This window comes from Anolis sagrei, chromosome 6 (assembly GCF_037176765.1).
Source record: "Anolis sagrei isolate rAnoSag1 chromosome 6, rAnoSag1.mat, whole genome shotgun sequence".
Lineage (NCBI taxonomy): Eukaryota > Metazoa > Chordata > Lepidosauria > Squamata > Dactyloidae > Anolis > Anolis sagrei.
Window position 1 is genome coordinate 8,232,914 of NC_090026.1, and position 71,507 is coordinate 8,304,420.

At 43.5% G+C, this 71,507-nt stretch overlaps 3 protein-coding genes across 10 annotated transcripts; all 3 read right to left on the reverse strand.

The window, feature by feature from the left end:
• Positions 1 to 1,149: 1,149 nt before the first annotated feature.
• On the reverse strand, positions 1,150 to 6,936 carry FITM1 (fat storage inducing transmembrane protein 1). The gene is made up of 2 exons (XM_060779991.2): positions 6,510 to 6,936; positions 1,150 to 1,865 (listed from the first exon to the last, which is right to left on the reverse strand). Exons 1-2 carry the CDS (start codon positions 6,752 to 6,754, stop codon positions 1,247 to 1,249), a joined length of 864 nt encoding a protein of 287 aa, XP_060635974.2. The 5' UTR covers positions 6,755 to 6,936; the 3' UTR covers positions 1,150 to 1,246.
• An 86-nt stretch (positions 6,937 to 7,022) lies between these two features.
• Positions 7,023 to 29,226, reverse strand: DCAF11 (DDB1 and CUL4 associated factor 11). Of its 8 annotated transcripts, none has more exons than XM_060779986.2 (15): positions 29,119 to 29,226; positions 24,858 to 25,054; positions 22,760 to 22,887; positions 21,538 to 21,659; positions 20,090 to 20,154; positions 19,897 to 19,997; positions 18,413 to 18,559; positions 18,271 to 18,325; positions 18,123 to 18,191; positions 16,229 to 16,286; positions 13,602 to 13,787; positions 12,623 to 12,776; positions 12,331 to 12,483; positions 10,281 to 10,387; positions 7,023 to 8,532 (listed from the first exon to the last, which is right to left on the reverse strand). In XM_060779986.2, exons 2-15 carry the CDS (start codon positions 25,004 to 25,006, stop codon positions 8,404 to 8,406), a joined length of 1,623 nt encoding a protein of 540 aa, XP_060635969.2. In that variant the 5' UTR covers positions 25,007 to 25,054; positions 29,119 to 29,226; the 3' UTR covers positions 7,023 to 8,403. The 8 variants fall into 8 exon arrangements, with proteins under 8 accessions (XP_060635969.2, XP_060635966.2, XP_060635972.2 ...); XM_060779983.2 differs by having other exon boundaries at positions 24,858 to 25,092; XM_060779989.2 differs by lacking the exon at positions 29,119 to 29,226 and adding an exon at positions 28,708 to 28,783 and having other exon boundaries at positions 22,741 to 22,887; positions 24,858 to 25,092.
• A 5,960-nt stretch (positions 29,227 to 35,186) lies between these two features.
• PCK2 (phosphoenolpyruvate carboxykinase 2, mitochondrial) lies at positions 35,187 to 59,735 on the reverse strand. The gene is made up of 10 exons (XM_060779993.2): positions 59,630 to 59,735; positions 47,246 to 47,491; positions 46,812 to 46,996; positions 45,549 to 45,752; positions 44,348 to 44,535; positions 41,826 to 41,988; positions 41,059 to 41,277; positions 40,264 to 40,401; positions 40,013 to 40,108; positions 35,187 to 38,171 (listed from the first exon to the last, which is right to left on the reverse strand). Exons 1-10 carry the CDS (start codon positions 59,656 to 59,658, stop codon positions 37,717 to 37,719), a joined length of 1,923 nt encoding a protein of 640 aa, XP_060635976.2. The 5' UTR covers positions 59,659 to 59,735; the 3' UTR covers positions 35,187 to 37,716.
• Positions 59,736 to 71,507: the final 11,772 nt, after the last annotated feature.

The following is a 71,507-nucleotide window of genomic DNA, read 5'->3' on the forward strand; positions in this document are numbered from 1 at the left end:
CCCCTGACATTAAGTCTAGTCGTGCCCGACTCTGGGTGTAGGTGCTTATCTCAATTTCTCAGTCGAAGAGCCGGCGTTGTCCATAGACACCTCCAAGGTCATGTGGCCAGCATGACTGCATGGAGTACCGTTACCCTCCCGCCGGAGTGGTACCTATTGATCTACTCACATTTACATGTTTTCAAATTGCTAGGTTGGCAGAAGCTGGGGCTAACAGCAGGAGCTCACCCTGCTCCCCGGATTCGAACCTGCTACCTTTTGGTTAGCAAGTTTAGCAGCTCAGTGTAAACTACTGAGCTGCTAAACTTGCTAACCAAAAGGTAGCAGGTTCGAATCCGGGGATCGGGGTGAGCTCCCGCTGTTAGCCCCAGCTTCTGCCACCCACTGCGAAAGGTAGGCAGTTCAAATCTGGGGAACAGGGTGAGCTCCCACTGTTAGCCCCAGCTTCTGCCAACCTAGCAGTTTGAAAACATGCAAATGTGAGTAGATCAATATGTACCGCTTCTGCGGGAAGGTACCAGCGCTTCATGCAGTCATGTTAGCCAAATGACCTTGAAGGTGTCTATGGACAACGCTGGCTCTTCGACTCAGAAATGGAGATAAGGACCAAACCCCAGAGACAGGCATGACTAGACTTAATGTCAAGGGAAGACCTTTCCCTTTACTTTAGATTCATATAGTTGAGACTTGATTGACACTGTCATATAATCCAGATTATCAAAGGAGATAATCCAGATTTAATGTATTGTCGAAGGCTTTCGTGGCTCGAATCACTGGGTTGTTGTAGGTTTTTCAGGCTATATGGCCATGTTCTAGAACATGTTCTAGAACATGGCCATATAGCCCGAAAAACCTACAACAACCCAATAATCCAGATTATCTGTTTTGAACTGGATCATACGAGTCTCCACTGCTATATAATGCAGTTCAAAGCAGATAATGTGGATTTTATATGGCAGTGTAGATCCAGCCTGAGAGTCTACTGTACAACTTTTGGGAATCTTGGAACTGGGTCCCAGTTTGGCCACCTTTGTGTAGGATTAGACCCAAAATAACAACCTTCTAGGCATCAAACCTACTCCGTACTCCCATTTTCTGGACTCTCCTCATCCCCCCAAAAAACACACAAACGCTTAGAGGAGAACAGAGCACTAGAAAGGGTCCTTATTTTTTTATTTCCCCTGGAAGGGATGGCAAACTCTTGCTACGCTTCTCTGCCGGCCATCTGGGCTTCTGGAAAGAGGGTTCAGTTCCGTTTCTTGACCTCCCCCACCGCTCCTTTGACAAAGAGGCCCGCTCCGGGTCTGCCAGGTGACCAGCGCCAGCGGTACCATCCCCGGTAGGTGAGGTACCAGCAGAGAGTGGCCATGGCAGCCCCCACGACCTTGTGGCTGTATTCGTAGAGATACACCACGGTGCAAGCTAGGAGGAAGTTCCACAGGGCCAGGAGCAGGACGTTGAGGAGGAAGATGAGCCGCAAGGGGATGCCGGCGGGGAGTCCCTGGGTGAGGTACCGCCGGAAGACGGAGGTCTCCTCCACCATCAGGAGGCAGCAGAAGGTGAGCAGGAAGGTGTGGCCGGAGACGTCGTAGCCGTGCCACTTGTGGCCTTTGTGGAGGCAGGCCCACTTGTCCGGAAGCGTGTTGACCAGGATGCCCTCGGGCACCGGGTCGAAGCAGTAGCCGGTGAGGTTCTCGATGAGCAGGAAGGTCTCCGTGGCGCCCAGCCAGAGCCCGGCCCCCACCGCCAGGCGGCACAGGTGGCGCACGGTCAGCAGGACCCGCCCGGTGGCCAGGTACACGACCAGCAGAATGAAGCCACCCAGGAAGATGCACGTCCAGCCCCAGGCCGACCGGACAAATTTTCTGCAAAGAGAGGTGTCAAAAATATTCAAAATTTACTAGGAATTTATGATTACATAAGTGCGAGTCAAGAATGAGTAGGCTGAAGCCTGTTAGTCAGCTAGTGTCATCCCGAGGAGTGTGAGGTAAACCTCTGTGTGAGAGAAGCCGAGGCCTGTTCGTTTTGTTTTGATGTCCGGAGCTACTTGAGACTTTATGCAACCGGTCACAAGATCGAAACTAGTATCCCATACATGAAGTAAAAACACCTGAAAGGTTCGAATCCGGGGAGAGGTGGAAGAGCTCCCTCTATCAGCTCCAGCTCCTCATGCAGGGACATGAGAGAAGCCTCCCACAAGGATGATAAAAAACATCAAATCATCCGGGCGTCCCCTGGGCAACGTCCTTGCAGACGGCCAATTCTCTCACACCAGAAGTTAGTAGGCTGAAGCCTGTTAGTCAGTGGGACCAAAGTTAAGTGTTGTCCCAAGGAGTGTGAGGCAAACCTCTGTGTGAGAGAAGCCGAGGCCTGTTTGTTTTGTTTAGATGTCTGGAGCGACTTGAGACTTTATGCAACCTGTCACAAGATCGAAACTAGTATCCCATACATGAAGTGAAAACGCCTAAAAGGTTCGAATCCGGGGAGAGGCGGATAAGCTCCCTCTATCAGCTCCAGCTCCTCATGCAAGGACATGAGAGAAGCCTCCCACAAGGATGATAAAAAACATCAAATCATCCGGGCGTCCCCTGGGCAATGTCCTTGCAGACGGCCAATTCTCTCACACCAGAAGTTAGTAGGCTGAAGCCTGTTAGTCAGTGGGACCAAAGTTAAGTGTTGTCCCGAGGAGTGTGAGGCAAACCTCTGTGTGAGAGAAGCCGAGGCCTGTTTGTTTTGTTTAGATGTCTGGAGCGACTTGAGACTTTATGCAACCGGTCACAAGATCGAAACTAGTATCCCATACATGAAGTAAAAACGCCTGAAAGGTTCGAATCCGGGGAGAGGCGGATAAGCTCCCTCTATCAGCTCCAGCTCCTCATGCGGGGACATGAGAGAAGCCTCCCACAAGGATGATAAAAAACATCAAATCATCCGGGCGTCCCCTGGGCAACGTCCTTGCAGACGGCCAATTCTCTCACACCAGAAGTTTGAACAAAGTTAAGTGTCATCCTGAGGAGTGTGAGGCAAACCTCTGTGTGAGAGAAGCCGAGGCCTGTTCGTTTTGTTTTGATGTCCGGAGCGACTTGAGACTTTATGCAACCTGTCACAAGATCGAAACTAGTATCCCATACATGAAGTAAAAACACCTGAAAGGTTCGAATCTGGGGAGAGGCGGATAAGCTCCCTCTATCAGCTCCAGCTCCTCATGCGGGGACATGAGAGAAGCCTCCCACAAGGATGATAAAAAAACTTAAAATCATCCAGGCGTCCCCTGGGCAACGTCCTTGCAGACAGCCAATTCTCTCACACCAGATGTTAGTAGGCTGAAGCCTGTTAGTCAGTGGGACCAAAGTTAAGTGTCGTCCCGAGGAGTGTGAGGCAAACCTCTGTGTGAGAGAAGCCGAGGCCTGTTCGTTTTGTTTTGATGTCCGGAGCGACTTGAGACTTTATGCAACCGGTCACAAGATCGAAACTAGTATCCCATACATGAAGTAAAAACGCCTAAAAGGTTCGAATCCAGGGAGAGGCGGATAAGCTCCCTCTATAAGCTCCAGCTCCTCATGCGGGGACATGAGAGAAGCCTCCCACAAGGATGATAAAAAACATCAAATCATCTGGGCGTCCCCTGGGCAACGTCTTTGCAGACGGCCAATTCACTCACACCAGAAGTTAGTAGGCTGAAGCCTGTTAGTTAGTGGGACCAAAACCAGTGTCATCCCGAGAAGTGTGAGCTAAACCTCTGTGTGAGAGAAGCCGAGGCCTGTTCGTTTTGTTTTGATGTCCGGAGCGACTTGAGACTTTATGCAACCTGTCACAAGATCGAAACTAGTATCCCATACATGAAGTAAAAACACCTGAAAGGTTTGAATCCGCGGAGAGGCGGATGAGCTCCCTCTATCAGCTCCAGCTCCTCATGCGGGGACATGAGAGAAGCCCCCCACAAGGATGATAAAAAACATCAAATCATCCGGGCGTCCCCTGGGCAACATCCTTGCAGACGGCCAATTCTCTCACACCAGAAGTTTGAACAAAGTTAAGTGTCATCCTGAGGAGTGTGAGGCAAACCTCTGTGTGAGAGAAGCCAAGGCCTGTTCGTTTTGTTTTGATGTCCGGAGCGACTTGAGACTTTATGCAACCGGTCACAAGATCGAAACTAGTATCGCATACATGAAGTGAAAACGCCTGAAAGGTTCGAATCCGGGGAGAGGCGAATAAGCTCCCTCTATCAGCTCCAGCTCCTCATGCGGGGACATGAGAGAAGCCTCCCACAAGGATGATAAAAAACTTCAAATCATCCGGGCGTCCCCTGAGCAATGTCCTTGCAGACGGCCAATTCTCTCACACCAGAAGTTAGTAGGCTGAAGCCTGTTAGTCAGTGGGACCAAAGTTAAGTGTCGTCCCAAGGAGTGTGAGGCAAACCTCTGTGTGAGAGAAGCCGAGGCCTGTTCGTTTTGTTTTGATGTCTGGAGCGACTTGAGACTTTATGCAACCTGTCACAAGATTGAAACTAGTATCCCATACATGAAGTAAAAACACCTGAAAGGCTTGAATCCGGGGAGAGACGGATAAGCTCCCTCTATCAGCTCCAGCTCCTCATGCGGGGACATGAGAGAAGCCTCCCACAAGGATGATAAAAAACTTCAAATCATCCGGGCGTCCCCTGGGCAACGTCTTTGCAATCAGCTAATTCTCTCACACCAGAGGTTAGTAGGCTGAAGCCTGTAAGTCAGTGGGACCAAAGTTAAGTGTCGTCCCAAGGAGTGTGAGGCAAACCTCTGTGTGAGAGAAGCCGAGGCCTGTTCGTTTTGTTTTGTTGTCCGGAGCAATTTGAGACTTTATGCAACCTGTCACAAGATTGAAACTAGTATCCCATACATGAAGTAAAAACACCTGAAAGGTACGAATCCGGGGAGAGGCGGATAAGCTCCCTCTATCAGCTCCAGCTCCTCATGCGGGGACATGAGAGAAGCCTCCCACAAGGATGATAAAAAACTTCAAATCATCTGGGCGTCCCCTGGGCAACGTCCTTGCAGACGGCCAATTCTCTCACACCAGAAGTTAGTAGGCTGAAGCCTGTTAGTCAGTGGGACCAAAGTTAAGTGTTGTCCCGAGGAGTGTGAGGCAAACCTCTGTGTGAGAGAAGCCGAGGCCTGTTCGTTTTGTTTTGATGTCTGGAGCGACTTGAGACTTTATGCAACCTGTTACAAGATCGAAACTTGTATTCCATACATGAAGTAAAAACACCTGAAAGGTTCAAATCTGGGGAGAGGCAGATGAGCTTCCTCTATCAGCTCCAGCTCCTCATGCGGGGACATGGGAGAAGCCTCCCACAAGGATGATAAAAAACATCAAATCATCCGGGCGTCCCCTGGGCAACGTCCTTGCAGACGGCCAATTCTCTCACACCAGAAGTGACTTGCAGTTTCTCAGGTCGCTCCTGACACGAGAAAACACCCCCCAAAAAACCCTGAAAGGTCACAGTGAAGTTGTTCTCAACCTTCCTCATGCTGCGACCCCTTAATACAGTTCCACACGTTGTGGTGGCCTCCAACCATAAAATTATTTTCCTTCCTACTTCACAACTGTCATTTTGCTACTGCTATCAATCATAATGTAAATATCTGATATGTATTTTCATTCACTGGACCAAATTTGCCACAAATACCCTATACGCCCAAATTTGAATACTGGTGGGGTTGGGGAGTGGTGGTTGATTTTGTCATTTAGGAGTTGAATTTGCAGGGATTTAGAGTTCACCTGCAATCAAAGAGCATTTTGAACTCCGCCAACGATGGAATTGAACCAAACTTGGCACACAGAACTCCCATGACCAACAGAATATACTGGAAGGGTTTGGTGGGCATTGACCTTGAATTTTAGAGTTGTAGTTCGCCTACATCCAGAGAGCACTGTGGACTGAAAGAATGATGGATCTGGATGAAACTTGGCACGAATACTCAATATGCCCAAATGTGAACACTGGTGGAGTTTGGGGGAAACAGACCGTGACATTTTGGAAGTTGTAGTTGCTGGGATTTATAGTTCACCTACAATCAAAGAGCATTCTGAACCTCACAAATGACAAAATTGGGCCAAACTTCCCACATAGAACCTCCATGACCAACACAAACTGCTGTGTTTTCTGATGGTCTTTAGTGACCCCTCCAGGGGTACCGACCCCCAGGTTGAGAACCACTGTCATAGTATAGAGTGACCGAAAAGTACCAACCCTTGCAAGCTATCATTATGTAATGGGACACTAGAGCAAAATTGTAACACTAGGCTCTGAAGGTAGCATTTGCTTTTTGGCTGGAAACGAGAGCTCCCTTGAATTGGGATTCATTGCGAAGATTCCCAGAGGCTTGGACTCAGCAAATCTGAAGCGCAGGGGCCAAATGACCTTGCTTAGAATGCCTGGGAATCTAAATGTGGGTTTTGATGCCACTTTTTGCCTCTAAGCTGACCCCTGCCCCCACCCACGTAGTCCTTCCCTCTACAAGATGACTCACATGTTAAAGAAGTTGTGATGATTGGCAAAGATGGCCCGCGGGTTGACATAGAACTGAAGCAGAGGGCCAAATATGACGATGGCTGCCAGCCAGAGGTGGTAAGCACGCCGCAGGCACGGCACCCCGAGCAGCCACGCAAACTGGTTGCTCCAAAAGTTCACCAAGCCTCGGCAAAGGGCTTGAGCCCAGCCGGCCGCTGTGGCCAGCAGTGAGAAAGGCTTCTTGGGTTTGGATCCTTCCGCCATCGTGCCCCAAGATCAGGGCCCCTGCACGGCGCCCCAGAGATGCCAAGGCAATCCTGCTGCCGCCTCCTCCTCCGCCCGGAGAGGAAGGGGAAAAGAGTCACCGGGACTGACATTTGAAGACAGCTGTGAGGGATCAACTCTGAGGATAGAATGAACAGCTGATCCAGGAGCAGAAGGATGAAAGAGCCTTGGGGCGAGGGGGTGGGAAAGGATTGCCCCAAAGCCCATTTGGATCTCCTTTTGTAAAAAAGCACAACAACCCTGCAAAGAAAATTTCAGTAACTTTTATTTGACACAGACAGCAGTTTGCACAGGTGGATGGGAGCGTGCCAAACCCCACGAAAGGAGGAACTCCCTTACGCCTGGTGCGAACAGCCCCCGCTTTTGCTAAAGGGTCGGAAAGACGGCTCTCCCTACAAATGGAGAACTTTAGCTAGGATGTTCCCTCCCTACCTACCCCAAACCTCAAAACAAGAACAGCTTATTTGACGTGTATTGTAAAGGAAACCTCATTGTACTGCACTTTCCCCCGTCCCCTTAATATCGGAGAAACAGGTGTAAAAACCTCACAAGGGAGAAGAAAATTAATCAAAAGGAGCCTTCTCTTGCGTCCCGGGAAATGGGGACACAATTAGGGCGGGAAAGGGGAAGGGGCAGCCGGATGATTCTCACGGCCGCCTCATAAGAAACCTGACACTTGTAAAGGTGGGAAGAGATCCTTGAAGAGGATTACTCGAGGAAAGGGGCCGATCTGAGCTGGAGGCAGCGGTCAGTCAAGGACAACAGAGCAGAAACACGCTGAAGGGAAAGCTGGATATATCTACCCCTTGGCCCAACTGTCCCTTCTGCTGCAATCTATTTCTGCCCCTATTTGCAGAGAAGATAAAATATCTGCAAGCAGTGGGTGGTGGATGAGCTAAAGATGTGTCCCCAAAGGACTTTATTACTCCTGACTCAAGAAGAAAGAGCTCCAGCCCCACAGAAGCACCTTGATGCTGAAAGAAAGGTAGTTGCTAAATTATCTTCCCCGATTGACTTGCTCAGCCCCAGAGAGGAAATGGTGCCGGCTGCAGCCAAATGCCGCTTCTCCCAGTATTCCCAAAACATAAAACCTAGGGAGGAAAAAGACCTTTCCCCCTTTTGTGCCTTTTATACAAAATCATCCAGCCAGCCTGGAACATATTACAGCCCAACCCTAACAGGTATGGGATGGAGAAAGATACATGTCCTGGAATGCACAAAACCAAAATTGGTGGAGCAGTTTGGCTTTATACCTGTCCATGATTTTTTTTTCATTTCCTTCCTTCAAAAAAAAAAATCCCTTGAGGACCAAGGAGGATTCTTGAATTGCAAAACTCAATCCCAATGGCCTCCCAAAGAAATTGCAACACATTCCCAGTTTACTTCCCCGCAGCTGACTGCAGAGCAAGACACAGGATGGCGCCTGCTTCGCCTGGTCCTCAAATTTTTCCATTTTCAGTGAGAAAAGAGCTACGATTTGATGGGGTACGTGATGTCACCCCTCATTACCCCCCCCTATGTTTTCCAAGGCAACAGGCAATACAAGATAGACTTCCCCCCTTTCCCTTCCCCTCCCCGCCCCACGGCAAGTCCACAATCGAAGAATGGCAGCAAGCAGCGAGGCAAGGCTACTGCTCAGCGGCTCCTGAGGACTTGGAGCGCAGCTCTCTGGTGCTGGGGAGTTGCTGGGGGTCCCCAAGGTCATCTTCGTCGTATTCCGTTTGGTGGTACTCCCAGAGTCGTATGTTCCCATCCCACTACCAGGAGAAACAAATGGAGGAAGAGAAAAGAGGGGGGAAAGGAGAGAAAATGATTAACCCACACCTCTTATTTTACTATATCAAGTGTTTTGAAATTATTCATTCCGATTAACAGCAATGCAATCGTTTTTCCACATCTGAGTGTTAAGCACTTGTGGGTTTAGTTATTCATGGATTTCTGTATTTGCTGCTGCCACCTCCATGGCTACCCTATATGTGACTGAAAAAATATGTTCTCTCTGTTAGGGAAACCTACCCTAAAATATTCAGCAGAGGATCCAAAAAAACATACACAGGATACCTATAGTATTTCTGTGTACAAACCCACACAATCTCTTCGATCATCTGGAGAGGCCCTGCTCGTGTTCCCACGTCCTTCACAGGCGCGATTGGTGGGGATAGTCTACCCTTTATCTTTGCAGGGTGATGCCTTTCTGCTGCAAGCTTTTTGAATCTGTCTTCTGCCTTCTTACACTTTAGTATGGAGAGTATATGCTGTGTGCTTTGAGATCTCTCTCTGCTTGTGTGTCAGGAGAGATGTAATGATTGGTGTTTCTTCCCTCTCTTTGAAATCTTAGAAGGGATGGGTGTTAGAGTAGCTCAGACCCAGTTCTTGATTATTCAGAAATGCAGTTCTTCCTCATTATTGTAAATAAACCTTTTGTGATTTTAATTTTAAAGATTGAACTCTGCCTCGTAAACTCTAAATTCTTTACAGCCACATCCAACAGCACTTCACGCTCTGTGGCCGGAATCACTGGGTTGTTGTAGGTTTTTTTTGGGCTATAAGGCCATGTTCTAGAGGCATTCTCTCCTGACGTTTCACCTGCATCTATGGCAAGCATCCTCAAGATTAGTAGGTGTCTTGTGGCCAAATTTGACGGCAATTTGTCCAGTGGTTTTTGAATTATGTTAATCCCACAAATGAACATTACATTTTTATTTATATAGATTTATTATTTACCCTATTTATACCCAGCCTTTCTCAACCCCAAAGGAGACCGAAGGCAGCTTACATATAAGCAACTATTCAATGCCTTAAAAAAACATACAATTGAAATAAACATTTAAATTTAAATTAATACTTATCAAATATCTAAAAACATTACAATCGCTATTAAAATCACACCATCCACAATCGTAATCCGGGGCCATTCCAGAAATCATTGTGCACATTCCATATCTGTTATTGCACTACAACTATTCTCCAAAGGCTTGATCCCAAAGCTACGTTTTCACTGAAGGTGTCTTGCCCCAGGTTTCATCTTATTTTGAGGCCAAGTCAAACTTTCTTTGGTTGCTACTCCTTTTTCCTGCACTGTTCTCCCTTTCACAAGCTGCACATGAAGTATCTTTCCTTTCACTTCTCTGTAGGGAGTTCTACAGAGAGATCAAAGGTAGTTTCTTCCATTATGCTTGCAGGTGATATCTTATCTTAATGTTCTGTTGTTGGTTATTAGGAGCTGCCTTGGAACAACAACCTGAAGGGAGAAATGCACAATGGCATCTCCTTAAGTGTGTTGTTGCACAGACACTGGGCAGGCACTCCCCTTCAGGGGCAAGGAAGCACTGGGGGGGAGGAGAATTGAAGCAGGAGGATTTTAAGGAGGAATAGAGGAGTAGAAAAGGCAGGCAGACACAAGGATTGGGCCCCTTGCTTCTGACCTCTCTTCTGAGAGTTTCTGGGAAAATGGGTTCAGCCAACTTCCTTGCCCTCCACCTAGTAGTTCCTTCCCAATACTTGCCGAGCTGCTGACAATCTTCTCCTCGTAGGGGTGCCAGCTGACGTCTCGGACGCAAGCCTTGTGGTTGGTAAGCTTCTTCACTATGTGGCCACTCAGGAGGTCATATACTGAAAAGGAGGGGAGAAGTGAGATACCAATACTCTCAATGTTGCCTCTTACCTCTATTCCTTCCACTGTGGTTGTTCAATATTAAAGAGATGAACATGAACACTCACTGGGTGGCCTTGAACAAGTCACATGCACTCTTGAGTCCCACAAGACGGTCATGCCAAAACACTATGAACAAATCTTACCAAGAAACCCTATGAAAGGTTCGTCCCATAAGTTGGAAACAACTTGAAGGCAGACAACACATTCATCCCAATCTTAACAGCCACAAGAGTTAGAAAATTGTTCATCTCTCTCAAAGAAAAAGAGACAAGGCTTTCTTTGCATATCAAAAGGCAGTGTAAAGTATGTTGGGTGAGTTGGATTATTAACAAAACACCTTCCTCAGAAATGCACAGCAGAGTAACTTATTAGCAACAAAGTGACCCAGCACCAGTAGCCCAAAAATGATAAAAAGAACAAAAACACACAGAACAATGTTATCTCTTCCATAGGAGGCTTTTCTTTGTAGTAAAATAATATGGTTGCGCTATTTACAATAACAAGGTTTCCATAACAAAAATAAAGTTCATAATAATAATACCCCACCACCATCTCCCCAGTGGGGACTCGGAGCAGCTAACATGGGGCCAAGCCCGGACAACATAATTACAACAGAATAAAACCAAAAAGATAAACAACAAACAACATCATCAAAATTACATAGGAAAGAGAAAAAAACAATCCAAGAAACAGTCACAATAACAGTGGGCGGGCCACATGTACAGAATAAACAATTAAAGATTCTAATGAGATAAAAATAGGAGCAGGTTATTTATACTTTCTTCTTTGCTTCCATGCTGGACTTCTTTCTCATACAGACAAACAGCTTAGCTCTCACAGAGCCTCCTCTCGCACCAAAATTACACAGGAGCGTCCCAGAGGAGCTTTTTACACATAGCAGCCTTCACATACAATAGCCTTCAACCTAGGGCTTCCTCTCACACTGAGGCATTCTCATATTGAGGTCTACTTACACTGAGGCCTACTTCACACTGAGGCACTATTTACAATAACAAGGTTTCCATAACACAAGTAAAGTTCTTTATACTTCCTTCTTTGTTTCCACGCTTGGCTTCTTTCTCATGCAGATAAACACCTTCACTCTCACAGAGCCTTCTCTCACACTGAAGTTATACAGAAACTTCACACAGTAGCTTTACACGCAGCAGCCTTCACACTGAAGCTTCACACACGATGGCCTTCAACATGGGGCTTCCTCTCACTGAAGCTTCTCACACCAGGCCTTCTCATACTGAGGCCTATTTCTCACTGAGACCTTTCTCCCACTGAGGTTTTTTCACATTGAGGGCTCTCTCAGACTGACACCTCTCTCACACTGAGGCAAACTAACGCTGAGGCCTACTAACACACTGAGGCCTTTCTTCCACAAAGACCTCTCACAGACTGAAGGCTACGAAGTTACAGGCACACCTGCTTATATTGAAGTACAGCTTTTGCTGAGTCATTGTATCCATTTAACCCTTTTAGTGCTTGACTCACATTTTTGTAATTAAAAATACTTAGTTAATGGGTTGTTGTAGGTTTTTTCGGGCTATATGGCCATGTTCTAGAGGCATTCTCTCCTACGTTTCACCTGCATCTATGGCAAGCATCCTCACTACCTCTGAGGATGTTTGCCATAGATGCAGGTGAAACGTCAGGAGAGAATGCCTCTAGACCATGGCCATATAGCCTGAAAAAACCTACAACAACCCTGTGATTCCGGCCATGAAAGCCTTCAACAATACTTAGTTAATATTTAATATTTCTCACAAAGTATAGAAGGAAAACATCATACTTCTGCAGAAATGTAAAATAAATCCTTCTGCTCTGCGCAGCCTGGGTGCTGACCCTCTTCCCCCGTCTCTACCCATCCTTCCTCTATTCCCAGGCTACTCACCAATAACTTTCCCAGTGGAGCAACCACTATAGATGTATTGCTGGCCGGTACTTTGAGGTGGCGAGAAACGACAGCGGATGAGCGTATGGAGAACCCCGTGGCCCCGATAGGTCATGAGGGAGGTGTCGCCAGGAAGTTTGGACTTGCGACGTGCTGAGTGGGGCAGAAGAGAGGGAAAAGGGCAGATGAGAATGGACTCTTTCATAGAACTCCCATTCCCACTCAAAGATGAAAATGCTAAGGAGATGAATGTGTAAAGGAAAATGGGAACGTTTCTTGCCCTTCTAACCACCTTTTTTGGGCACCTGCTGCCAACGATAATCCCAGTTCTGTTGTGTAACGGCTTGGCGGGAGGCTTCTAGTCCTTCGTTGCCAGAGAATTTCCGCATGTCCCACAGCTTAATGGTCTGGTCCTTCGAGTTAGATATGAGATACCGCGCGTCGCCCTGGAGGAAGAAGACAACTTCTGTTTTCAGGAGACTTCATATCCACCCCCATCCTCATGGGCAAAGGAAAGCACAGTTATGGCAGTCCAAATATTTTCAGGCAGCAACTCTAATCAGGTCTGACATATCCTGGCAATAGTGGGAAATGCTGGGAGTTACAGTCTGAAAATAACTGCAGGTTTGCTCACTTCTGCTACAAGAACAATAATTTTTTCCCCTATACAGTACAGACATCTATGACGACAGATTCTCTCCAATTAAAGGCGGTATATAAATACAGTTAATAAGTAATAAGTACTGCACTTGCTTTACCACCATCAGATTCTCTGAAAATGCCAGTCACAGCTACTAGAACATGGCAAAACAAGCCAGAAACCACTCAACACCCCAACTGTGATTTAATTTGGAATGGGGCAAAGTGTGACATTCCAGATGCTGGATTGCAATTCCCATGAGCAGGTGAAGAAGACTGGGAACCACAGCCTAACAACATGCTGAACATCAGACTCTGCTCACTCTGACATAGGCCCCTTCCACACAGCTGTATAAAATCCACATTGAACAGGATTATATGGCAGTGTGGATTCAGATAACCCAGTTCAAAGCAGATATTGTGGGATTTTCTGCCTTGATATTCTGAGTATGGCTGTGTGGAAGGGCTCTAAGTGTAATACATGGATTGTTCCACAAACAAGAAGAGTATGAATCTGTTACAAGTGAGGTTCTTCAAGGGCATGAAGTCCAAGCGGTTCCCCAAAATGAACTTTCAGGTAAAAATCAGATACTGTTCAAGATTCATCAGGCTGGAAAAAAAAGTATACGCACTTTACTGTCGATGAAGGTGATGCCATCTTGGTGCCCAGCCAGAATCCCCACCGGCCGGGGATCATCCTCCCTCATGGTGCGGCGGTCCCACACCTTGCAAATGGCATCATCGCCCCCAGAGAACAAGATGTGGGAACTATTGTCTGCAAAGGCCACCGCATTCACATCATCTTCATGGGACTCAATCTGGGGAGGCAAAGCGCAGAAAATATTCTAGGAGGCTGACAGGTACGTCATGCTGTGTCAAACACAAACAAACACGTTTAGAAACAAGAGTGGAAGTGAACTCTGTGCCAAGGACCTTATCAAATTCTGCAAGAAACAATTGCAATTCAAGCTTGCATTAATTTGATTAAAGCAGTCAAAGGAACAGACTACAGCTCAAAGGAACACATGCTTTTACATTTCAATTCCAGTTATTTCCAGTTTTTAAGAAGAGGGGAAGGAGAAGAGACCCACCATTCTTGTCCTGGATCAATGTTGCCAGTACAACAGTGTGTGCGCGTGTATGCTCTGTTTGTTTTGAGTGACAACATAACTCAAAATCCACTAGACGAATGGCCACCAAATTTGGCCACAAGACACCTACTAACCCAAGGAGTGACCACCACTCAAAAAAAAAATGATTTTGTCATTTGGGAGTTGTAGTTGCTGGGATTTATAGTTAACCAACCATCGAAGAGCATTCTGAACCCCACCAACAATCGAATTGGGCCAAACTTCCCACACAGAACTCCCACGAATAATAGAAAATACTGTTTCCTGGAGGTCTTTGGCAATCCTTCTGACACTCCCTCCCGACCCTCAGGTTGAGAAATACTGCCTTAAGGCCATCCAGCCCAACTCCCTTCACCAGGGCAAGAAAACATAATCAAAGCCTCCTAACAAAAAAGACATCCAGCCATAGATATAGATATATATGATTCACACACACACACAAAACAGATACAGTATCATAGATTTGAAAGGACCCCTATAGAAGGATAACTCAACTGTACAGTGAGTACAATTATACAGTTTGGGCTTTTGTAAGATGTATACTTTGGACTATGTACTATTGATTAAGAATGATGCCCTGTGTTCTCAACACAGAGAAACTACATCCTATCTATAAATGTGCCTGTAAAGAAGTATTAATGCCACCATTAATGCCATTAATGCTAATTAAACTGCCACCATAATGTATAGAGACGCTGGTATTAAAGTCTCTGTTAGTCTCTGCTTATGTTGTGAGGTAATTTTGGTAGAGTGGAATGCACCGAACGTAAAATCAATGGAGATGAGGCAGTTTTTAAAATAACAAAGAGAACAAGTTTATTGTTGAACAAAGCTTGTGGTTGCAATATAAAGATGTTCAGCTTGGCATATACTTGATGGTTACAATATGGAGAGGTTATGCTTGGCATATACTTGATGGTTACAATATGACTTGGTAGAGATACAATTCAGCCTTTGATGTTACAACTTTTAAACTCTTGCTCTGGTGAAGGTGTCTATTATTCAGTGTTCCCTGCTGTGAATATTCTCACTGTTTGATCTATACTGGATCAAATAATAGAACTCCAGTCTTCCACCGACTGGCAATCGTACAAAGCCTCTGTTAGTTCTTTTTATCTAAAGAAATCTAACAAAGTTTTATCCTTCAGCTCCCTAGCTGAAGAAATATTCACGAACACTAACTAACACTACACTTCTTCACTCCTCAGAGTCTCTTCCCTGACTCTGCTACTCTCTCAGAGTCCCTATCTGACTCTGCTACTCTCTCTCAGGGTCTCTTCCTCCTGACTGAGTTACACTCTCAGAGTCCCTATTTGACTCTGCTACTCTCTCAGGGTCTCTTCCTCCTGACTGAGTTACACTCTCAGAGTCCCTATTTGACTCTGCTACTCTCTCAGGGTCTCTTCCTCCTGACTGAAACTTAACTGTCACTTTCAAACCTTTTTTTCTCTAAGCTCCCCCCACCTCCTCTTCTGCCTTGTTTCCATGGCAACATATCTCTCACAGCTGGGCCGCTCCAGCCATAGGCAACCAATGTAAAACACAAATACAGTTTTAAACACATTATAATAAACACTTCTGTACAGTGCCTGTATGCAGAATTAATACAAGATGTTTGTGAGTAAACAAGGTATGTTACTTTTTAAAGAAGACTTTGTTTTTGTTTTGTCTCTGAGTGCGTATTTTAAACTAAGAGGTTTCAAGAGAGAATATATGTTTTGGGCAACTACAATTTCAACTTCAACTTCAAATAAGCATTTCAAAACCCTACTAGCTAAGTACATGTTTGTTTTGTGCAGTGGTATGTCTTTGTCCCTGGCAGTTCAAAGACATAGTTTACCGGTTTAACAGCTGAGTTACCTGTGTGCCATTACATGAATGCTTGTGAACATCGCTTTTTCAAAAGGTTGACTTCTAACAAGGCCATGCCTTTCCTTGATTAATGGTTTTCAAAACATGGTCCCCAGATGTTCATTGAGATTTACATTTGCCAAAAAGATATGACATTATTTCTCTTTTCAAAAAAAGTTTTGAATGCAATTTTTCCAAAAAAGGGAGACAGGATCAGGGAGAAATGAGATTAGGAAATGGAACAAGGATGCAACAGTGAAACAGCAGAACCAAAGTACCTTGAGTGTCCGTTTATTCTGCTCCATGTCGAACACATAGACACAGCCATAGTTGGCCCTAGGTTTAAAACCAAAATCAAGTGTGTGAATAGGGAAAAAACCAACATAACACAGGACAGAAGCAGAAGCATAGATCTATAAAGCTAAAACTGGGCCACATTTTTACACGAGAGAAAACCCTGTAAAGCAGGGACAGAAATTCAGGTATCCTCCAGATGCTGAACTACATTTCTCACTGTTAGCTGACCAGCACTAATATCAGTTGTAATTCAGTAATATCTGATTATTTTATAGCAGAGTTCAGCAAAATGTGGAATTTTCACAAAATGCAGGGCAATGCAAGTTCTGGTATTTTTATACAATTTCCTTTAAAGCAGTGGTTCTCAACCTTCCTAATGCCACGGCCCCTTAATACAGTTCCTCATGTTGTGGTGACCCCTAACCATAACATTATTTTTGTTGCTACTTCATAACTGTCATTTTGCTACTATTATGAATAATAATAATAATAATACTTTATTTTTATCCCTATCTTTCCTGTTCCCCGGGGCAGCTGTTAATGGAACTCAGGACAGATTCCAATGAACAAAACATTCAATGCCTCAATAACAACAAGTACAAATGTAAAAACCCAGAATAACCCCATGTGAGAAAAGATGACATCTATAACAAATAAAAACGTAACCTATCAAAAATTATAACATAAAACGTGAAAATAAAACATCCAAATTAATTTACAAAAGCCAACGAAATTTGAAAGATGGGTGTGTTGATTATGTGGCCAATGATGTTAAATGGACTGACATGGTCCTGAGACCATCAGAAATACTGTATATACTCGAATATAAGCCTAGTTTTTCAGCCCCTTTTTTAGGCTGAAAAAAAATCCCTTCGGCTTATACTCGAGTCAAGGTTATTTCTTATTTCACTCTGCTATTAGTATTATTTTTATTACGTTTATTATTTTACTCTATTATTTTTATTACATTTACATTATTTTACTCCATTACTACTTTTATTACATTTATTATTTTACTCTATTATTATTACATTTACATTATTTTACTGTATTATTATATTTATTGCATTTATTATTTTACTCTATTATTGTTATTATTACATTTATGACATTTATTATTATTACAATTATTATTAAATTTCCATTATTTACACGATTATTATTTTTATTACATGTTATTACATTTATTATTTTATTCTATCATAATAGGTAAGCACATTTACATTGAGAGAGGTTAGAATAATGGTTGAATCAGACTTGGGCAGTCTTATCTTAAATGACAGTTTTGTGTAAATACTCAAAAACATTTAATCTACTGACGATTACCAGTAGCAGCTACATTTCTCACTCTCGGCTTATACTCGAGTCAATACGTTTTTCCAGTTTTTTGTGGTAAAATTAGGTCCCTCGGCTTATATTCGGGTCGGCTTATACTCGAGTATATGCGGTATGTGTTTTCTAGCGGTCTTTAGTGACCCCTCTGAAACCCCCTTCGTGATCCCCGCAGGGGTCCTGACCCCCAGGTTGTGAAACACTGCTTTAAAGAAAGGCCTTGCAAAGTAAACACAATCCTTCAACATTTTGAATTTGTATTGCTTTGTCTTGACATCAATATGAGAGGGGGCCATCTTGCACCAACTTTCAAGCATGACAGAACTCTTGGAGAAGGGGAGTCACATCTCAAAAGATTCCCAGAGTCCTCTTGCTCAAAGGGAAGACAGGAAAGAGACTAGAACACCTGCACTGCTACAAAAGAACCAGCTTTTGATAGCTCAGATCAAATCCTGATGCCATCTTGGTCAAAGTAGAAAAGCTCACACATCTTCATGACTGAAGGAGTGGCTTCAAGAATGGCTGAGGCCAAATCTCACTTACCCGCCAAGCACTTCTCTTCCATCTGAGGAGACGGCAAGGGAAAAGACAGCAAAGCGGCGCTCATCTGGTCTGTGAAAAGGAGAAAAACATTGGAACTAGATGTAGTACTTCTCTCATTCAATCGGAATGACTGGGCTACCCTCCATACCTCAGATCCAGTGCTGTGTGGGTATCAGTCTCACCATAAATGTTGCAAATGTGAACTAAGAAAGAGAAAGAAAGGGTCAAGGGACCTCGGGGGGCTAACACAGAACTCTGTTCCCCCCTTCCCGGTAGTTAGCCACACTCACTGTAATCTGACCAGCTGGAATAAAGGAAATGGGCCCCATCAGGAGTGAAGGCTACATCCAAAACGCTCCAACCAACATCTCGGGCTTTGACGCTCCGGAACTTCCGGAATGCTCCATAGGCGCAATCATATAAGCGGATTCTCTGATCTGAAGAAAAAGATTTGGGTAGCAAAGAAAGATTTTTTTTAACCCAAGATGAAGAAACATTGATAGCTACACACACACACACAACCTGATATTTAATCAAGTGTAGCATAAATTAGGATACCAAGTGCATAAACAAAATAATGGGAGAATTACCGTATCTATTCGAGTATAAGCTGACCCAAATATAAGACAAGGCATCTAATTTTATCACCAACTGGGGAAATGCATTGACTCGAGTATAAGCCGACTTTGGGAAATGAAGCAGCTACTGGTACATTTCAAAATAATAATAGATACTAATAAAATTACATTAATTGAGGCATCAGTAGGTTTAATGTTTTTGAATATTTATATAAAACTAATTTCAGGTAAGACTGCCCAACTCTGATTAAACCATTATTCTAACCTTCTTCAATATCAATGTGGTTACGCATCCTTCCAATAATAATAGAGTAAAATAATAAATTTAATAATAATAGAGTAAAATAATAAATTTAATATTAGAGTAAAATAATAAATGTTATAACAATAATATAGAAAAATAATAAATGTAATAATAATAATACTAAATAGAGCAAAATAATAAATGTAATAAAATAATAATAACAACAGAGTAAAATAATAAATAACCTTGACTCGAGTATAAGCCAAGGGGGGGGCTTCTTCAGCCTTAAAAAAGGGCTAAAAAACTTGGCTTATATTCGAGTATATACGGTATGTTAGTGCATTACTATGAATGCTGATGGATTCTGAGAGTTTGCTTATTGCTATACAAGACAGATACTGCTTTTGGGATGGGTGAAACTAAGAAGGCTGTTCTTTTTGCCATATCTAATCCAGAAGTGTTTTCCTAAACCATGATAAACCCATAAACAGAATATGACTTCAAGAGCACCTACTACCATTCCCCTTGGTGCTGTGTCATTTTAAGTGGGGGCAAGGGGGTTATAGGTTTCACACTGATAACTTAACCTGTCAGGCTGTTCACCCAAACGTTTGCAGTCATCTGGACCAGAAATGATATAGAGATAATCAATTAAAGGATTGATCTACTAAAAAGTAGTCCCAGAAATCTTCATGAAGAAAATTGCTGAAATTTTGTGATAGTGTTTACCAGCAATGCTACAATCTATTTCTCAAAGTACAATAAGAGTATTATTGCTTGAAAGGCCCATAACAGGCAGCCTTCTAGGCCACCTGACACTTGTAATGCCAAGCATCTATGCCACACAGTGTGTCTGAACCGTGGAATTCTGGGATGCCCCACAGTGTTTAGGAGAGAAAATGTCCTTAGGAGAGAAACTGTTTAAAAAGAAAACCAAAGCACTGGAAGATACCTTGGCAAGCTGACATAAAGAGTCGTCCATCACGGGAGTAGATTCCACAGAAAGCCTTCTGGGAATACGAGTCTGTGAAGGCCAAGTGATTAGGTAGAAAACTGAAAGGAAAGGGGAAACATAAATGCTGGATTACTACGTGGAAAGTTCTTAGCTGTGACTTTCTCCCAGTCTTCCTCTATCAGATACTCACTGAGACACCACCCGTGAGCATTCGCCAGGAGAGAAACTGCTGTTATGACAAAGGCCACGCTCCCTCTGCAGAGGAGGAAAGAGGGAAAAGAAGGAGGTAAAAAATCAAACAACTTGCAAGAGTTGATGCTGATCCACCTCAAAATCCATTCGATTAAACCAAACAATCCCTAGAATGGGGACAATTACATTTTGCCACAAGAGAGAGGCAGAACCTATTTGAATGTTTCTTTTCAAAGATTCAAATTGACAGCCAACAGAATCACTTAGGGCTTCTGGATTCCACATCACTATAGAAATTGTAACACTTCATTTGTTCATCACTTACTTTACATATTTTCCACCATTAGTGTGGAAAACCTATTGCAAGTGAAGCCTCCGAACGGTCTTGGCTCTTTTTCTAGAAGGTTAACAGATTCTGAAGTTCACTTGTTGGCAACCCAAAATGGCAGTCATATGGCTCACCCAGAAGTTTACAACCAACTCCTGTCTTTAAGCACAACCTACCTTTAGGAATTACTTAATTATTTTATCCCACCACTATCATGGCAAACATTATGGCACTCTCAGGACCTTAGACAATAAGATTAGGAAATAACCATCTGAAAGGACTGACAGCTCTAAAATAGTAAGTGCAAAGCTTTAAAAAAGCAAATATTTGATCAGTCAATGACTTATAAGCCAAACATCTTCTGCAAAAAGCTGAAATTTTTGAATCAGGGAAGAAATGTAACCAAGAATTCAGCTGCCCACATTCTTAAGAGCCAGTGATCCCAGACAGGGAGCCACCACCAAGGAGACTGAACGTGTTGCTGTTCATATGTGGATGTGCATGAATTACAGAATTACCAACATAGGCTCCTCTGAAGGTCTAAGAATATTTATTTATTTCATTTATACACCCCTTTTCTCACCCCTGGGGGGACTCAAAGCGGTTCACAGCAAAGTAAATGGCAAAATTCAATACCTAACAAAATATAAAACACATCACATAACTAAAATAGCATATAACAATATACGACCTGAAGAGAAACCAGAGTATAACAATATATTAAAACCAGTAAACTATAAAAGATTGGTCATAGACAAATGTAAAAACATTCGAATATGTTAATCAAAGGGTTTATTCCAATACCTTGGACACAGATCCAAAGTCTTTAGCCAATCAGGAATTGGTCTTGAGCTAATGAACGGTATACATTCAGAATATATTAAAACTACCTCCCAATATACCTACATGGAGGAAGAAGTACAAAGTTCATATCAGAGGCATCATTCCAAGGCTAGATGGATGCCGGGCAACTTGTTTTCAGCACTGCCTAGAGACGTCATATACCAGATAGGTAGGCTGCTACCACACTCCATTAGCCCCTTGAAGCCTTAAAAAGTGAGTCTCTTCCTAACCTAAGCTTTCCAATCCTAAGAAGTAAAAAGAAGTGAACAGAGCACCTGGTAAAGAAGTTTGGGGATACTACACTCGGCTCGTCCGGAGCCCAGCCTGCCTGTTGCCAGCTGGATGCGTGTTTTGATCTCATTGCACTCCAGGTCTCGGGTGTCCGGCCTCAGATCCACTGTAGATGATGAGAGTAAGAAAAATTGAATAGAGGCAATAATCCAACTGCTCTGTCACCCAAACTGAATGTAGATAATGTTTACCCATTTAAGATTATCTTTTTAGACGTAAAAACTAGTTCCTTTTTTAAACAGCTAAGATCTTCAGGGTGCTCAATATCCTGCCAGGTGTCAAACCGTTGACCTACAGGAAGTTTTGAACCACACATGATCTTGCCTAGAACTTATTAAGTTTATTTATTTATTTCCTATATTTATACCCCGCCCTTCTCCCCCCGAAGGGGACTCAAAGTCAAGCTGCTTTCAAACTAAAGGACGAAAATACACAACCCTCACATATTTATTTATTTAATTTATTTAAAACATTTATATTGCGCCCTTCTCACCCTGAAGGGGACTCAGGGCGGAGCACAGCATATATATGGCAAACATGTATTTTAAACATTAAAAAACATTTATCAAAATATTAAAGTACATCATTTAAAACCATCCTAGTAATCCGTGTAAAATCTAATTGGCCTGGTCATTTTTCCCATTGACGCTTTATTGCCCTGTCCTGAAAGCTTGGTCCCACAGCCAAGTTTTTGCCATCCTTCTAAAGGACAGGAGGGAGGGGGCCGAACTGATCTCACCAGGAAGGGAGTTCCATAGTCGGGGAGCAATCACCGAGAAGGCCCTGTCTCTCGTCCCCACCAATCGTGCCTGTGACAATGGTGGGATGGAAAGCAGGGCCTCCCTGGAGGATCTTAATCTCCATGATGGTTTATAGGGGGAGATGCATTAGGACCGGTAATTTGGGCTGGGGCCAAATTCCTTCCAATCACTGAGTGTGGGAGTCCAGTCATCACAGAGTTCACTGTTAACACCACAATTATTCACATCTTTAGAAAATATAGTGGTTTGAGTATTGGACTAATCTCTAATCTCTGCACAGTCACATTGGGTGAAACATGCCAAGTAGCATTCTCTCAGCCTCAGAGGAAGGCAAAGTCAAATCCATCCGGAACAAATCTTGTCAAGAAACCCTGAAGAGAAGGTTGCCATATGTCAGAAAGGCACGTAACAAGAAAGTATACCCACACAAAGTTTGGAGCAGTACCTGTGGGTTTGTACTGATCTCCAAGCCTCCCTTCCCATGCATTATCATTGTCATCGTCTGAATCAGAGAGGGTTTGGAACACCCGGACACTGGCTGCTCCACCACTTTGCATCAGGTGAAATTGTCCTCTGAGAAGAGCAACAGGGGAGGAAAGAGAACAAACAAGAGGTTTCTCACTTTCAGGAAAGGCAGAGAATCTGCATTCAATTATTTGTTTCTGCTTATCACTAATAGCGCATAGAGCCCAGAGGATTATTTTGGGGATGAATCACATTAAGGGTGAATTTGGGGTTTTGCAGAAATTTGGAAGATGACATTCTTCCAGCTGAAACTTCCAGTAGTCAGGTAATTGTTTTGGAAGGAAGGAAAGAACATAAAGGGGTGGGAGAAAGATAAAAAAGAGTTGCAGTATTCTCTTAGGTATTGCACCCAAAGTCTGGGAATTATTATTAAAAAGACACTACCATCAATTTTACAAAACAACAGAGTTCAAATGGAAATGGTAGACAGATAAAACAATAGAGTGCAAATGGAAATGGTAGACAGATGGCCCAATTCATTTAGGGCTTGACCCATTCCCAGGACATGGGAAAATAATGCAAACAATGCCCCCCCCCCCAACCTAATATACACACAAACTGGAATTATTGCATTCAGCGCTAATAGATGCATTTAAGGTGACCAGGTGTTTCCTGATTAGGCTCTGCAAGCTTCACTATAGTGAAATTAAGCATTCAGAATTTATTGTTAGCACAAATTCCTCAACTTCTAGGATTATGTAGAAGCTCCAGCTTAATTTTGACATATATTATGGAGGCATGAATAATGGACTCTCTTACAACTACAACCGCTAAAAGGGGAAGGCACAAAGTCATTCCACCAGATGGTGGGGAAGGCATGGCTTAAGACAACAAGCAAGGCTTCCGTATCTAGGGAAATAAAAAACAAACACAAAGATGAAGATCATTGCCAACAGGGAATACTGCACACCATGAAAGCATAGAGATCAATTTTCCTCAGCCCTGGTTGGGGAAGAGGATATTGATTTTTAAATTCCTCAAAATCCTTTGTGGCCTTCAACCCCAAAATAGCAGCAAAACCACTCAGAATTCACACAAGATGAATTTCCTCTTGTTATACAAGCCTGAAAAAAAATGCTTGCTCTAACAACTCAGACGGCATTTTCAATACCAAACAGCTAGCCTTTCAGATATCCTTTACTTTTTCTTACTTACATGCCTGGGATTGCAATCCTAAATGTGGAACCTGTTTGCTTTTTAATTACAAACCTCTTCGATTATGCACATTTATAGAGTAGGAGTCCAGGCAAACTCTCCAAATATTTTACTGCCAAAACAGACCACAAACCAAGATAAGGCATGGAGTGCTTTCCGCAGACGAAAACAGAAAGCATCCTTCATTTGTAAGGAAGCGGCCATAATACACTTACAGGATTAAGTGATACACTCCTTTAGATTCTGGTGCAACTCCCTCACTTTATATGAAAATTAACCCCATTTGATTAGCAAAGCAGTGAAACCTAGGGCATTATTCAAATCATACATCTAGTACTCTCCATGATGTCTGCAAAGAGTGAAGCAAACCATTCCATTTAGATATGTTTTTCTTTATTAAATATACCTACAGGCCTTTGTCAATATGCATCAACTGCCTGATGAGCTTATTTATACCAACTTTAATATCCTAGCGCCACAGAATGGTAAAGTTAGGATTTGTATATGTCTTGGAATGAATGCATTGCATCTGGAGCACCTCATGAAGAAAAAAACCAGACAAAGCTGGATTTTTCAGGAGTGTCTTCATGTTGAATGAAGCGTCACTAGATTCCACTTTATGGGAATAAAGTTCTTGTCCAAATGCACAGATCAGACAGGAAAGGCACAACCACAAAAGGTCTTCCTTTTTTGTTTTGTGACAATAGTTCCGGCAGAGAGAACCCTGATTTTAATTCATGGCCCCATCTTTGGTACCCCACCTTTGTCTTGCATGTGAGTCTGGAACGAACTTCGATTATCCAGGAGACACCCCCCATCCCCACCACTAACTAGACTGGGAAGGGGGCAAGGGGATGAGTTACCTGCGCAGTAGATATGCCAGTACCTGGGCCAGATCCACATCCTCGTCGTCCTCTTCCTCGCTGCGCAGGCTCCCCGAATCCCTCTGTGACCAGCTGCCCTGGTTGTCACGGCCCCCTGAGCCAGCGTTGCTACTGCTGCGGGAGCCCATGTCTTACGGCATGCTTCAGGTCTGGACAGATGTACCGCTGCTCTCCTCCTGGTGTTCAGTAACCAAACAGAGGGAATTTGTCCTTCCTGGAAAGGAAAATCTTGGGCCACTAATCAGAGAACTTTGTACACAGCGGGAGGAGTCAGAGGAGGGAAGCATTTCCCCTCTTGCACCATGGCCCAAATACAGCAGGCTCAGTTGACCGGCACGGGATAAATGTTCTTGTTTGCCTGAGAGTTACTACTAAAAATGAGCCTAACTAATATGATCATACTAGACAATACCATGAGCTCTCTATTGACTTGATAATAATATTGAAATACAGCAAATAAAAGCAAATAAAGACAAACTTAATATAACATAGCTGATCCCCAATCCAGCTAAAACGCAGACATGTACAGGGTGAGGTAGCATAACTTCCTTTTTTCAAAACTCAATAAAGCCCATTGTATGAATCACATTTTTTTTATAATGAAGGAGCATATCTAAAGTTTTGTTTTACATAGTTTTGAAGATCAAATTAGGTAGGTGACGTCCCCCATTCTCCATACACTGAGTAAACCGATTTCTGGCGTTTGTCATGACTCTTGCCAGCATAGCAGGCGTTATGTTGGCAATTTCTTCCTGGATGATGGTCTTCAAATTTTGTAGGGTCCTTGGACGGTTCACATAAACACGGGATTTCAAAAAACCCCAAAGAAAAAAATCACAAGGGGCCAAATCTGGAGAGCCACTCCAAATCCGCTCGAAAAGTAGGCCTTAATGGCAAAAGCACGCTCCTCGCTGTTCCAACGCATGATGGCGACTGAACTGTGTTAGGACAAAACTTTATACACCTGCCTCTGGAATGACACCACTAGCGCTCCGCTACATCTTCAACTGACTGAATGGCGTGCATTTAAAAAAAGGAAGTTATGCTGCCTCACTGTGTACCTTTCATCTTAAGAACTGGCAAGCATCTCGAGCTCTGAGGATTACCTGGGAAGGAATCCCACTGGAACATTGCAGCACACCAAAATACCCGGGAGTCACTCTGGACCATGCTCTGACTTACAAGAAGTACGGCTTGACTAACAAGCAAAAAGTGGGTGCTAGAAATAATATCAAACGAAAGCTTACTGGCACAACTTGGGGATCACAACCAAACACAGTGAAGACATCTATACTTCTGCTTTGCTGCTCTGCTCCTGAGTACGCATGCCCAGTATGGAATAGATCCCACCATGTTAAAACAGTGGATGTGGCTCTAAATGAGTCATGCTGAATTATCACAGAATGTCTATTCCCAACACCACTAGAGAAATTATACTTTTTTGCCGGTATTGCACCCCTTGATATCCGCCGGGATCAAGGCACTGACAACTCTGGCTCATCCTCTGTTCTGATATCAGGCAGCATGCCAACATCTTAAATTAAGAAACAGTTTCCTAAGATCTACAGAGATACTTGCAGGAACACCTCAGCAAGCATGACTGCAAAAGAAGCAGGCTAATACCCGGAACATCAGCCAGTGGCTGAGACCGAATGAGAAACTGCCTCCTGGGCACACAAAAGACTGGGCGACTTGGAAGGCACTGTGCTCTGGCACCACAAGATGCAGAGCCAATCTTAAGAAATGGGGCTGAGAAAAGCAAACCACTGACTACAATGCAACCTGAGCTCTGCCAAATGCACAATGGAGGATCTTCTCACAGCGACACCAGAGGCACTCCAAGTGGCTAGATTCTGCTCAAAGGAAATTTAGCAAAATGCCAAGATTTTAACTTTCTTTGTGGTTTTTATACATTATAATGAACCCCCGGTGACGCAATGGGTTAAACCTTTGTGCTGACAGGACTGAAGACCAACAGGTTGGAGGTTCGAATCCAGGGAGAGCATGGATGAGCTCCATCTGACAGCTCCAGCTCACCATTTGGGAACATGAGAGAAGCTTCCCACAAGGCTGGTAAAACATCAAAACATTTGGGTATCCCCTGGGCAACATCCTTGCAGACGGGCACTTCTCTCACACCAGAAGCGACTTGTAGTTTCTCAAGTTGCTCCTGACATGAAAAAAATTTGCTTCTGACACAATAAATAAAATTGTGTTATAAATACAGCTTTGGGGATGCAGTATGGAATTTTAATCAAGCCACTTTGAGTCCCTTTTGGGAAGGATAAAACAAGATGTAAATAAATATAATACTAATAAATTATTTTGCCAGCTTCTTATTTATTTATTTATTTATTTATATGCCGCCCTTCTCACCCCAAAGGGGACTCAGAGCGGCTTACAAGATACATATACACATACAATATATTATGCATAGTACAATATCAGTATGCTGCAAGTCGTTTGTGGAGTGAGAGAATCAGCCATCTACGAAGACGTTGCCCAGTGGATGCCCGGATGTCTTGCAATCCTGCGAGGAGGCTTCTCTCATGACCAAGGCAGTGACATCTCCAGCTCACCCACTGTTTGGGTATCAGCCAGCACTTCAACGACTTAAATCAAGAAATAGTTTTCTAAGATCAACAGCAAGCGAGAGTCCAAAACTGGCAAGTTCAAACCCAGAACCTCAGTCAATGGCTGATACTAAATGAGAAACTCCCTCCTGGGCACACAGAAAACTGGGCGACTTGGAAGGCGCTGAACAGACTGAGCTCTGGCACGAGATGCAGAGCCAACCTTAAGAAATGGGGCCACAAAGTGGAATCCACGACATGCGAGTGTGGAGAAGAGCAAACTACAGACCACCTGCTGCAATGCAACCTGAGCCCTGCCACATGCACAATGGAGGACCTTCTTATAGTAACACCAGAAGAACTTCAAGTGGCCAGCTACTGGTCAAGGGACATTTAATCAATTACCAAGCTTGCAAACTTTGTGTTTTGTTTGTTTGTCTGTTTGTTAAAAAAATGATATACAACTATCTGCACCAACTGCCGCTCTGGGCCAGAGTGAAGAGAGGGGAGGCCAGGGGACAGCACCATCTTGTCTCCTGCATTTGCCATCCGTTGGGGACCCCTCCCCCCAGCACCAACTGCCGCTCTGGGCCAGAGGGAAGAAAGAGGGGCCAGGGGACAGTTCCACCTTGTCTCCTGTGCTATTCTAATAATATGTTATAATATAATATATTGTATATACATATAATATTTATAATATTGTAATGTAATGCAATATAATACTAGTAATTGTTTTTAAATGCATAATGATTTTGTATTCTGTATATCTAAACTGTTGTAAACCGCTCTGAGTCGCCTAAGGGCTGAGAAGAGCGGTATACAAATAAAGTAAGTAAGTAAATAAATAAATCTGCTTTGCTCCTCACATGATAAATAAATATCAGTATTATATATTACTACATTATACTATACCATTATTATTAGTAGTAGTAATATTACATTTAATATAAAATATATAATTATATTATTATTGGTGTTATATTGTATTACACTTCTTGAGAGTTCCAATTAATTGGGAGGGTATTGTACTTACTTACCTATCATCCCCCTCCTGACTGGCTATCCTTTGCAGTGCGCCAACTCTACAACTTCCAGATACTAGAATACAATGCTCTCAGTCTCCCTTGTTTCCATGACATTCTCATTGGATTGTATTCTAACCACATTCAATCACAGTCGTCAGTACTAAAGAGAACGCACTGGCTCCCTTTTAAACTCCATTCTGGTGAGGCCTATCTGTGAAAATCACTCCTTACCCAGAGTTTACACTGTTATTTTCCCTCATCCCTCAACACCCCACCTCCTCCAGCCACCAATCAAGATGGGAGAAGTCCACTGAGCCAATTAGAGGGCTAAGAAAACCCTTTAAGGCCTCTCCTCCAATAAGCACGCGCCGTACTCGGGGCTTCCTCCAATCAGCGCTCAACATATTGGGGGGACACTCTGGCTAACCCAACGCCGCCCTCCCAACCCTCAACGTTCCATCCGTCCTCCCCACCAATCAGAGCGCCTTCCGCTTGCCTTCGTTCGAACCGACCTGCCGTCTCTTTCCCTCTACTCCTCCCCCTCCCCTCTCCTCGCGCCGCGCTCGGCTCAGCCAATCACAGGCCGCGCGCGCGCTCTTTGCCTCCCCCCTCCCTTCCCCGCGGGCGCGAGACCCTCCTCACCCTCTCAACGGTCACAGCGCGAGGCCTTGTTTACATCTTAAGGCGGAATCCGCCTCTGACTAGAGTTGGGAGCGAAAGGTGGGAGGTTCCAAGCCGGCTGCTCACTGATTGGCTGCGAGTCACTACCCCACGTGGGTCGGCTCGAGGCTTTTAAAAGCGTTGCGTCTCTTTGATTGGCTGCTAGGGTTCCAGGAGCGAGAAGGGGGGGGAATAAGGTTAATCGAATCTCCCATTGGACAATTCTCCAGAAAGGCGGGAGATAAGACGGAAAGCCGCTCTCTCATTGGTCGCTTCAGCTTGAGCGGCAGCCCTTCGTTGTGTAACCTCTGCCAGCTCTGCCAGGCGAGGCTACTTGGTTCTGATTGGACAGCGGCGAAGTGATTGGCAGGAGCAAGATGGGCCTTTGAGAGAAGCCTGGTGTCAGCTCAGGGCTCTGACAGGAATGGAACCAAATGAAACTTTGAGCACACATTGTGTGAAATGCCACCTCCTTCTTGACCCGAGTGTGTTTAAAGGACAGCTAAAGCTATAATGGAGAAAGGCAGGGAGTTTCAGAAAAACATCTATTTCTGCTTCATTGACTATTCTAAAGCCTTTGACTGTGTAGATCATAATAAATTGTGGCAAGTTCTTGGTGGTATGGGCATCCCAAGCCCCCTTCCCTCTCTCCTGAGGAATCTGTACAAGGACCAAGTAGCAACAGTCAGAACTGACCACGGAACAACAGACTGGTTCAAGATGGGGAAAGGCGTACGGCAAGGCTGTATGCAGAACACATCATACTATGTGCGGGGATTGATGAATGCAAAGCTGGGGTGAAAATTGCTGGAAGAAACATTAACAACCTCAGATATGCAGATGACACCACTCTGATGGCCGAAAGCGAGGAGGAGCTGAGGAACCTTCTAATCAAGGTGAAAGAAGAAAGCGCAAAAGCTGGGTTGCAGCTAAACATAAAATAAACCCAAGATTATGGCAACAAGAATGACTGACAACTGGAAAATAGAAGGAGAAAACGTGGAGACCAGGAGAAATGCCTCTAGAACATGGCCATATAGCCCGAAAAAACCCACAAGAACTGAACTTATATCCCCATACCAAAAAAGGGAAATGCGAAAGACTGCTCCAACTTCCGTACAGTGGCCCTTATTTCTCATGCCAGTAAGGTAATGCTCAAGATCCTGCAAGAAAGTCTCCAGCAAGACATGGAGAGAGAGTTGCCGGATGTTCAAGCTGGGTTTAGAAAAGGCAGAGGAACGAGAGACCAGATTGCCAATATCCGGATGCTGGAGAATGGAGAAAGGCAGGGAGTTTCAGAAAAACATCTACTTCTGCTTCATTGACTATTCTAAAGCCTTTGACTGTGTGGATCATAATAAATAGTGGCAAGTTCTTGGTGGGATGGGCATACCAAGCCCCCTTCCCTCTCTCCTGAGGAATCTGTACAAGGACCAAGGAGCAACAGTCAGAACTGACAACGGAACAACAGACTGGTTCAAGATTGGGAAAGGCGTATGGCAAGGCTGCATCCTCTCACCCAACCTTTTTAACTTGTATGCAGAACACATCATGCGAGGATGTGCGGGGCTTGAGGAATGCAAAGCTGGGGTGAAAATTGCTGGAAGAAACATTAACAACCTTAAATATGCAGATGACACCACTCTGATGGCCGAAAGCGAGGAGGAGCTGAGGAGCCTTCTAATCAAGGTGAAAGAAGAAAGCGCAAAAGCCGGGTTGCAGCTAAACATAAAAAAAACCAAGATTATGGCAACAAGAATGATTGACAACTGGAAAATAGAGGGAGAAGATATGAAGGCCGTGAGAGACTTTGTATTTCTAGGCGCAAAGATGACTGCAGATGCAGACTGTGGCCAGGAAATCAGGAGACGCTTCCTTCTTGGGAGGAGAGCAATGTCCAGTCTCAATAAAATAGTAAAGAGTAGAGACATCAGACTGGCAACAAAGATCCACCTAGTCAAAGCCATGGATGTGAGAGCTGGACCTTAGGGAAGGCTGAGCGAAGGAAGATCGATGCTTTTGAGCTGTGGTGTTGGAGGAAAGTTCTGAGAGTGCCTTGGACTGCGAGAAGATCCAACCAGTCCATCCTCCAGGAAATAAAGCCTGACTGCTCATTGGAGGAAAGGATACTAGAGACGAAGTTGAAGTACTTTGGCCACATCATGAGGAGACAGCAAAGCCTAGAGAAGACAATTATGCTGGGGAAAGTGGAAGGCAAAAGGAAGAGGGGCCAACCAAGGGCAAGATGGATAGATGGCATCCTTGAAGTGACTGGACTGACCTTGAAAGAGCTGGGGGTGGTGACGGCCGACAGGGAGCTTTGGCGTGGGCTGATCCATGAGGTCACGAAGAGTCGGAAAGGTCATTCCAGTCACTTCAAGGGTGCCATCCATCCATCTTGCCCTTGGTTGGCCCCTCTTCCTTTTTCCTTCCATTTTCCCCAGCATCATTGTCTTCTCTAAGCTTTCCTTTCTTCTCATGATGTGGCCAAAGTACTTCAGCTTTGTCTCTCCTCTTCTTCCCTTCAATGAGCAGTCGGGCTTTATTTCCTGGAGGATGGACTGGTTGGATCTTCTCGCAGTCCAAGGCACTCTTAGCACTTTCCTCCAACACCACAGCTCAAAAGCATCGATCTTCCTTCGCTCAGCCTTCCCTATGGTCCAGCTCTCACATCCGTAGGTGACTATGGGAAATACCATAACTTTAACTATGCGGGTCTTTGTTGCCAGTGTGATGTCTCTACTCTTCACTATTTTATCAAGATTGGACATTGCTCTCCTCCCAAGAAGGAAGCGGCTTCTGATTTCCTGATTTCCTGGCCACAGTCTGCATCTGCAGTCATCACCTAGAAATACAAAGTCTGTCACGGCCTCCACATTTTCTCTATTTCCCAGTTGTCAATCATTCTTGTTGCCATAATCTTGGTTTTTTTTAATGTTTAACTGCAACCCAGCTTGTGCGCATTCTTCTTTCACCTTGATTAGAGGGCTCCTCAGCTCCTCCTCGCTTTCGGCCATCAGAGTGGTGTCATCTGCATATCTGAGGTGGTTAATGAGTTTTTTCGGGCTATATGGCCATGGTCTAGAGGCATTCTCTTCTGACGTTTCGCCTGCATCTATGGCAAGCATCCTCAGAGGTAATGAGGTCTGTTGGAACTAGGCAATTGGGTTTATATATCTGTGGAATGACCAGGGTGAGACAAAGGACTATTGTCTGCTGGAGCTAGGTGTGAATGTTTCAACTGTCCACCTTGATTAGCATACAATGGCCTGACTGTGCCTGGGGCAAACCTTTGTTGAGAGGTAATTAGATGTCCCTGCCTGCTTCCTCTCTGTTATTGTGCTGTTGCAATTTTAGAGTTTTTGTTGATTTTTATGGTTTCCTCCTTTCTGTTGAAATTGTCCACATGCTTATGGATTTCAATGGCTTCTCTGTGTAGTATATCTAAGGTGGTCAGTTGAAACATTCACACCTAGCTCCAGCAGACAAGAATCCTTTGTCTCACCCTGGTCATTCCACAGATATATAAACCCTTTTTCCTAGTTCCAACAGACCTCACTACCTCTAAGGATGCTTGCCATAGATGCAGGCGAAACGTCAGGAGAGAATGCCTCTAGACCATGGCCATATAGCCCGGAAAAACCTACAACAACCCAGGATTCCGGCCATGAGAGTCTTCGACAATAAGGTTGTTAATGTTTCTTCCAGCAATTTTCAGCCTAGCCTTGCATTCCTCAAGCCCCGCACATCACATGATGTGTTCTGCATACAAGTTGAATAGGTTGGGGGAGAGTATATAACTATATATAACTATATATAAGCATTAGATATATAAGCATTATATATTACTATATTCTACTATACCACTATACTGTAATATTACATGGAATATATATCATTATTATTATTATTATATTGTATTATTAGGAATAGTAGTATATTACATTATAATATTATCAATGTTATATGTATATACAACATATTATATTATTAGCATAGCACAATATTAGTATTATATAGTGTTGCTGGGAGGAGGGGCCCGTAACTGGTGGTACAGGAGACAAGGTGGAACTGTCTTCCTGGCTTCCTCTCTTCTCTCTGGCCTCAGAGCGGCAGTTGGCTTTAGAATTAGCTTGTTGTTGTTCATTCGTTCAGTCGTCTCCGACTCTTTGTAACCTCATGGACCAGCCCATGCTAGAGCTCCCTGTCGGCTGTCACCACCCCCAGCTCCTTCAAGGTCAGTCCAGTCACTTCAATGATGCCATCCATCCATCTTGCCCTTGGTCGGCCTTTTTACTTTGTTCTTTCACCTTGGTTAGAAGGCTCCTCAGCTCCTCCTCACTTTCGGCCATCAAAGTGGTGTCATTTGCATATCTAAGGTTGTTAATGTTTCTTCCAGCAATTTTTACCTCAGCCTTGCATTCATCAAACGAATATAGTAATATATAATGCTAATTTTGTGCTATGTTAATATGATATATTGAGTGTAGAAATAACTTGCAAGCTGCTCTGAGTCGCTTCAGAGTGAGAGAGGGTGAGGTATAAATGTAGTATATAAGTAACTAAATAATTCCTTTTTAATGAAACAAATCATTTTTAAGTATAGCTATGTCTCTTAAGGACTTGCATTGGAAAAACAGTGGGATATTAATCAAATAGGTAAATAACGCAAAAAAGAGTTATGAATGGGATGATTTTAAAATTGTGAATTCCTTTTTATTATTAGTAGGGTTTATTTTTTCTACATTTACTTTATTTGAACTTTTTATTGTGTCTAATGGTAGAATATATTTTATGTACATATATATCAGGCTTGGGGAAACTTGGGCCCTCCAAGTGTTTTGGATTTCAACTCCCACAATTCCTAACAATTTCAGAAATTGTGGGAGTTGAAGTCCAAAACACCTGGGGGCCCCAGTTTCCCCATGCCTGATATATATGGATGTGCATATGTGTATAAATTAGTATATAATATAAAGCTGGATTAGTCATTCTACCATTAGAGATAAGTTACAACAAAGTAAATATCGCAAATAAATGCTTATTCTCAAAATAAATAGACCCCTATTTTTCAAATTCTGAGTTTTTTAAAGGAAAAGGCTTTTAATGTGATGCTCTATTGCTTCTATTTTAAATCAATCCTTAGTATTTTAATTGTATTATGTTTCATGCCACAGTTGCTTGTTATTGAATAGGCATTTGATCTTTGTTTTAAATTGCTTTAAACAGTCAGCACTGATTTTTATTTTACTGAGATTCTTGGACCTAGAGCAGGATAGTAAAGGTTTCCCCTGATATCAAGTGTAGTCTGAGGGGTGATGCTCAACTCCATTTCTAAGCTGAAGAGCTGGCATTGTCCGTAGATGCCCCTAAGGTCATGTGGCCAGCATGACTGCATGGAGCATCGTTACTTTCCCACAGAAGCGATATCTATTGATCTACTCACATTTGCATGTTTAGCTAGGATGGCTAAGAAAATCCAGTTCATATCATTTAATGTATATTTTCTGCTTTGATAATCTGGATTACTTGGTAGTGTAGAAGGAACCAGAGAAAAGCAAAGGCAAACTCCCTTCTGAACCAAATATTTGATAGATGTGCCTTAGAGTTGCCATAAGTAGGAAATAACATGAAGGCACACAACAAAAGCCCCATCTACACTGCCATATAAAATCCAGATAATCTGCTTTGAACTGGAGTATATGACAATGTAGACTCAGATAATCCAGTTCAAAGGAGATCATGTGGATTATGTTCTTTGATTATCTGGATTCTATGGCAGTGTAAAAGAGGCCAAAGTGCATATATGTCCTCTCCAAGCCCAACCTAAGTAATTCGATTGTTGTTGAATCCCTTTGGAAGAGGGACCTGTCCTTTTGTTTTCTGTGAAAGCACTTTATTTCCCAAAGACTGCAATGATATTTAACTCAGCTTTTCAAACAGCTTTGTATGTGTATTATGAATGTACCTTCAAAACTCTTGGAAAATCTCCATAAACAATATGCCCCATTGATAAAGGAATAGACACCAGCAAAAGAACATTCACACACTTTACTTTCTTGATACTTTTATTCTCATTCATGTTTCTTATTAATAAAATAGTATGCGTTTAATTTTATTTATTTTTTTACAAAAACCACACAAATTAAATTGCAGTCAAATATCTAATTCATGTTTTGTTTTGTTTTTTTCCAGCAGCTGGTTGAAACCATAAAAGTACATTGAATACATTGGGATATTGTCCGCTATCGTGAATTTCTGGCAAAGATGGCGAGGAAGAAACTCCAAGCCCATTAATTGTTTGTACTTCATAATTACTTGGAATGCAGGCAAACTCAATTCAAGCATGGGCATAAAACAGCAGATAACCCTATTGGTTGAGGTCCACATAAAGATGGGTAAGTACTAAATTTCTAGTAGTGAGCACCATTAAAAAGGACATCATACCTGAAAACTAGTGAATGGCCAATATATGCTGACAAACCGTAACAGACTCATTACCTGGATGCTATGTAATTCACACTTCCTATCGGCTACTTAAGACACGTAAGATGCTAAAATTGGCTAGTATTTGCAATCCTTTCTAACTATTGGCTGTTCTGCTGTGATGTCATGAAACATTCATAGATAGTCTGTATTAGGGATGAGCAACCATGGTAAATCTAGGTGGCAATTATCTATTCTAGGGCCTCTACGAACTGCTAAATGCCCCAAAACAATACAATAAATCAGGAAGTGGTCAGAAGTCTGCTTCTGGTTTTGAGAAATTGATAATTAATTGCCTCATCTGGATGCTTCCAAGGGATATACAGTACAATAGTATCTGCTGGATCGGTGCGCACTGTTCCATTTATTCATTTACAACAAAATATGGCTTCTCTAGGCATTTTCTAGGTCCTCTAGTGCAACTTTATGGTATTATTGGGTTGGAAGTACTTCTTTCAATAAGCGTTGCAATTATCCATGGTTTCACATGTCCACATGAAGTCTGAGAGCGGATCCCTTGTGGATACGGAGACCATGTTATACATCTAGGGGAAGTACCCATTTCTACAACCAAAAAAGGACGGCATGGCAAATTTGTAAGGGATGAAGGCCACAAAACAGTCCGGGGGAACTTATAAAATCTCAAGGCCACACTCTAAAAGCTGTGAGAAAGAAAATAGATTTTTAGTATTGCAATAGAAAGGTTAAGTGAAATAGGGCAGATTAGAGTTGTAGATGCTATTAGGTAAGTAAAGAGCATCATTGCTGAATTGAGATAAATGAATTTAGAGTAAGAGGGAACTATAATTTTGTCAACATAAAATGAAGAGTTTGACAGAGTTATTCATTTATCTCAAACTACCTTAAAATGTGGTCTTCAAAGGGAATATTATGTTCTCGCATCTGCTTAGCAAGATGGACAACAGTATAGATATTAGAAAATAGTGTTCAGTCATCTTAATGATCAACTTGTGCTGAGTCGCCATCATATTAGGCAGTGTGTGAAGACATTCAAAGTAAGAAAATCACTAGGAAGATTTCAAGCTGTCGTTCATGATTCTGGTTGGATAAGATGACATTATTTAATGATCAAATCCAACATAATGTGCTTTTTTATGAGGTTCTTGTGAACTTCTGAAGACCTGTCTTGTTTTCCATCACAATTGTCAACATGTTCCACATTAACAGAATTTATAAACCATAGCATTCATCAGGGTAGTGGAAGTATACCCCATCTTTGATAGGCACTATAAAGCACTCCATAAATCATCACTGGTATGGCACGATGGCCCAATGACATTCAGATTAAGACAGACCAGTGGTCTGATTCAATATAAGGCAACATTATACATTTTTATGGTTCAGAAGAACTAGGAAAAGAGGATATCTAAAAACAGTAGGACCCATCTCATATTACAGTTATTGCCACAATTAGCAACAGGTCTAGAACTTAAAAGATTCGCATTTAACCATTCAGTTAAATTAGAGGTATCAAACAGAAAAGTTTTGCCAATGAAATCACACCTTGTTTGAAGACCAATTGATGGAAAGCTTCCATTGCTGTTGGAACTAACTTTGACTGGTATTGGGATTGGAAGGTCCTCACTGGGCTGTGCTGAGTTATCCCTTCAGACAAAAACTTTGCACCATACCTTCCTCATAAGCAAAAGGAAGAAAAGGCAGTCTAGGAAAAGACGAAAGCTACTAAGATACAAGGGTGATTCACAGATGAGAAAAGCAGACTCCAAGTGGAAACAACACCAAGCTGATGAAAACAAGAAAGGAGATGGTTTTTGCCTTGTTTCCCTAAAATCAAGGAATGGTAGCAATAAGAGAAAAAAGACATAAAACTGATGCACTAAGAAAACAGAGGCACAAAGAAAATAGGGGCAATTCAGGTTGCCTAGGGGCAAGATGATTGCCTCATGACTATGGAGACAAGATGGTTGACTCTTGATGGCCAGAATGGCTTAGTTGGTCGGAATTAGGGAATGATAAGTCTGTAAACAAGCTCCCAGTTCCTCCTGCTTCTCCCTGCAGGAGATACAGGGGAATGTGGTCTTTGGTTCTTTTTCTTTTTATTGTTTGGTCCCTTCACATCTTCTTCACCCGGCTCTCCAGGGCCTCCAGTTCCTTCATGACTTCCTTGGGCAAGTCGTCGGGGACTTGTTCTGTTAGATACTGTCGGATTTCCCGCACTTCTTGTTCCCAGAACTCTTTGGGCAGGGAGAACAACTCCTGAAAGTCCACCTTGCTTAGGCCCGACATGTCTAAGGCACCTTCCTTCGGGATGTACCCAATCGGCGTTTCCTTGGCGCTCTCTTCTCCGTCGACGCGTCGGAAGATCCAGTCGAGGACCCGGGAGTTCTCCCCAAAGCCAGGCCACAAGAAGTTCCCAGAAGCATCTTTGCGGAACCAGTTGACATGGAAGATCTTGGGAAGGCGGGCCCCCTTCCGCTCCTCCATGCTCAACCAGTGCTCGAGGTAGCGGCCAAAGTTGTAGCCAAAGAAAGGGCGCATGGCAAAGGGGTCGTGCATGATGACTTTGCCTGAGATTATTAGACGGAGGAAGGAAGATAAATGTTAATATGCTTATTATACTTTAGAAAACCACATTGCCTTGCTTGCTCACTTAATCTTATGTCAAACTTCATCATGATTTGTCCACTTTCTGATTTCGGCCATGTACTTGTCATTTGTGGAAGGGACCACACGTTCATCTTCCAACTGCTGCCTTTCTACCAATCTCTGAATCCACCTGTTATCCAGACAAGGACCCTGGAACACTGTGAAGCAGGTTGTTATTAATCCTGCTGGGAGTCCCCAGTGGTACAACAGGTCGAACCCTTGTGCCAGCAGGATTGAAGACCGACAGGTCAGAGGCCGGGGAGAGCACAGATGAGCTCCCTGTGTCTACTCCAGCTCCCCATGTGGAGACATGAGACAAGCCTCTCACAAGGATGGTAAAACATCCGGGCATCCCCGAGGCAACGTCCTTACAGACGACCAATTCTCTCACACCAGAAGTGACTTGCAGTTTCTCAAGTCCCTCCTGACATGAAAAAAATCATTGCACCCACACATGGTGCAAAGCATGGTGTTTTGTATCTGAGGAAACTATAATTCCTAAATCCAGATGAGGCTGTGAATTGTTCCAAACCATATTTGAACTCAGAAGACACATATGTACCAACAAAGGTACGTACACACCAAGTGTGTTGGCCAGCAGTGCAGAAAAATCATCCACTACAAAGTTGCTCCTGACATGAAAAAAACCCTGCCTGTTTGCAGGTATTTGCAGTGGGAAAGCAAATTATGTTTCCCATCCACTATCATCAATTAGGTATCCTTAAACAAGAAGACTCACACAAGAACAATTTGTAAGTAGAAGTTCTCTCCCTAGACTCAGTGTAGTTTGTGTCTGTGCATGTGCCTTCAAGCTACCTGTTGACTTACTCCAACCCCTATGAATTTCATAGAGTTTTCTTGGGCAAAGAATACTCAAATGTGATTTTGACAGGTCTGTTTAGGCAGCCACAACCCAGTATTATTCAAGAGAAAGAGATTACACAGAACAACAAAAATATTTTTATTGGTATCTTGGTTTTTAAGCGTGTTCCGGGGATTATTGGGGGTGCTAATTTCAGAAAATTGTGTTGGACAGACCTCATCAGCTCTAGTTTTTTAAATATGGTTATCATGGTTTTCAATGGGCGAGCAGGTGGCAAGTGGTATACGGCATATGTTTTGCACCTCAAAAGCTAGAGCTGACAGAGGGGGTGTATGTGTGTGTGTGTGTGTGTGTGTATATATGGCTGGAGTTACACTTTAAAAAGTATCTGTTCTGACTTATAGACAAATTCAACTTAAGAACAAACCTATCTTGTTTGTAACTTGGGGACTGCCTGAACTCAAAAACAGGTCTAACATCTGAGGCATCAAAATGTGTGTTGGCCAGTGTTATGGGAGTCATGGTCCAAACATCTGGATGGCCAATCTGCTTCTGCTCAAAATAACAAAAGTACTGAAGCCTAAAAAGACATTTGCAGCCTCATCACTGTTGTTTATTAGTCATTCTTCAGAGGGATTCAACTTTAAGAAGCAAGGGAATGATGTTGCTGAATCTATGGATGCATCTACACTTTAGAATTAATCCGGTTTGGCACCACTTTAATTGCCATGGCTAAATGCTATGGAATAATGGGATACATAATTTTGTGAGATGCCAGGACTCTGGCAGAGAAGGCTAAAGCTCTTGCAAAACTACAACTACCAGCATTCCATAGCACTGAGCCATGGAAAGAAGTGTCAAACTGCATTAATCCTACAGTGTAGACACAGCCAATGAAGACAAAGCCAGCAAATTCTGAGAATCCCATCTGTCCCTTACCTTTGTGTTCAGCGGCTGCGGTGGACTCTGATCTCATGGCAGTGCCCACAAAGACTCCATGGCGCCAATTGAAGGCCTCATACACCAAGGGGACACCTGTGCCAGGGGAAAGGATTGAAAGAAGTTAGTTCCATGGAATCTCAGAAGGGAAGGCCATGGCAAGGGTTGTACTAGGGAAATTAGTAGAAAGTGGGCCAAAATTTATTTGCTGAGGAATTCTAGCTCCCAATTTCTCAGCTCAGTGGAATTACCTTGGGGTCTCCTGCCCCCAAAGATGATGGCATCAATAGGGACACCCTTGGGGGATTCCCAGTCTGGATCCATGATTGGGCACTGGCGGGCAGGGGCGCAGAAGCGAGAATTGGGGTGAGCTGCAGCCGTTGGATCACCTGAGGAGGAAGAGTTGAAGTTGAAAATAGGATCTGGAAGCCTAGACAACAATACTGCTGAGTTCAAACTCTGCCTGTTCACAGTAGATACTCAGTGGTAAACAACAGCACTCTGTGCACGATGAGAGGTAGTCCCTCTTTTGTTCCTACTGTTCTTCACAGAGGAATAAAGTTTTGGGGTGAAATTCTGAACTCTGGCTCAAATCTATTCCCTTCTGGTTTGTAATTGCATCCCAGCCCTGGAATGGAGGGAAATCCAATGATACTTGCCTTACTAGTAATCTCCACTTACTGGGACATGGCATTTGATTTGTTCAGACTTTTAGGGTACCATCAAATGCCACTAAGTGTGGCTAAGTTAGGGTTTTATCTTAGGAGTGTCTGTTTAGTCACTGTTAAGGTCGGGCTGCTGTTTTCCTCTGTCTTAAGGCTTTATTTCTTTGCATTTTTATTACCTGGATGCGTACTCTTAATTCTAGATTTATAAAGTAAGCTGTCTTCCTATATAAATAGGAAAACTACATTCAGTTGCCATGGACAAGCTGCAGAGAGTGTGGTGCCAAACCAAGGATCTAACACAAACTGAAATGATAGTACACCCAAATGACTGCTCAGAATGTGACCCAGAATCCTTTGCAACCAGTTTCCACTTCTTACCTGGCTTCCATGGCTTGCCTTGCCATGTGCTGATGGTCACTCCTGCTGGGATCATCTGGTCGATGCCTTCCCAGTAGACGCCCCCTTCGCTGGTCTCGGCAACATTGGTGAACATTGTGTTGCGCTGGATGGTGTGCATGGCGTTGGGGTTTGTTTTGGTGGAGGTTCCTGGTGCCACCCCGAAGAAACCATTCTCAGGGTTGATAGCTCGGAGAACACCTAAGAAGGGATGAAAAACACAAAACTTGGAGAAGTTACCCCTTTGGACAATCACTTCCAAAGTCCCCTGGCCAACCTGAGTTCTGTGAGGTACAGGTTAAAAAAAAACACATTTTCCAAGCTCTAGTCTTATCTTAATCTTTCTTGTAATTAGAGTTGGAGCTTCACATTTGAAGCTTTAACTTTTGCAGATCTGATTATTCACTGATTTGATATGTTCTCTTTTGGAATTGACTCTATGGTCAACCGCACCAGAGGCTTTCCAAACAGTTGTGCTGGAGGACCTAGGGATTCCTAAAGGAAACACTTCCAACATAATTCTGTGGTCAACATCCAGAAAATATTAACCTTAGAGTCAACGTCTGTGGTTAACATCTCACAGAAGTTAACCTTAGAGTTACACTGGAGGACCTAGTCAAGTATTCTCTCAGTGTTTTTTTTTAATTCCATTTTCACAGGGGTGGGTCCTGTGCTCCTTATCTCAATGGAGTACCAACTGTGTCTTCATTCCACCCCTAAACATCTTTCCTTTCCAGCATATAACCCACCTTCGCTGTCAAACTTCATCCAAGCAATGTCATCTCCCACACACTCAACCCTCCAGCCAGGCAGGGTGGGGTTCATCATGGCCAGGTTGGTTTTTCCGCAGGCGCTAGGGAAGGCTGCAGCCACATATTTCTTCTTCCCCTCTGGATTCGTGAGCCCCAGGATCTGGAAAAGTGCACGAGCAGTGTATGAGTGGTGCGGGAAACCCATAAGCACATATTTGGGATGCTAAGAAAATATACTTGGTGCACCTTTATCTGAAATTCCAAATTACAACATGGGTGGCCAAGACAGTGATACGTTTGTTTCATGCATACATTTATTTAAAATATTGTATACAATTGTCTTCACGCTATGTGTATATGAAATAAATGAAATTAATATACATATAAGAAAATATACTGATATTCCAAAATTGAGAGACACAAAGAGAGAGAGAGAGAGTAGGGGCTGAAATATTTCTTATCCCAAACTTTTTTAAAGCATTGACAACTTCCAATATGTCAGGAGCCATTTTTGGGACCTTCGGGTCCATCATAGGCTTCACTAAGTCCAGAAGCAGTATAAAATGTTAAATATTAAAAAGTACCGAGAGGGTGAGTCCTGGAACCTAAAGCATTGAGAAGCAAATATAAAGACCCCCCTGGGGAACCTCTGTAAGTTGTAGCAACAAATCAGTTCATCCTTGAAAAGGTAGCAAGCTCTTCTTGCCTGGAGCTGTACCCCCCCACCCCAAAATGGGAGCATTTGAAGCTTCATCTGATGTTTGGAAATGATCCATGAAAAGTAAAGACTCAGGACTGGGCCCTGAGATCTGGCAACCTTCCCCAAAGTTTCCCCCTGACCTCCTTTGTCCTCAGATGGGCCAATGCCCTCTATGTGCCAACTGAAACCCTCACGTCTTCCACTTAGCTCTCCTGCTTGTTGTGCGTCAGACGCATCCTTGCATGTTTGGGGTTTCAGCAGGCTCCAGTCACTCATTAACCAATTAATATTTGCTCGTTAAATATCCCCGCAAGACAATGTCAACACCTACTGTCCTTTGGCCTTGTGCCGGAGATCCAAACGCTCACCCGCCCAAAGCTGTTCTGTCCCAGACTATTTGATTCATGGAAACTAGACTTTGTTTTGCACAAACATACTCCAGCACAGGCACAGGCAAGCTTCAGTCCTCCAGGTGTTTTGGACTTCAACTCCCACAATTCCTAACAGCCAAAGTTTGTCTGTGCTTGCTCCAGCAGGACACAGAACTAGAGCTTGCAAAGTATCATTTTTGAGAATACAGCCCCCATTGATCGTACTGGCTGAGATTCCATAGAATAGTGGTCCAAAAATGAAACTTTTGACGTCTTGAGTTTCTTTAGCTCGATTTTACCCAATGACTGATAACTAGAGTTGTCAGAGTGAAAACTGGAAAGGTCTCCTTTGACTTTAATGGCCATACAGAAGAGGGGTTTCAAGAGGTGTTGCTTGTTAACTGGTTGTACCCTCTCCTATATGGCTATGTAAATATCCTAAAAGCACCGGAGCCTGATCTTGGAGGCTAAGCAGGGTCAGTCCTGGTTAGCCTTTGCATCAGGTGCTGTGGAAGAAGGAACTGGCAAAACCACCTCTTAGATTCACTATGAAAACCCTATGAAATTTATGGGGTGACTTGAGGGTATGTAACACACCTTGGTCCCAATTTCTCAACTACTGCAGACTAGAACTTCCAGAATTTGGGGAAAAGTGCCTTTTTAATCAATCTAGATTCAATATATATATATATATATATATATATATATATATCCAATGGAATTCTGTTGGTGTGGGGAAATTGCCACTTCTGTCTGAAATTCTGTTCTTATGTTTATATAATTTATGCAATAGATTCTGTTTTTTATTTAATTTAGATATTAAGTTATAATGTGTTTTATATGTTGGGTTATTATTTTTGTTATTATGTATATATTGGTTGTCATATTCAGGCATTGAATGTTTGCTTTTTTGTGACTGGAATCCATCCTGAGTCCCTTCGGGGAGATAGGACGGAATACAAATAAAGTTTTATTATTATTATTTGGATTGTAACTCCCAGAAGTTCTGGTAGCTGGGGATTCTGGGAGTGGCAGTGCAAAAAAGAACTTTCCCTCAAACCCAGGCAAGCTGCTGAAGAATCCCAGGTATGGCAGGCTATATTTAGCAAGGAATTGGCAAAACCACCTCTGAGTGTTCCTTGCCGAAGATAACCCTACACTTTATGGGGTTGCCATAAATCAACAGTTTACCTGAAGGCACATCTATACACATCTACACTGCAAAATTAATACAGGTCGAAACCACTTGAACTGCCATTGCTCAATACTATGTAGTCATGGTAGATGTAGTTTTGCAAGGTCTTTAGCCTTCTCTGCCAAAAACAGCTAGTGCCTCACCAAACTACAACTCTTAGGGTTCCATGGCAAATAAAGTGTCATCAATCTACATTAATTTTATGGCATAGATGTACCCTTTGCCTTTGAAGTATCTTTTCACCCCTCCTTACCAGCATGTGTTCGGCCAGCCAACCTTCGTCTTTGGCAATGCAAGAGGCGATGCGCAGCGCAAAGCATTTTTTGCCAAGGAGGGAGTTGCCCCCATAGCCGCTGCCAAAGGAGACAATCTCTCGCCGTTCAGGGACATGTGCAATTAAAGTCTTCTCTGGGTTACAGGGCCAGTTGTTCACCAACTCTTCTGCAGGAAGGGACAGAAAAGGAGAAAAATCAGGAGTCAGGAGTTGTGCTTTCAGTCCGATTTATGACAAACATAAGGTCACTCAGTGGGCTTCCATAGCTGAGCAAAGATTCAAATTCTGGTTTTATAGGAATTTGGTATTTCAGTTCCAAAAATGAGCTCAGGATTGCTTCATCATGTACAGAATTTTCACAACCAGCTTTGACCTTTTTGTTTTGCAATATGCAACAGAGATTTCTTTGGGGATTATAGAGTAAACAGTCAGAAAGGGGTTAAAGTCTTCTAACAGACTTTCAAAGCACTGATGCAAAACACAAAATCTGTGCAAGAGCACTAAAAGAAACCAAACCAGAACTTCAAGGTACTGAATTGAGAAAAACATCAAATCTATGGAAGAACTGTATGTGGAACATTTTTATTAAGGTTTTCAATTTCCACATCCAGTAATACATTAAAAACAGTTGTGATCTTGAAAGAAATACAGTTTGATACCACTTTAACTGCCATGGCTCAGTGTTATGGAATCTTGAGAGTTGTAATTTGGTGAGGCATCAGAACCTCTGGGCAGAGAAGGCCAAAACTACAAGATCTCCCATTTTAAAAATTGTGTCAGAAGCAACTTGAGAAACTGGAAGTCACTTCTGGTGTGAGAGAATTGGCTGTCTGCAAAAGCGTTGCCCAGGGGATGCCCGGATGTGTTACCATCCTGCATGGGAAGCTGGGGCTGACGTACGGGAGCTCAGTCTCACAGATTTGAACCATTGACCTTCAGGTCAACAATTCAGCCAGCACAAGGGTTTAACACGTTGCACCACCACAGTTCTGAGATCTCCCATGATCCAACAACATTGAACTATGGAACTTGAAGTGATGTCAAACTGTATTAACTCTACAGTGTAGATGCACCCTTGGCAGAAAAGGGATGAAACACATGAATGGATATCTACCAAAGAGACTTGTCTGTGAAGAGGATCCCTTCCCATTATACTAATCTCAACAAAAGGCTCACTTACCAGTTAGGGGCAAGGGTCGCCCAACAGAATGGAGGCACTTGACAAATTCCCCATCTCCCAAAGTGCGGAGAGCGGCAGCTCCCATTCGGGTCATGATGCGCATGCTGGCAACCACATAGGCAGAGTCTGTCAACTGGATGCCAATCTTGGAGAGAGGGGAGCCGATCGGACCCATGCTGTACGGGATCACATACATGGTGCGCCCTAAAGAAGGACAAGACAGAATGTGGAATAGAAGTGACCATTTAGTATATTTATTTGATTTATAACCTGTCTTTCTTCAGAGACCTGAAGAGGCAACCTCAGGGATGTTGCCTACCCCACTCTGAAATAGTCATTTATAATTTTAAAATTAAATTGCATTAAATCAATATGAACCAAAGACGCCAGGGAAAGAAATTTAAAATATGGGGCTATTCTCCAAAAGGTCCTATAAATAAATATATTTTAGCTGTCAGAAGAAAGACAAGAGGGAGTAAGAAGTCTAACGGAAGACAGTTCTATAAATGGGGGAACACCACTGAGAAAATCGGGTAAAGATACAGAAATGAAAGAGGAAAAAAAGGAAGAATGTGGAAGAATTGGAATGTATCAAACTATTCAGGGATGGATGCTGAAGAGGGATTCCTAGCTGGGAAGAGACCGATAGACAGGAATTTGAATTAAGCGGATGGAATATAACTCAAGAGAGTCAGAGAAGGAAAGAAAAAAAACCCAAGGATTCCAGTGTTCCCTCACTATTTTGCTGTTTGCTTTTCGCGGACTGGCTTTTTCGCAGGTTTTTGCCTCCTGGCAATAATGGAGTGTGGAAGGGGGTTTCATGCTCCCCCTCGGGAGAGAGGCAGCCAATCATAAAAGAGAGAGAGGAGATACAAAGCAGTATGTAAATCATGGCCTTATAGCCCCTGTCCTTATAGATAGCAAGAAAAAGGGATGTGCCGTTAAATCCCTCCTTGCTCTGCCTCACCCTCGGATTGTGATATATAACGACCCTACTTCGTGGATTTTCACTTTTCGTGGGTGGTCCTGGAACGTAACACCCGCAATAAGTGAGGGAACACTGCAATCTCTTCTCTTGTTAATCTTTTCTTATATCATCACAAATTGGGTCTTAGCCTGGAGATGATTTTCCTTTGATCAAGGCAAATCACCAGTTCCCAGTCTGGCTGATGGGAGTCGCAGTCCAACGATATTTTGCACAATTTCCCCATATGGGGAAAATCCATATTACATTATCAGAGTTCCACAGCAATTTTTCTTTACCTTTCATGCAACCTGGGAAGCGATCATCCACAGCCTCCTGAAACATTTTAGGGTTCATCCAGTTGCCCAATTGCCCTTTGACCCCTTGGGCAGGGATGGGCACTGTGTCCCTTTGGTTCTCCGTTACAATGACCGTTCGGCTTTCCACCCGGGCCACATCTTTAGGGTCTGTTTTGGCTAGCCAGCTGCAGAAAGATGGAGAGTAAATGAAAATGGGATGCATCTACATTGCAGAACTAATGCACCTTAACTACCATGGCTCAATACTATGGAATCCTGGGAGTTGTACTTTTACAAGGCCTTTAGCCTTCTCTGCCTCACCAAACTATCCATAGCATTGAGGTATAGCTATTAAACTGGTGTCAAATTGCATTTGTTCTGTTCTGGTATAGTATGTTTTCTTGCACTTCTTTCAAGTAAGAAAGGGTTCTTACCAGTTCTCGTATTTAGTCAGTGGCTTGATGACCCCTTCCGACTCCAGCAGGTTCAAGATCTTGATGTTCTCCTTCTCCGTCCCATCGCAGATGTGGATGCTGTCCGGCTGGCAAAGTCTCGCCCCATGCTCCACAAACTCTTGGACTCGTCCCGAAAGTTTGCTAAGGTCTCCATGGAGCACCCGCGGAGCATGGGCCCGACGGATTGGGACCGCAGACCAGCATCTGAGCGAAGATGCTCCAAGACTATGGGATAACAGAGAAAGAAGGTGCGTTTCAGAACAAGAACAATATATAGCTACAGTTGGAAGGAAGCCTTGAAGTCATCTAGAATTATAGAGTTCCTAAGGACCATCCAGTCCAACTCCCATCTGCCAGGCAGGAAAACACAAAATAAGCCCTCCTGACAGATGGTCATTCAGCCTCTGATTAAGAACCTCCACAAAAGAAGACTTCACCAGACTGCCAGGCACCATATTCCACTATCGAACAACACCATCAGGAAGTTCTTAGGTGGAATCTCTTTTCCTGCAGTTTAAATTCATTGCTCCATGTCCTAGTCTCTAGAGTAGAAAACAAGCTTGCTCCCTTCTCAATGTGACATCCTTTCAAATATTTATACATGATTATCAAGTCCCTTTCAACCTTCTCTTCTTCAAGGTAAACATACACAGCTCCTTAAACTGCTGCTCATAGGGCTTGGCTTCCAGACCTTTGACCATTTTGGTTGCTCTTCTCTGGTTACTTTTCAAGCTGTCCATCTCCTTCTTAAATTGTGATGCCCAGACAAGGTCTGACCAAAGCAGAATAGAGTGGGACTATTGCTCCCCTCAAGTTAGACACTACGCTCCTATTGATGCAACCCAGAATCGCATTGATTTATTTAGCTTTTAACTCTTGTTCAGCCTATGGTCTACTAAGACTCCTAAACCTCTTTCAAATGCACTGAACAGCTGGAAGGAAGATTTGAGATAGTTCTTCTTGCTAATGCTTTTATATTAAGCTGCTTTGAGTCTCCTTCGGGGAGATAAAGCAAGGTATATAATAATAATAATAATAATAATAATAATAATAATAATAATAATATCCTCTTTCTATACAAGAAAACAGCGGGCATGCAAAATGAGATGGTTGGTTGGGTGCAGCCGGAAACTCATGCAACATTGATATACCTGTCTAGCATTTTTCAACAACCATTCCCAGAGTTCCGGGAACAATATGGCCAGGTACCACTAGATTCTGGCACCTGTCATTCAAAAGAGTTTTTTTCTCCATTCCACTGAGCTCTATCCCCAGAGATTAACTTTGGCCAAATGTGTGCCTGACCTTGCCAGAAAAGACCACCCAAAATGTGTCCAAAATATGAGAAATCCGTGGATTCACAAATCCCATTACGTGCAACAGCATAGTAAAATAGTGTCCTTTATATGAAATGGAAAAACCAAGGTTTGCTTTTTGCAGTTTTAAGAGGGGGAATATTTTTAAGCCATGGATGGTTAAAATCTGTGGATGCAGAATCCATGGATAGAGATACAGATTCGACTGTACTCAAAAATATGTGCCTACATTATAAATAAGAAGCCTCTTAATGTGAAAGCAACTGTGTTTTTGAGTTTAACAACTTTCTACAAATGCATAAGAAAATAGGGGATTCTATGTCAGCCTTGACCAATCCTGGGAACTTTCTCATGACATCATTATAGTGGTATGAGTCGACTTTAATTGGAATGGTTGCATGCTATGGAAGCTTGGGATTTGCAGGAGTATTTCAAATTCACAGCATTTTACTGGACTACAAATCCCAGGATTCCCAAGACTATAAATCCCAGGATTCCCAGTGCTATGGAATCATGGACGTTGCCCAGGGGATCCCTGGATGATTGATGTTTTACCATCCTGTGAGAGGCTTCTCTCATGTCCCTGCATGGGGGGCTGGAGCTGACAGAGGGAGCTCATCTGTGCTCTCCTCGGATTTAAACCGCCAATCTGTCGGTCAACCAGTCCTGCCAGCGCAAGGCTTTAAGCCATTGCGCTGGTTGCTGTGGTATTAACAGGGCCAGCCCTAGGTAATTTTCAAGTGTAAGCAAACAGTATTTTTGCGCCCTTCCTCCAGACCAATAACTGAAAAATGAAAGGTAGAAGGTAGAGGTGAATAAAAGAGTTACCTTACAAACCAGAAGTTTACTTACAACATTACGTTCATATATGGGGGCATCTCAAGAGCACCCCTTGGGGATTCGTGCTATACACAAATGCGTATCTTGCCTATTGCTTCAGCCGTCCCTGGGTATTAAAGCACAATCAGTACTATAAATATATGTGAAATTACCCCAGTACCTTCCAGAGGTGCTGGAGTACAGCTCCCACCGCCCAAAGCCACCTATTCTGCAGGCTGATGGGAGTTGTAGTCCAACTCATCCCAAAGTACTGAGTTGAGCAAGACCTTTCTGAACATTTCCTCAACAGCATGAGTGTACATGCACTTAGGGGCCCATGAATGGAGCATTGTTCATCCATAGGATAGAGAGAAAAGTCATGTGTTTCTCTGGCAGCATGCTGATTTTTTTTTTTTACAAAAAAAGAGCACATGGTGCAAAGAAAATTAAATTAACATTAGAAAAATCTTCCAAGAAGTTTTTTGGTTCTTGATAGTGGAATGAGTTGCTTTAGAATGTAGATTTCTCTCAGCTTATGCTTTGAAAACAGAAGTCAGATAGTTATTTTGCTGCAGATTTCTATATTGGTGAAAGATGGACTAGATGGCCTCTGAGAACCCCTATGAGTATATAGATATATATACAGTAAAATGAATGTAGTTTGAGACCACTTTTACTGCTATGGTTCAGTGCTATGGAATCATGAAAGTTGCAGTTTCACAAGATCTTTAGCTTTTTCTGCCAAAGAGGTCTGGTGCCTCACCAAACCGATTACATATAATCCAAGATTACATACATAGATAGTATTGAGCCATGGCAATTGACATGATGTCAAACAGCATTCATTCTACAGTGTAGATGAACCCAATTTTTTTAAAGTCTGCACAGCTCATTTAAATGAAGTCATGCTTATGTTTCCTTTGCACAGATCTGCCTATGAATATATCTTTATATCTGTCTCGCTGTTTTGCAACCATTTCCCAAGGGCAACTTGTCATCCAGAACGGGGATTAACTAAGCGTGCCGACTTTTTGAGAGAACAGGGGCGAGAAAGGACATTCTGAAACCAACGAATGTAATTGGAAGGCACTTAAAGTGGTGTCAAACTGCATTCATTCTACAGTGTAGATGCACCTTGATATGATGCACCTTCTTGTTTTTTAAAACCCTAGTTTCCTAGTTTCCAACAGACTTCACAACCTCTGAGGATGCCTGCCATAGATGCAGGTGAAACATCAGGAGAGAATGCTTCTGAAACATGGTCATACAGGCCGGTAAACACACCAGTGATGCTAAAAACTTCAGCTGCATAATTCTGAAGGATTGTTCCTAGCACCCCATTGGCAGGTTAGGTGGAAGATTATTGGTGTTGTAGTTCTCCAAATCATTCCTTGAGCTGTCACTGATTCAAATTGGAGGAAAAGAGATTCCACCTAAACATTAGGAAGAACTTCCTGATGGTACTAAGAGCTGTTAGTGGAATATGCTGTATCAGAGTCGAAACTCCTTTGGAGGTTTTAAAGAGGAGGCTGGGTGGGCATCTGTTGGGAGGGCTTTGACTGTGCAAAAACCTTCCCAAGTTCCCAACTGTGAACTCAAACTTCCAAGGTTTGAAGATCAAGTCCCAAAGCTTGGTGCTGCATTGCCCTTTGGCCCCCAGTGCCCCATCCTATCCCTCCCCCAAACCTCACATAATCGTGAATCTGCGCACTCTCAGCTGGGTTGTTTGCGCTTTGGCAAAGCACACAGCTCCTGACCCTTGTACGAAAGGTCTGGGGCTAGGGGAGGGTTCACCTGGCATTGGCTGGGCTCCAAGTGGCAGAGCAAAGGGCAAGGGGACAGGCCGCATGGCGTGGACTTTTGCCCGAGACAAGGCTTCCTATGGGGCGGGGGGCACGGCTGTGGGTTTGAGAGATGGGAACATGTTGTTCCCATGCGCAGCCATTCCCTTCCCCCTAGCATCCAGTTAGCATCTCCACCACACTGCTTCGGGGCAGATTACTTAATTAAAAAATTAAAGATAAGCAAGGCACCGGGCTCCAAACCCTGGTTGTGAAAGAGGGGAGATGGGACCTGTTTCCCAAGCAAGCTTACAAACTGCAGAGCTCTTGTTGGCTCTCAAGTTTGGATCTATGCTATGGGAGGGGAGAGATCAAATCTATCCCAGCCTTTCTGCCTTCGCCACAGACTCAACTGTGCATCCTTGAGTGATTTACTTTACCTGAAGCCTCAGTTTCTCATCTGTAAAATGGGCATGCCCTCTATGAAACTTTAGGGCTCTCCAGTGTGACACTGTGATCAACTTTCTATTTGAAATTAATCACAGAGCAGTGTTTTCCAGCCTTCCTAATGCCACGACCCCTTAATACAGTTTCTATGTTGTGATGACCCCCAGCCATAAAATTATTTGTGTTGCTTCTCCATAACTGTAATTTTGCTACTGTTATTAATCATAATATAAATATCTGATATGCAGGATGTATTTTCATTCACTGGACCAAATTTGACACAAATACTCGATACACCGAAATTTGAATACTGGTGGGTTGGGGGGGGGGGGAAGAATGATTTTGTCATTTGGGAGTTGTAGTTGCTGGGATTTATAGTCCAATCATGGAACTGAACCAAACTTGGAACTCAGAACTCCCATGACTAGGAAATACTGGAAGGGTTTGGTGGGCCTTGACCTTGAGTTCTGGAGTTGTAGTTCACCTACATCCAGAGAGCACTGTGGACTCAAACTTGGCACAGATTCTCAATATGCCCAAATGTGAAAACTGCTGGAGTTTGGGGAAAATAGACCTTGACATTTGGGAGTTGTAGTTGCTGGGATGTATAGTTCACCTACAATCAAAGAGCATTCTGAACGCCACCAATGATAGAATTGGGCCAAACTTCCCACATAGAATCTACATGAACAACAGAAAATACCATGTTTTCTGATTGTCTTTAGTGATCCCTCTGACACGCCCTCACAACCTTCCCAAGGGTCCCAACCCCCAGGTTGAGAAATGCTGACCTAGAGGTTTCTAGAGAGGTGTTGTCTCAGATAAAGGCAATTTTTTTATTTGCTGGTTTTCACTTTTGCAGGAGTGTTCTGCTCCTAACCCCAGCAAATGCAAAGGGCTCAAAGCACAAAGAAATGTGTGTGGGATCACAGCCTCTTCTTTGCCATGCAATGTATTCTCAGAACATCCTGTGATATCAGATATTACAATTAACATTTTACAGGGAGGGAAACTGAGGTTGAAAAAAGAGAGAGACCCAAAGCTCAAAGGTGTAAATGGATTCTGTGGCAAAGACAGAATTAGAACCCAAGATTCTCTGTTTGACGTGCCTTCCTGGCATTTACTGTTAAAATCAATTGTAATTAGTCACTTAATGGACTTTCCATAACGTGCATATATGCTTTGCAATCTTTGGCGCACCCAGACACACAATAACTTTGCAAGGCAGACCTGGAGTGGAATTAATAGTTTAACACACCACCTTAACTGCTATGGGATCCTTAGTGTTGTAGTTTAGTGAGGCACCAGCACTTTTTGGCAGGGAAGACTCAAGACTTTGTAAGACTACAACTCTTAGGACCTATCTCATTGAGCCATGGCAATTCAAGTGGTGTCAAACTGCATTTACAGTATAGACAGTATAGATCAGGTATGGGCAAACCCAGGCCTGAGGGCCAGATGCAGCCCCTTGAGCTCTTTTCTCAGGCCCCCCTCCCTCTCACCATATTATCCTTCCTTCCTTCTCTCTTTTCTTCCCTCTCTCTTTCTTCTTTCCTTCTGTCCTTCCTTCCACCCTTTTGTCCTTCCTTCTTCCCTTGCTTTCCTTTCTCCCCCCCACCCTTCCTCCTACCCTTCCTTCTCTCTTTCTCCCTCTCTCCTGCCTTCCCTTCCACCCTTTCATCCTTCCATCCCTCTTTCTCATTCCTTCCTTTTTGTCTTTCCTTCCTTCTCTCTTCCTCCTCCCTCTCTACCTTCCTTTTTCTTCCTCTCTCCATTCCCTTCCACCCTTTTGTCCTTCCTTCCATCCATCCTTCTCTTCCACCCTTTCATCCTTTCTTTCTTCTTTCTTTACTTCCCCCTTCCCTCCCTCCCTTCCATCCCCTTCCCTCCCTCCCTTCCATCCCCTTCCACCCTTTCATCATTCCCTCCATTCTGTCTTTCCTTTCTTCTCTTTCCTTCCCTCTTTCCTCCTTCTCACCACCTTTCTCCTTCCTTCCTTCCCTTTTGTCTTTCCTTCTCTCTTTCATTTATCCTTCCCTTCTTTCCATCCTTCTCTTCCTCCCTCCGTCCTTTCCTTTTTTCCTTCCTTCTTTCTTTCCACACTTTCATCCTTCCTTCCTTCCCTTTTGTCTTTCTTCCCTCTTTTTCCCCTCCTTCCCCTTCCCTTTCTTCCTTTCTCCCAGTCCTCCTAGCAATGAGTGCCAGCATGCAGCCCCCTAGCTAGAAAGTTTGCCCACCCAAAGGAGTTGTAGTTTTACAAGGTTTCCCGCCTTCTCTCCTAAAGAATGCTGGTGGCTCACCAAACTAGAAACCCGATGATACCAGGGAGTTAAAGTGGTGTCAAACTGCATGAATTTTAAAGTCTAGATACACTCCTTGTTTCCTCCTTAAGCCCTGGATTAGCCATCAACCCATTTATCAGGCCCAGAATGATTGCAGAGGAAATAAAGGAGTAGAAAAAACAAAGCGGACGTGAACCGGTTCAGGACTGGCGTTTCCTCTTGTGGGTGAAAGGTTGCCACACAAAGGAGGGGGGCTAGTCCCTGGGGAGAAGAGGATGGGTGACGTGGAGAACGGAGAACAGGAGGAAGAAGCTCAGGGCTGGGAGAACTCAAACAAACAAAGGTGCTGCTCTTAAGTCTTTAAGACCTCTCTGCTGTCCCAGAGCTAAGCTTTTTGCACAATCTAAGCAAAGGTCTAGTATTCATGCTTACCAAACTGGAGCATGTTCACACAACTAAAAAGGACTGAGACCCTCTTTTTTTTGGAAAAGGTGACCTTCAACAGTGGAACCTCTGCAACTTGGATGAGATGGGGAGGAAGGAAGGAAGGAAGGAAGGAAGGAAGGAAGGAAGGAAGGAAGGAAGGAAGGAAGGAAGGAAGGGAAAAGAAGGGAGGATGAAAATTGGATCCTAAACAGAAGGCTCTGCAACTTGGCTGAGATGTGGAGGAAGGAAGGAATGAAGGAGGGAAGGAACGAAAGAAAAAGAAGGGGGGGGGGGGTGAAAAGTGGATCCTTAACAGAAGGGTCTGCAACTTGGCTGAGATGTAGATGGAGGAAGGAAGGATTGAAGGAAGGAAGGGACAAGAAGGGAAGGATAGAAGGAGGAAAAAAGGAGAAAAGAAGGAAGCAAGATGGAAGGAAAGGAAAAGAAAGGGAAGTAAAGGAAAGGAAGAAAGAGGGAAGGAAACAGTAAAGAAAGAAACCAAGCAAGCAAGGAAGGTTAAATGGCAAAGAGTTAGGGCCAAGATGCATGAAGGACACGGAGTTGCACAATGGACAAGATACTTACCAAGCCTGCAGCAGATTAAAAAGAAAGGATGTATCAAGAGAAGACAATGAAATAATTGTCAGGAGAGATACAGAAACATAGGGGTAAGAAGTCCCAAATCAGTGGCTAGCCTCCAGAGCAAAAAAGAATCAGACCTTTATGCCCATTTTGCAGATAAGGTACAATGAGCCCCACAACAGCAAGGGAGGGGAAGTAACCCAAATCTCCTCCATTCAAACCTTTGCAAGAGTTTTTAAACTGCATGTGCTCCACCTTGCGCTATTCCTTCATGGCATTTTCATGCTAACAATTCCATATTTTACTAAAAACTATGGTCTGCTCAGGTTACTAGAATACATTTGGCATTACATCTCTTTCCCTTTCCAGGTGAGCTTGGAACAGTTATTTGGATGGGCTAGAACAGTGGTTCTCCGCCTTCCTAATGCCATGACTCCTTAATACAGTTTCTCATGTTGTGCTGACCCCCAACCATAACATTATTTTCCTTGCTACTTCATAATTGTAATTTTGCTACTGTTATGAATCACAATGTAAATATTTGATATGCAGGATGTACTATTTTCATTCACTAGACCAAATTTGGCACAAATACCCGATACACCCTAATTTGAATACTGGTCAGGTTGAGGTGGGATTGATTTTGTCATTAGGGAGTTGTAGTTGCTGGGATGTATAGTTCACCTAAAGTCAAAGAGCATTCTGAACTCCACTAACAATGGAAATGAGCCAAACTTGGCACACATAACTCCCATGACCAACAGAAAATACTGGAAGGATTTGGTGGGCATTGACCTTGAGTTTTGGAGTTGTAGTTCACCTACGTCCAGGGAGCACTGTGGACTCAAACAATGATAGATCTGGACCAAACTTGGCAAGAATACACAATATGCCCAAATGTGAATGCTGGTGGAGTTTGGGGGAAAATAGAACTTGACATTTGGGAATTGTTGTTTCTGGGATGTATAGTTCACCTACAATCAAAGAGCATTCTGAACCCCACCAATGAAAGAATTGGGCCAAACTTCCCACACAGAACACCCATGACCAACAGAAAATACTGTGTTTTCTGATGGTCTTTGGTGACCTCCCTCGAAACCCCCAGGTTGAGAAACGCTGGACTAGAACTCCCAGAGAGAGAAGGGGAAAGAAAGGACAGATCAAAGAACTGAGACAGGAAGACAGAAAAGTCCTCCATCCACCTACCATCAATATCATCATCATTGTGTCATCAATGTGCAGAGTATTTTAGAGTCAAAACAAGGAGTCCTGCCAAAGCCATACAATGTTAAATATATGCAGGTTGTCTCTACAAAATATATGTACCCAGTAGCAGTTATTAGTAGTTAAACTGCTTATCTGAAAATTAATTAAATGCATTTATATTGAAGAATCAATGCTACCATAATGATTCAATTAGAGTTACACTTTCCATTTTAAATCACAATTTTATGGACGGTGTTCAGCTTGTCCTCCCTGCCCAGCCGTGCATTGCTCACATAGCCAACGTGCTAGAGCTGCAAGGAAAGCTTTGGGAAAAGTTTCTCTTGTCATTTTGCAATGTCTCAACTAGTGGATTTGTTGATTAAAAAAACTCAGTGTGGGTGTAGTGCAGGCATAGGCAAACTTGGGTCCTCCAGGTGTTTTGGACTTCAACTCCCACCATTCCTAACAGCCCAAGGGCCCATGCCACTTGTAGTGGATTGAGTGTTGCACTATGGTTCTGGAGTCCAGGGTTCAAATCCTTGCTTGGCTGTGGCACCCACTGCCACCCTCTTTCAGTCTCCAAGGAACAGAGCCCTTCTGAACAACTCTTGCCCAGAAAACTCTTGATAGCATGGCCTTAGCATCACCAGAAGTCAGAAATATGTGGAAGGCACATAATAAGGTTGTTGGTGATGATGATATTGATATTTACACCCTGTTTTTTTGCCCCCAGGACAGTTGTAGGGAATCTCCCCCCCCCCCCTCCGAATTATTCTTTATTTACAGATGAATGCATACAAAAGAAGGAAATACTACTACTACTACTACTACTACTAATACTGTAGAGTCTCGTTTATCCGGAACGTTGGATAAGCAAAAATGTTGAATAATAAGTAGAGGCTAAGGAAAAAACCTATTATGCATCAAATTACATTATGATTTTACAAATTAAGCACCAAAATATAATATTTTTCAACAAATCAACAGAAAAAAGCAGTTCAGTACACAGCAACGTTATGTAGTAATTACTGTATTTATGAATTTAGCACCAAAACATTGCAATGTACTGAAACAGGTGTGGATCCGGACAGGAGGCAGACTGCGTTGGATAATGCTAAATGTTGGATGAGCAAAGGTTGGATAAGCGAGACTCTACTGTAATAGGTGACAGCAGAATTGATAAGAAGCAACTGGAAAAGCTGACACAAAAGGAGGATTTAAAGATTGAACTGCAAAGACACTGGCACAAGACAGTCAAGGTGGTTTCAGCAGTGATCGGCACACTGGGTGCAGTGCCTCAAGACCTTGGCCTGCACTTAAAAACAATCACAGTTGACAAAATTAGCAACTGTCAGCTGCAAAAGGCCACCCTACTCAGATCTGCACACATTATTCGATGATGCATCACGCAGTCCTAGACACTTGGGAAGTGTCCAATGTGTGATCCAATACAAAAGCCAGCAGAGTGATCTTGTTTGCTATGTACTAGACTTGTTGTGTATATAATAATAATAATAATAATAATAATAATAATAATAATAATAATAATAGGTGACAGCAGAATTGGCGAGAAGCAACTTGAAAAGCTTACATGATATGAGGATTTAAAGATCAAACTGCAAAGACTCTGGCACAAGTCAGTCAAAGTGGTCCTTGTGATCGGCACACTGGATGCAGTGTCTAAAGACCTTGGCCTGCACTTAAAAACTATCACCGCGAACAAAATTCCCGTCTGTTAGCTGCAAAAGGCCACCCTACTTGGATCTGCACACATTATCTGCTGATATATCACAGTCCTAGACACTTGGGAAGTGTCCGAGTGTGATCGAATACAACAGCCAGCAGAGTGATCTTGTTTGTTATGTACTAATCTTGTTGTGCACCATAAAAATAATAATAGGTGACAGCATAAATGACAAGAAGCAACTAGAAAAGATACACAATAGGAGGATTTAAAGATTGAACTGCAAAGACACTGGCACAAGATAGTCAAAGTGGTCCCAATGGCGATTGGCACACTGGATGCAGTGGCTCAATACCTTGGCCTGCACTTAAAAACAATCGGGGCTGACAAAATTACTGGCGAAGTGTCCAAGGTGTGATCAAATACAAAAGCCAGCATAGAATAGAATCATAGAATCAAAGAGTTGGAAGAGACCTCATGGGCCATCCAGTCCATCCCCCTGCCAAGAAGCAGGAATATTGCATTCAAATCACCCCTGAATGCCATCTGGCCATCCAGCCTCTGTTTAAAAGCTTCCAAAGAAGGAGCCTCCACCACACTCCGGGGCAGAGAGTTCCACTGCTGAACGGCTCTCACAGTCAGGAAGTTCTTCCTCGTGTTCAGATGGAATCTCCTCTCTTGTAGTTTGAAGCCATTGTTCCATTGCGTCCTAGTCTCCAGGGAAGCAGAAAACAAACTTGCTCCCTCCTCCCTGTGGCTTCCTCTCACATATTTATACACGGCTATCATGTCTCCTCTCAGCCTTCTCTTCTGCAGGCTAAACATGCCCAGCTCCTTAAGTCGCTCCTCATAGGGCTTGTTCTCCAGATCTTGTTTGTTATGTACTAATCTTGTTGTGTATAATAATAATAATAGCATAAATGACAAGAAGCAACTGGAAAAGATACACAATAGGAGGATTTAAAGATCGAACTGCAAAGACACTGGCACAAGATAGTCAAAGTGGTCCCAATGGTGATTGGCACACTGGGTGCAGTGCAGAAAACAAGCTTGCTCCCTCCTCCCTGTGGCTTCCTCTCACATATTTATACACGGCTATCATATTTCCTCTCAGCCTTCTCTTCTTCAGGCTAAACATGCCCAGCTCTTTAAGCCGCTCCTCATAGGGCTTGTTCTCCAGACCCTTGATCATTTTAGTCGCCCTCCTCTGGACACATTCCAGAGTAATCTTGTTTGCTGTGTACTAATCTTGTTGTGTATCAAATAATAATAATAATATATATATGAATGAAAGGGAGTGGAAAATAATAATAACAATAACAACAATAATAATAGGTGTTACTTTTTCTCAGGACAGTTGGTGGGGAGTCTTTCTCAATCACTGCATGCACAGAAGGAAGGAAGGAAGGCAGGAAAGCAATACTAATACAATATTTGTCTACCCTGATTTTTTGCCCAGGCCAGTTGAGGAGAGTCAGGGGTGATTTGAATGCAATATTCCTGCTTCTTGGCAGAATGGGGTTGGAGTGGATGGCCCATGAGGTCTCTTCCAACTCTTTGATTCTATGATTCTACGAGTCCTTTCTCTCCCTTTCTTTCTCTCCCTATCCCCAGATGCAAGCCCAGAAAGGAGGAAGGCACAATGGCACCCAAGGGTGCAGAGAGAAGAGGGGAATGCAGCAGGGAGAAAAAGGAGGGTACAGTTTTTGAGAAAGGCCAAGCAAGAAGGTCGATACAAAGGCGGGAGGGCAAGGCGAGGGTCAGGCCCTGAGGGGAGGGGGTCTCAGGGGTGTGGGGCGCCCCCTCTTTGCTCTGCTCACCCCAAGATCCTGGTGTAAGGCGCCGGCATGGCTCCTGCTCCTTCGGCGGCTGCTTCTCCTCCTCGGGGGCGTCCGAGTGTCCGGTTTTGAAGGCGGGGGCGGGCGGGGCTTCCTAGGCTCTGGGGGTGGGGCTGGGCCCGGCCCCCTCGGCCCCATAGGCTGCCCGGGGACAGGCCCCCCTTCCGCCCGCCTCTGCCTGATGTAACCGCGTCTTGGTCTTGCCTGCGAGGAGAGGGAGCCTCAGCGAGAGGGTCTCTGAGCGCGTATAGAGTGCACTGCCCTGCCTGTCTAGGCAGGTAGTCAGTCAGTCGCTGAGCAAGACAGAGAAAGGCGGGGAAGGACATTCAGTCTTGCACACTCCCTATATATCAGGCATGGGCAAACTTGGGCCCTCCAGGTGTTTTGGACTGCAACTCCCACAATTCCTAACAGCCGGTAGGCTGTTAGGAATTGTGGGAGTTGTAGTCCAAAACACCTGGAGGGCCCAAGTTTGCCCATGCCTGATATATAGGCTGTTAGGAATTGTGGGAGTTGTAGTCCAAAACACCTGGAGGGCCCAAGTTTCCCCATGCATGATATATAGGCTGTTAGGAATTGTGGGAGTTGTAGTCCAAAACACCTGGAGGGCCCAAGTTTGCCCATGCCTGATATATAGGCTGTTAGGAATTGTGGGAGTTGTAGTCCAAAACACCCGGAGGGCCCAAGTTTGCCCATGCCTGATATATAGGCTGTTAGGAATTGTGGGAGTTGCAGTCCAAAACACCTGGAGGGCCCAAGTTTCCTCATGCCTGATATATAGGCTGTTAGGAATTGTGGGAGTTGTAGTCCAAAACACCTGGAGGGCCCAAGTTTGCCCATGCCTGATAAATATATGAATGAAAGGGAGGAGAAAATAAATCATTATTATGTTTATGTTTATTTAAGGTGGCGCAGCGGGTTAAACCGCTGAGCTGCTGAACTTGCTGACCGAAAGGTCGCCGGTTTGAATCCGGGAAGCGGGGTGAGCTCACGCTGTTAGCCCCAGCTTCTGCCAACCTAGCAGTTCGAAAACATGCAAATGTGAGTAGATCAATAGGTATTGCCTTGGTGGGAAGATAACGGCACTCTATGCAGTCATGCCCAGAGGCGGCCCTAGGTAATTTTCAATGGTAAGCAAGCAGTATTTTGGCGCCCGCCCCCCCCAACCGACCAATCACTGATATATATTTTCTGTTCGTCGTGGGAGTTCTGTGTGCCATATTTGGTTCCATTCAATCATTGGTGGAGTTCAGAATGCTCTTTGATTGTAGGTGAACTATACATCTCAGAAACTACAACTTGCATATGTCAAGGTCTATTTTCCCCCAAGAGCGCCCCTGGGCAAAATCAACTACACTGCGAATGCTTACTTTGCGTAATGGGTTTAGCCGCCCCTGGTCATGCCGGCCACATGTCCTTGGAGGTGTCTACAGAGAACGCCGGTTCTTCAGCTTAGAAATGGAGATGAGCACCAACCTTTAGAGTTGGACACGACTAATGGCAGGATAAACCTTTTCTTTTATGTTTATTTATGCTTATTCTCTCCATACAGAAACTCAAAGTGGGTCACAACTAAAAGCATTGCGATATAACTTCAAATATACAAATACAGTAGAGTCTCGCTTATGCAACATAAACGGGGCCAGCAGAATGTTGGATAAGCGAAAATGTTGGATAATAAGGAGGGACTAAGGAAAAACCTATTAAACCCCAAATTATGTATTGATTTTACAAATTAACCTCCAAAACGTCATGTTTTACAACAAATCGACAGGAAAAGCCATTCAATACTCAATCACGTTATGTAGTAATTACTGTATTTACGAATTTAGCACCAAAACTTCGCAATGTATTGAAACAGCTGTGGATCCAGGCGTTAGGCAGACTGTGTCGGATAATACAGAACATTGGGTGAGCGAAGGTTGGATAAGCAAGACTCTACTGTATACAAGTATTACAACAGTATTTGTTGTTGTATTGTCGAAGGCTTTCATGGCCGGAATCACTCAGTTCTTGTGGGTTTTTTCGGGCTATATGGCCATGTTCTAGAGGCATTTCTCCTGACGTTTCGCCTGCATCTATGGCAAGCTTCCTCAGAGGGTGAGGACCTCACCCTCTGAGGAATCTTGCCATAGATGCAGGCGAAACGTCAGGAGAAATGCCTCTAGAACATGGCCATATAGCCCGAAAAAACCCACAAGAACTGAGTATTTGTTGTTGTTCATTTGTTCAGTCATTTCTGACTCTTCGTGACTTCATGGACCAGTCCACGCCAGAGCTCCCTGTTGGTCGTCACCACCCCCAGCTCCTTCAAGATCAATCCAGTCACTTCAAGGATACCATCCATCCATCTTGCCCTTGGTTGGCCCCTCTTCCTTTTCCCTTCCATTTCCCCCAGCATCATTCCCTTCTCTAAGCTTTCCTTTCTTCTCATGATGTGGCCAAAGTACTTCATCTTGGCCTCTAATATCTTTCCCTCCAGTGAGCAGTCGGGCTTTATTTCTTGATGTATGGACTGGTTGGATCTTCCCGCTGTGCAAACACTCTCAGAACTTTCCTCCAATACCACAGTTCGAAAGCATCTATCTTCCTTTGCTCAGCCTTCCTTATGGTCCAGCTCTCACATCCATAGGTGACTACAGGGAATACCATTGCTTTAACTATGCAGACCTTTGTTGCCAGTGTGATGTCTCTACTCTTCACTATTTCATCAAGATTGGTCATTGCTCTCCTCCCAAGAAGCAAGCGCCTCCTGATTTCCTGGCTGCAGTCTGCGTCTGCAGTAATCTTTGCGCCTAGAAATACAAAGTCTGTCACGGCCTCCACGTTTTCTCCCTCTATTTCCCAGTTGTCAAACATTCTTGTAGCCATAATCTTGTTTTTTTTTAAATGATGTTTACATCAAAACAATAGTATTTACCATCATTAAAAGCATGTAATATCACAGCATCCCTTGACAATCTTTAAAAACCTTCTTTAAAAGCCTGCCTGAATAAAAAAAGGTTTTAACCCACCACCAGAAGGACAGCCGGGAGGGGGCCATACTGGGTTCCCTGGGCAGGGAGTTCCAGGGTTGAGGGGCAGCCACCGAGAAGGAAGGCCTGCTCTCTCGTTCCCATCAACCATACTTGAAATGGAGGTGGGCCCAAGAGAAGGGCCTCTCCTGAAGATCTCAGTGCCCAGGTAGGTTCATACAAGAGGATGCGGTTGGCCAAATAACCTGGACCTTGACCGTCTTGGGCTTTAAAGGTCATAACCCGCACTTTGAATTGTGCCCGGAAACAAAGTGGCGGCCAGTGGAGCTGCTGCAACAGGAGAGCTGTCCACTCCCTGTAGCTAGCCCCAGTGAGCAACCCAGCTGCAGCTCTTTGGACCACCTGAAGTTTCTAAGCACTCTTCAGAGGCAGCTCCACGTAGTGTGCATTACAGTAATCTAGACAGGATGTAACTAAGGCTTGGACCACTGTGGCCAAATCTGGCTTCTCAAGGAATGGATGCAGTTGGCGCACAAGTTTTAATTGCGCAAAGGTCCTCCTGGCCACCACAATCTGGACATGTGTCTTTAGGGGGTGTATAACCCCATTCATCACAGACTGGGTCCCTATTCCCTGGTGTGCCTTCTGACTGACCGGGAGTACCTCTGTCTTGCCTGGATTAAGTTTCAATTACTTTGACCTTACTTCAGTTACTTAGAGTTGGGTGTTCTTGATAAAATAGTGAAGAGTAGAGACATCACACTGGCAACAAAGATCCGCATAGTCAAAGCAATGGTATTCCCCGTAGTAACCTACAGATGTGAGAGCTGGACCATAGGGAAGGCTGAGGGAAGGAAGAGAGATGGTTTTAAACTGTGGTGCTGGAGGAAAGGTCTGAGAGTGTCTTGGACTGCGAGAAGATCCAACCAGTCCATACTTCAAGAAATAAAGCCTGACTGCTCATTGGAGGGAAGAATAGTAGAGGCCAAGATGAAATACTTTGGTCACATCATGAGAAGAAAGGAAAGGTTAGAGAAGACGATGCTGGGGAAAATGGAAGGAAAAAGGAAGAGGGGCCGACCAAGGGCAAGATGGATGGATGGTATCCTTGAAGTGACTGGATTGACCTTGAAGTGAGCTGGGGATGGTGATGGCCGACAGGGAGCTCTGGTGTGGACTAGTCCATGAAGTCACGAAGAGTCGGAAACGACTGAAATAATGAACAAACTTTGACCTTAGCCATCCCATTACTGATGACAGGCACTGGTTTAGGGTCAGGATAGTTTCCTTGACCTTAGGTGGAAAAGAGTAGTAGAGTTAGATGTCATCTGCATATAGGTGGTACCAAACTCCAAAACTCTGGATGACCCAATGGTTTCTTAGGCAACTTCTCGTTGTCCAAATATGATGGCCTTCCAAGTGTAGTGTCTTGGCATTGGATACGTAGGTGACTCTGGAGCCCTTTTCTTGACCCATATGTTCTTCCACAGTGAGGGCATCAGTTTCCAGGTGGAAGGCTTGACACACCTTCTCTCTTGGCACATTTCTCCCTTTCACCCTCTATTCGTGCTTCTTAAATGCTGATCTGCATTTAAACAGGCACTGGTTTAGGATCAGGGTAGCGTCCTTGGCATTAGTTGAGTGTCATCCGCATATAGGTGGCACCAAACTCCAGATGACCTCTCCCAGCTGTTTCATGTATATATTAAATAGCATGGGAGACAGCATAGAACCCTGAGGAACCCCACAGGGCAACGACACCACCTTCTGGGTACAGTCTTCCAGGAAGGACTGGAGCCACTGTAAAACAATGCCTCCCAGTCCCCCCCATCCCAGTGAGACAATGTAGGATACTGTGGTCAATGGTATCCAGGAGATCCAGGAGAACCAACAGGGACATACTCCCCGTGTCTAGCTCTCTGCATAGGTCATCCACCAAGGCAATCAAAGCTGTCTCTGTTCCATAGCCAGGCCTGAAACTAGATTGAAATGGATCTAGAAAATCAGTTTCATCCAGAAATCCCAACACAACCACTTGTGCACACACACACAAACAAACATGATTATGAGTAAAAGGGTTGGGGAAAAGAAGAGATACATACATAAATGCATACATAGATGATGGATAAAATGGAGGACAAGAGGACAGAAAAAACCGCACATATATATGAATGAAATGGGAAAAGGAGATTCATGTTATCCTACACTGTTGCAATTAAAGAAAGGAGGAGAGGTAATACCTATTTGAATTTATTTGAAATAAATATTTGAGCAAAGTAGAACTTGGTGGAGCGGGTTAAAATGCTGAGCTGCTAAACTTGCTGACTGAAAGGTTGGCGGTTTTGAATCAGGGGAATAGGGTGAGCTCCCGCTGTTAGCCCCAGCTTCTGCCAACCTAGCAGTTTGAAAACATGTAAATGTGAGTAGATCAATAGCTACTGCTCCAGCGGGAGGGCAACGGTACTCCATGCAGTTATGCCGGCCACATGACCTTGGAGGTGCCTACGGACCACGCCGGCTCTTCGGCTTAAAAATTTGAAATGAGCAGCAACTCCCAGAGTCAGACAGAACTGGACTTAATGTCAGGGGACAACCTTTACCTTTACTTTTTAGAAGATAGAAAAGAAAACAAAGTTCTGTACAGCCAAAAGTGAGGTGGAGAGAAGGAAATTTTAAAAAAATATTAAAACACAGACACCCAAACCACAGAAACACTTTTAAACAATATATAAGGTTCAAAATGGATAAATCACCATGGTGTGTCTTATCCTATACTGTTGAAGTTCGAGAACGGAAAACGTAAACACTTTCCCTTTTTGGCTATATTTTGTTTTTCCCCCCAATATATATATTTTATATATGAGAAAAAGTAGAAGAAGACAGACATAAAAAAAACAAAACAAAACAAAATACAGCCAAGCATGTAGGAGAAATATTTTCGTTTAAAAAACAACCAAAAAGCACACACCTAAACCACAAAAATATTTTACGCAACATAAAACACGTATAAGGTTTAAAACAGATAAGTCACTCACTCTCTTAAGATAAAAAGAAGACACAAAAAAGTTAAACAAGGAGGCAAGCCGGGCTTGGTTTCCCAACCTTCCAGGGGAAGGTGTGATTTGCTTCCTAGGCTTACGTTTTCTAATGCCAAGTATATTACTTCTGCTATTTATCATATGCTACTGTATGAACCTAGTGTTGTCCAGGGCTGCATTTTGTAATGGTATTTATTAATAAAGGAATTGTTAATTTCATGATGGTAAGGATGGTTCTATCGCAACACTGAATTGCAAATCAGTACTTTCTTTGTCCCTCAGGTAGTAACCACACCTGACAGGTATCAGTCTTCATGGCAACTCTGTAGTGGTCTGTTGGGCTCACAGCAGCCTCTTTCTGCAACCCTCTAGTCAAGTGCAATGGTTCTCAACCTGTGGGTCCCTAGGTGTTTTGGCCTACAACTCCCAGAAATCCCAACCAGTTTACTAGCTGTTAGGATTTCTGGGAGTTGAAGGCCAAAACATCTGGGGACCCACAGGTTGGGAACCACTGCTCTTGTGGTCTCTTGGGGTCACAGCTGGCTCTTTCCTGCAACCCTCTAGTGGCCTATTGGGGTCACAGCTGGCTCTTTCCTGCAACCCTTTAGTGCCCTATTGGGGTCACAGCTGGCTCTTTCCTGCAACCCTCTAGTGGCCTATTGGGGTCACAGTTGGCCCTTTCCTGCAACGCTTTAGTGGCCTCTTGGGGTCACAGCTAGCTCGTTCCAGTATATTTCTAAGCTATCAGTCACTTGCCTGGTTGTCTCACAAGTGCGTAATAATTGTACGATGTTTGCTTTTGGAGTGACTTGTCTTAATGGGCTAATAAAAAATATTCTAGTCACCTGAGTTGATTAAACAAGTGAATTTCCATACCAGAACGAAACACAAAGCAGTAGTGTCTCTGTCCCTCAGATACTGACTACATTCTGGTCAGCCAGTAGGCTGGTAGGAATTTTGGGAGTTGAAGTTCAAAAATTAATGTAGTTTGACACCAGTTGAACTTCCATGGCTCAAAGCTATGGATTCATGGGAATTCATGCCTGCTCTAGGGGCTCTATTGCCCTCTTGCATTGAGTTCTGGATGGCTGCAACTCTCATCAGCCAGAGATTTCCCTGGGCTTCAAGTCCCTTCAGATCTGGCTGACTGCAACTCAAGGTTGTCTTCCTCACTGGTAAGATGGCTCAACCTTCTTCTTGGGCTGCAACTCCCATTAGCCTGCCTAGCAAAGAGGTAAGGATGCTGGGAGAGACATTCTGGGAAGTAGCCTGAGTCATCTGACAGGTTTTTTTGGGAGGGGGGGGGAGTTATGCCCTTGTTCATGTGTGGGAATCATGTGGTTCTATCTCTCTGTGTGGGCTTCAATTCCCATCATCCGCTGTTATATCCCCTAGGTCCAGTATTTTATGTTGGGTCATGATGGATCATGTTCAATCTGGACCAAACTGTGCCAAGTTTGGTCCAGATCTCTCCTCAGTGGGTCGCAGGGCTCTTCGGATGTTGCTGGACTACAACTCCCATCATCTTCTGCCATCTCCCCCAAAGAATGTGAGTATTTTAACTTTGTCATGATGGGCATGTGTGCCAAGTTTGGTCCAGATCTATTGGTGGGATTAACATGCTTCTCCAGATGTGGGTGTACTATATCTCCTATCATCCTTTATCATTTCTCCTCCAAAAAACCCCTCTGAAAGGTATGTGTGTCAACTTTGGTCCAGATTCATCAAGCCATGTAGGAGTCTTTGTGGATCAAATATATTTTGACAGACAGATAGATAGATAGATAGATAGATAGATAGATAGATAGATAGACAGACATACTTCTCCTACTCAATGTCTCTGCATTAATTCTATGGTGCAGTTGCATCCCATCTCTTATGTATTCTCTCTTTTCCCCTGCTGCCTTCCATTTTGCCAAATATTATTGACTTTTCTTATAAGCCCTGTCTTATGATATGTCTAAGATATAAAACCTCAGTTTAGCCATCTTGGCTTCTAGGGAAAACTTGGACCTGATTTGCTCTCAGACCCATGTATGGGTCTTTTTAGCCATTCATGGGATCTGCAGAACTCTCCCCCAGCCAGCATCACATTTAAAATGAATGGATTCTCTGCCCAGTTTTGCAACCATATATAATTCACTAATCTAATCCTTTAATTTAAGAAAGAAAGAACCCAGTGTGTCTTTCTTACATTGAAGAGGACGTTTCGTTGTACCATGTGAAGAAAGGGAAGGAAGCATACCAGAGGAATCACATAAAATAGAATAATGCAATCTAATCAGAGCGTGCATCCCTTGAGTGTGGAATTAATGTAGTTTGACACCAGTTGAACTTCTATGGCTCAATGCTATAGATTCCGGAGAGTTGTAGTTTTATTAGTCTTCTCTGCCAAAGCACTGGAGCCTCACCAGACTACAAATCCCATGACTTTACAGTCTAGATCAGTGTTTCTCAACCTTCCTAATGCCGCAACCCCTTAATACAGTTCCTCATGTAGTGGTGACCCCCAACCATAACATTTTTGTTGCTACTTCATAACTGTAATTTTGCTACTGTTATGAATCATAATGTAAATATTTGATATGCAGGATGTATTTTCATTCACTGGACCCAATTTGGCACAAATACCTAATACGCCTCAATTTGAATACTGGTGGGATTGGGGGCAGATTGATTTTGTCATTTGGGAGTTATGGTTGCTGGGATTTATAGTTCACCTACAATCAAAGAGCATTCTGAACTCCACCAACGATGGAATTGAACCAAACTTGGCGCACAGGACTCCCAACAGAAAATACTGGGAGGGTTTGGTGAGCATTGACCTTGGGTTTTGGAGTTGTAGTTCACTGACAACCAGAGAACACTGTGGACTCAAACAATGATGGATCTGGACCAAACTTGGCACGAATACTCCATATAGCCAAATGTTAACACTGGTGGAGTTTGGGGAAAATAGACCTCAACATTTGGAAGTTGTAGTTGCTGGGATTTATAGTTCACCTACAATCAAATAACATTCTGAAGCCCACCAAGGATAGAATTGGGCCAAACTTTGGTGACCCCTCTGACACCCCCTCACAACCCTCTTAAGGGTCCTGACCTCCCTAGGGGTCCTGACCCCAAGATTTTTATTTATTTATTTGTCGTGTCAGGGAAACCAGTCAATTATATTACATTTCTAACAGAAACAAAGCAAACAAACAGACAAAATACAAAATTTGTGATTTGGTAGTTGATTAAATGTCCTTTGACCAGTATCTGGCCACTTGGAGTGCTTCTGGTGTTGCTGCAAAAAGGTCCTCCATTGTGCATGTGGCAGGGCTCAGGTTGCATTGCAGCAGGTGGTCAGTGGTTTGCTCCTCTCCACACTCGCATGTCATGGATTCCACTTTGTAGCCCCATTTTTGAGGTTGGCTCTACATCTTGTGGTGCCAGAGTGCAGTCTGTTCAGCGCCTTCCAAGTTGCCCAGTTTTCTGTGTGCCCGGGGGGGGGGGGGGAGTCTCTCATTTGGTATCAGCCATTGGTTGAGGTTCTGGGTTTGAGCCTGCCACTTTTGGACTCTCACTTGCTGAGGTGTTCCAGCGAGTGTCTCTGTAGACCTTAAAAAACTATTTCTAGATTTAAGTCATTGATGTGCTGGCTGATACCCAAACAGGGGTATCAGCCCCTAGATTGAGAAACACTGGTCTAGATGCCCCACATTATTAGATTACATTATTCTATTTGAGGTGATTACTCTGGTATGTAGATGCACCCATAGTGAGCTGTAATACAAGCTCAGCTGAATTAAACCAATGCTGATACTTTCTTGTCCCAAACAATCGCCATTCTAGTGCTAATCCAGGAAATTTTGCTGCCTGAGGCAGAGTTGCAAATGGCACCCTTGCCCTATGCCTAAAGTCAAAGCAAACAATACTAAAAGCCAGCCAGATTATGTTGGCACTCAGGGCAGGAAACATTTCTTCCTGGTAGTTCATGGTAATAAAAAGTCAGCAGTAGCCTTTGTATTTTGTATTTATTGCTTTTTGAGGATGCCTCCCAAACGTTGCTGCTAAAGGCTGCCATCTCACTATGCCTAGTGATAAAGCCAGTCCTGTGCTGCTCAACCCTAGAAATGAGGAAAAACAACAACAATAAACCTTCCATACTTTTGTTATTCCAATAAATGATACTCAGAGATACACTGCTTCTGAACATGGAGGTTCTGCTTCCATTCTCCCAGTTACTTCTTTTTAGATAGTAACTCTCAAAAGCACAGCTGCCAGTTGTCTGGGAGCTGTTAATCAAATAAAATAAGTGGCTATCTTATTATGGGTATTACTTGATATATTTATCATCCAGTATGATACACTGGTTGAGCATTGGACTGTGACTTGGGAGAACAGGGTTTGAGTTGGGCTTCTCTGAGTTTTCCAGGCTGTATGGCCATGTTCCAGAAGCATTCTCTCCTCATGTTTCACCCACATCCATGGCAGGCATCCTCAGAGATTAAGGGGCCTGTTGGAAACTAGGCAAGTGGGGTTTATGTTGGAGCATGTAAGGAATCAGTGAGTGAGTGTGTCTCAAGTGTAAAATAAGATGCATTAAACTGATTGGTCAGGTAATGCCTGGGGAAAGGGCTGAGTCTGAGACTTTTGGATACTGTTACATTTCTGTTCAGGCTTCAGCTATGCACATGTTTAGTAGAGAGAGACAGAGTTTGGAGTGTGCTCTCACTTCATGAGCTGCTGAAGGAGTTCATTCAAAAGAAAGACAATTTTAAATCTATATATATAAAAATGCTCTGTGCATAATGAGTACCCTAAAAACAAAAGAACCAATGAACGAAATCACACCAAATTTGGCAACAAAACATCTCACAACACAAGGAGTGACCATCACTCAAAAATTATGATTTTGTCATTTCAGAGTTGTAGTTGCTGAGATTTATTGCTCACCTATAATCAAAGAGCATTCTGAACGTCACCAACGATGGAATTCAACCAAATGTGGCACACAGGACTCCCCTGACCAACAGAAAACACTAGAAGTGTTTGGTGGGCATTGACCTTGAGTTTGGGAGTTGTAGTTCACCTACATCTAGAGAGCACTGTGGACTCAAACAATGATGGATCTGGACCAAACTTGGTACGAATAATCAATATGCCCAAATGTGAACACTGGTGGAGTTTGGGGGAAACAGACCTTGATATTTGGGAGTTGTAGTTGCTGGGATTTATAGTTCACCTACGATCAAGGAGCCTTCTGAAGCCCACCAATGACAGAATTGGGGCAAACTTCCCACACAGAACCCTCATGACCCACAGAATATACTTTGGCAACCCTTCTGACACCTCCTTGCAACCCCCCCCCCCCGGGGTCCCAAACCCCAGGTTGAGAAATGCTGCCTTAAGGCCATCAAGTCCAACCCCTTTACCAGGACAAGAAAACATAATCAAAGCTCTCCTGACAAAGGGCCATCCAGCCATTCACACACACAGACACATGTATATGACAGATGCAGTATCGACGAATTTAAAGGGACCCCTAAAGAAGGACAATGATATTTTGGATGTTCCAGAGTAGGCAAACCAGACATCAACACTGGCAAAGAAACAGCAAGAAATACTGTTTATCCACAAGCAGAAAGGCATTACATATATTAGAAACCAACACTTTCTCGTTACTTTATTTTCCAGATCAACAGACTGGGCCACAGCAATGCGTGGCAGGGGACCGCTAGTCTCTTATAAAAGGACATTATAGTAGTTAATGCAAGTGATTACATAGTATATATATTGTTCTGAATTAAGAAGAGTAAACTACTTGTTCTTTATTTTCACCTGCGTGACATATTTTCTTTC

Bases quoted from the DNA above. Each gene is read 5' to 3' on its own strand.
- FITM1 (XM_060779991.2), bottom strand. From the start codon at position 6,754: ATGGCGGAAGGATCCAAACCCAAGAAGCCTTTCTCACTGCTGGCCACA. The intron at 1,866-6,509 runs GTGAGTCATCTT...CTCTCTTTGCAG, and splicing joins CATCACAACTTCTTTAACAT to AAAATTTGTCCGGTCGGCCT.
- PCK2 (XM_060779993.2), bottom strand. From the start codon at position 59,658: ATGCCGGCGCCTTACACCAGGATCTTGGG. The intron at 44,536-45,548 runs GTAAGTGAGCCT...CCCTTCCTGCAG, and splicing joins GCGACCCTTGCCCCTAACTG to AAGAGTTGGTGAACAACTGG. The intron at 38,172-40,012 runs GTAAGGGACAGA...TAATAATCTCAG, and splicing joins CGCAGCCGCTGAACACAAAG to GCAAAGTCATCATGCACGAC.
- DCAF11 (XM_060779986.2), bottom strand. From the start codon at position 25,006: ATGGGCTCCCGCAGCAGTAGCAACGCTGGCTCAGGGGGCCGTGACAAC. The intron at 22,888-24,857 runs GTAACTCATCCC...TGCTCTTCTCAG, and splicing joins CTGGCATATCTACTGCGCAG to AGGACAATTTCACCTGATGC. The intron at 18,326-18,412 runs GTGAGTGTGGCT...TCTCTTTCTTAG, and splicing joins TTCCAGCTGGTCAGATTACA to TTCACATTTGCAACATTTAT.